Source organism: Triticum aestivum, chromosome 4B (genome assembly GCF_018294505.1).
Source record: "Triticum aestivum cultivar Chinese Spring chromosome 4B, IWGSC CS RefSeq v2.1, whole genome shotgun sequence".
Taxonomy (NCBI): Eukaryota; Viridiplantae; Streptophyta; class Magnoliopsida; order Poales; family Poaceae; genus Triticum; species Triticum aestivum.
The window spans coordinates 56,955,791-57,027,540 of record NC_057804.1 but is presented as its reverse complement, the minus strand read 5'-3'; the positions used below and the strand labels follow the sequence as shown (position 1 = coordinate 57,027,540).

The 71,750-nt window shown below is 47.3% G+C and overlaps 3 protein-coding genes across 3 annotated transcripts; all 3 read right to left on the bottom strand.

Moving 5' to 3' along the window:
* Positions 1-33,479: 33,479 nt before the first annotated feature.
* Positions 33,480-34,792, bottom strand: LOC123090986 (uncharacterized). The gene is made up of 3 exons (XM_044512379.1): positions 34,491-34,792; positions 34,358-34,404; positions 33,480-33,844 (listed from the first exon to the last, which is right to left on the bottom strand). Exons 1-3 carry the CDS (start codon positions 34,696-34,698, stop codon positions 33,710-33,712), a joined length of 390 nt encoding a protein of 129 aa, XP_044368314.1. The 5' UTR covers positions 34,699-34,792; the 3' UTR covers positions 33,480-33,709.
* Positions 34,793-35,082: 290 nt separating this feature from the next.
* LOC123090987 (uncharacterized) lies at positions 35,083-36,651 on the bottom strand. The gene is made up of 3 exons (XM_044512380.1): positions 36,286-36,651; positions 36,138-36,184; positions 35,083-35,547 (listed from the first exon to the last, which is right to left on the bottom strand). Exons 1-3 carry the CDS (start codon positions 36,482-36,484, stop codon positions 35,413-35,415), a joined length of 381 nt encoding a protein of 126 aa, XP_044368315.1. The 5' UTR covers positions 36,485-36,651; the 3' UTR covers positions 35,083-35,412.
* A 99-nt stretch (positions 36,652-36,750) lies between these two features.
* Positions 36,751-39,501, bottom strand: LOC123090985 (glycosyltransferase BC10). The gene is made up of 2 exons (XM_044512378.1): positions 38,708-39,501; positions 36,751-37,595 (listed from the first exon to the last, which is right to left on the bottom strand). Exons 1-2 carry the CDS (start codon positions 39,242-39,244, stop codon positions 36,954-36,956), a joined length of 1,179 nt encoding a protein of 392 aa, XP_044368313.1. The 5' UTR covers positions 39,245-39,501; the 3' UTR covers positions 36,751-36,953.
* Between the last annotated feature and the right edge of the window lie 32,249 nt (positions 39,502-71,750).

Sequence of the window (71,750 nt, the reverse complement as noted above, 5' to 3'; positions counted from 1 at the left end):
CATTGTCATTCTGGTCGCGAACGTGTACGTACATATATACTGGTGGATGTAGAGGCGCGCACATGTCGTAGTAGAGGCGCACACGTAGCATGTACATGTACGTACAGTGGCCAGGGTGCAAGAAAGAAAATACGGCCACGTATGTGTACATACGGCCGGGGTTTCGAACGCCTACTCGCGCATACGTACGGCGAGGGCTCGTGTACATGGCTGGGTCGGAACAGAGAATCAGCATCGTCGTCGTGTTCATGGGGAGGCAACGGAATGCGTCGTGTTCATGGGGAGGCAACGGAATGCGCCGTGTTCATCGGGAGGCAACGGAACGTTTGGGAGCCAACAGGCTGGGTCGGAACGGAATGCGTTGTCGTGTTCATCGGGAGGGCTTGGATGGAACAGGCGATGGAAACGAGGCTTGGAGTACCGCACAACAGAGGAAACGGCCTTGTGTTTGACCGGCCACATTCAAAATGGGATCCTGTTCATCGGGAGGGGTGTGGCGTACCGCAAAACGGAGGAAACGGACCTCCTACAGTCGAAACGGGGGTCCTATTGATAGGGAGGGGTGTGGCGTACCGCAAAACGGACAAAATGGACCTCCTACGGTCCAAACGAGGGTCCTGTTGATCGGGAGGGGTGTGGTATACCGCAAAACGGACGAAACGGACTTGTGTTGGTGCGCTACGGTCGAAATGGGGGTCTTGTTCATCGGGAGGGGTGTGGCGTACCGCAAAACAGGACTCCACAGGATACTGTTCATCTCCACCGTCGACCTCCTCCAGCCTCCACGGGCTACCGTCGACCTCCTCCAGCCTCCACGGGCTCCTGTTCATCCAGCCTCCACCGTGCGCTACTCCACCGACTACTGTTCAACCACCCCTCCACGGGCACCCCTCCACCGTCTACTGTTCATCCAGCCCTCCACACCATCGGGTCCTGTTCATCCAAAGGCAACGCCATCGTTCACTGTTCATCCAAACCCCCTGCAATGCTCACTGTTCATCCAATCGATCGGCTTCAGTTAGCAGCAGTAGCGAAGGAATCGCTCGATCGGGTTCAGTTAACAGCCATCGATCAATCGCTTGGGTTCAGTAACGTGTAGCCTGCAGTGCAATCGCTCGGGTTCAGTTAGAGCCCAACGCCTCGCTCGGGTTCAGTTAGAGCCAACGCCTCACACACACGCGCGTACATGCATGAGAGAAACGCGCATCGCTCAGCCCCCGACCGCCCACCGTAACCGAGAACTCCCCAAAATTTTCCTCGCCCTCGCTTCTACCACGGTTTTTTCCGTCATGGACGGCCCAAAGAATGTCATGCAGCTGCGTCTCCGGCCCGCCCAGGACGAAAAGCCCATTTTCTATCATGATTTTTTTTCATAGAAGTAGGAGCCCACCACATCTATGATGATACCAGGTTTTGTCACAATTATTGTCATAGAAGTGTCATATGTATGACAGAAAAAAATTGTTCGGCCCAAAATGTCACGGATGTGTCTTTTTTTGTAGTGATTAACTTAACGCGGTTGATGTAGTCAAACGTCTTCTCGAATCAACCGATCAAGTACCAAACATACGGCACCTCCGAGTTCTGCACACGTTCAGCTCGATGATGTCCCTCGATCTCTTGATCCAGCACAGTGTCGATGGAGTCGATGTGTTCCATCAGCACGACGGTGTGATGATGGTGTTGGTGATGTGATCTGCGCAGGGCTTCACCTAAGCATTACGATGATACTATCAGAGGAGTAAATGGTGGAGGGGGCACCACACACGGCTAAGACAATGTTGTGCCTTTGGGTTGCCCGCCTGCCCCCGTATATAAAGGAGGGAGGAGGAGGCCGGCCACCATGGGCGCGCGCCATGGGGGGAGTCCTACTAAGACTCCACTCCTAGTAGGATTCGCCCCACCTTTTTTCCTTCTTTTCGGAGTACCAAAGGGGGAAAGGGTGAGGGAGTAGGAGAGGGAAAGGGGCTGAGGGAGTCCTGGATTAAGGGGTCCTCGAACGGCTGGACTATGTGACATGGGCCGGACTGTTGGGCTATGAAGATACATGGCAGAAGACTTCGTCCCGTGTCCAGATGGGACTCTCCTTGGCGTGCAAGGCAAGCTTGGCATTCGGATATGAAGATTCCTTTCTATGTAGACTTTGTATAACCCTAGTCCCCTCCGATGTCTATATAAACCGGAGGTTTAGTCCACAGGGCAGAATCATAATCATATAGGCTAGACTTCTAGGGTTTTAGCCATTACGATCTCGAGGTAGATCAACTCTTGTAATACTCATATTCTTCAAGATCAATCAAGCAGGAAGTAGGGTATTACCTCCATAGAGAGGGCCTAAACCTGGTTAAAACATTGTCTCCCCCGTCTCCTGTTACCATCGACCTTAGACGCACAGTTCGGGACCCCCTACCCGAGATCCGCCGGTTTTGACACCGACATTGGTGCTTTCATTGAGAAATCCGGTGTGACGTTGAAGACAGGATTGATGGCTCGCCTTATGATCAAGGACAATATCACCTCCGGAGGAGCCCTGGCCTTAGGCCAAACCCTCCGGCTAGGCGGCTTTACCATGACCGCCCGTTCGGCCGTTGGGACGACGATGACTTCTCGGGTCATCAAAAATCGGCTCTGTGTGCATGCCGAATACTCCAAACGGATGGATCCGATGGAATTATCATCCTTAAACGAACTCATGGATTGCATCGCCGCCTTGGGGGTTGCTACAGACTACGATCAGATCGGGCTTAAAACCGATCAGAGGGAAATCAAATCTCCACTGATCACCCATCAAATAGCGGCAGTAGAGGAGCAATACAACAACTCTCCCTCTATATTGATATGAACTATGTTCGGATCTCCGAGCTTGACGAGCCGGATACCAGTCCGCGAAAGGACGTGCCCCGCCCTCTGAACCTAGAGTCGGACGGCAGACCTAAAAAATTGGTTGATATTCCGGAACCCGAACTGTTAAGCTCGGAAGTTTCTCAAACTCCGGATCCCAAATTGGATCAGGGTTTGGATTCAAATCCACCCACCCACCCAGATATACGCGATCTCATGCAAATATGACAGCAGTCTGAGGAAGCAGTCCATCACTTTTGGGCCAGATTCCTCCTTGTTAAAAACAAGATTAAAGATTGCCGCGACGAAGACGCGATCTCTGTATCCTGCAATAATTGCACGGACATGGGAATCCTCAATGCCACCAACCGTCATCGTGTGTTACACTTTGCTGACTTGGCAACCATAGTACAGAAGTACTGTGCAATGGAAAGCGCCAGGAATACTCAGGCAGCTCCTTGGGAGCCACCAGTTTCCACTCAACCCCTCATCTGGGCAAAAAGGATGCACCCTCGTGGGTCGCCCGATCCAATAGTAAAGAAATCAAGGCCCATTGCGGGGCGCGGAACTGTTCTAGAGGGATGACTTGATGGGCCATGCAAAATACACACAACGCCGGATACCATACCAACCCACAGCCTTAGAGCATGTTGGATACTCGAGCAAGTGGCCAAGAGCGGCGAGGATCTCCTCATCAAAAATACCGCAGAGCAACACCCCCCGGAAGACGACGACTTCGGAGTATTCATGATCTTTGAGACTTTCGCCTCAAACATAGGTGCAAAAGGGCACTCCGCAGCCTTGCCGAAGTCTGCCAAGTTGCAGCAATAAACCCCTAGGACGACACGGCCATAACTTTCAACGCCAGTGACAAACCAAAATTCCGTATAGTCCGGGCACCAGCTGTCGGTGTCAAAACCGGCGGATCTCGGGTAGGGGGTCCCGAATTGTGCGTCTAAGGCTAATGGTAATAGGAGGCGGGGGACATGATGTTTACCCAGGTTCAGGCCCTCTCGATGGAGGTAATACCCTACTTCCTACTTGATTGATCTTGATGATATGAGTATTACAAGAGTTGATCTACCAGGAGATCGCAGAGGCTAAACCCTAGAAGCTAGCCTATGATTATGATTGTTGGTGTCCTATGGACTAAACCCTCCGGTTTATATAGACACTGGAGGGGGCTAGGGTTACACAGAGTCAGTTACAGAGAAGGAGATCTACATATCCGAATTCCCAAGCTTGCCTTCCACGCAAAGGAGAGTCCCATCCGGACATGGGACGAAGTCTTCAATCTTGTATCTTCATAGTCCAACAGTCCGGCCAAAGTATATAGTCCGGCTGTCCAAGGACCCCTTAATCCAGGACTCCCTCAGTAGCCCCTGAACCAGGCTTCAATGACGATGAGTCCGGCGCGCAGATTGTCTTCGGCATTGCAAGGCGAGTTCCTTCTCCAAATACTTCATAGAAGATTTTGAACACAAGAATCATGTCTGGCTCTGCAAAAACAAATTCCACATACCACCGTAGGGAGCACAATATTCCACAAATCTAATCTGCTGACAGCTTTTTGTAGCATGACATCACGCCACGGTCTGGTCATTATTCGAACCATTTTTCACAACCAGCAATTGCACGTAATGCGAGGCGGTTTCCTTAACACGTCTTGTCGAAGCAGAGATCATGTCACCTTATCACGGGATTCTCATCAATACAGGTGTGGGTAACCCAACCATGCCATCAATCGTGGCGCTTAGGAAATAAGCGATTTTAATGGGCAAGTGGGGAGGCGCACAGTTTCTACCGCCTTTATAAAGAGATGGGGATTCTCTTCTTTCACCCACGCCTTCTTCTTCCTCCATCCATCCATTCTCGTACGCTTGAGCTCCAGCGCCCCAGTTCTCACCTTCTTCGTACATCCATTCCAAACATGTCCGGAGCGGGAGGCAAGTGGATGGCCTCCTCCGTCACGGAGGAGGACATTACGAAGCTCTGGGAGGCCGGATACTTGACCACATACATCGCGCACCGGCTCCCAGACGCAGGGCAGATTGTTCCGACTCCGCAACCCCATGAGAGGGTTGTGTTCCTCACCCACTTCGTCCGTGGACTGGGATTCCCCCTCCACCCATTTGTCTGCGGGCTCATGTTTTACTATGGGTTGGATTTTCATGATCTGACCCCTAATTTCATCCTCAACATCTCGACTTTTATCGTCGTGTGCGAGGCCTTCCTCCGCATCAAGCCGCACTGTGGTCTGTGGCTGAAGATCTTCAACCTGAAGCCGAAGATAGTGGTTGGCCAGCAAGCGGAGTGCGGAGGCGCTATGGTGGGCAAGATGCCCAACGTCACCTGGCTCGAGGGCTCCTATGTGGAGACCATAAAGGGGTGGCAGTCGGGGTGGTTCTACATCACCGAGCCGCGCGACGCCAACTGGGCGGTGGCCCCCGAATTCCGATCTGGCATCCCCATGCGGCTCACCTCCTGGAAGAAGAAAGGCTTAGCCTGGGGTGCGCCCGCGGGGCTGACCGGACTCCATAACTGCGTGAAAAATATGATAAGCAAGAAGATCAAGCTTGTCAACGTGGTCCAGGTCATGCTCTTTCACCGGATCCTCCCGTGTCAAAGACGGGCATTCAACCTATGGGAGTTCGATTTGGCCAAACACCAGACGCTGCGAGAGTTCTTCGACACAATGCACAAAGACATCTGGAAGGTGTTGTTCAGGGCCGCCGAAGTACCTCCTCCCACCCTGAGGACCGCGGACTGAGCGCAAAGCGCCACGCCAATTCGGTAAGCACTCTATGTTTCACCAGATGTGCCTTTCCTCAGTATATTCGTGGGTGGAATCTAAGCCATCATACTGATTTAACAGGACTATGTGGCGACAGCGGAGCGGATCGACTGTCCAGCTCCGTTGCCTGAAGATCCACCAACTGATCTCCTCACAGAGATGCTATTTCCGGCGCCCTATGAGGTGCCGGAGAAGAAGGCCAAGAAGAAGGCCACGGGGACCAGGAAAAGTCTCCGGCGCAAGGTGGTGTCGGACTCTTCGTCCGAAGACACCAAGGCGCACTCCTCCAACGACAACGAGGAGGAGGAAGAGGAAAACCCTCTCCCCCAAACCGAGGGGGAGAAGAAAAGGGAGGTTGCCCCTTCCGAGGAGGCCGAAGGGTCCAAGAAGGGAAGGACCCTTCCTCCGGACCAGTCCACCACAGCCGCCTACAACGACGAGGAGTGGCTACCCAGGGACAAGCCCCTCGCGAAGTCATAAGTATCCGGATACCATAATACTTCTGGCAAGTTTAGCTTTATGGCTTCTTTATCATGTCAAAATGTATTTGTGCAGTCCGTCCAAAGCCCACATTGACTTATCCTCCTCGGATGGGTCCTTGAGTTTGTCGGAGATGAACAGCTATTCGCTCCCGACGGCCTCCACTCCCCGGCCCGCAGATGACACCGAGGTGTTATCTCAGAGGATACCGAGCCAGGGAGAGATAGTTCTGGAGGCGCCCCAAGGCGAAACCCCCGATGTCAGGCTCATGAGGGGGGGATCCCCATGGATTCTGATAAGGGGGTCGCAGCAAGCTTGTCCCCTAGATGGATACTGCGTCGGAACCTCCAGTGGTTCCGGATTCAGGCAGGCAGGCCCTCGCCAAGGGGGGCGAGCCACCTGTGCCGATGACCTCTATCCATCCGGAGGCATCGGATAACTTGGTGGAAGCGCTTTAGAGTGCTTCCCTTGATGAAGGACACCGTACTCTTATGAGTATGGTGATTGCGAAGGTTCAGTCCGCCAAAAGCGGATTGACCGAAGCCTGCGCCAGCCTCCTGATAGGCTTTGAGGTAAGTAATTCAAATTATGAGAAAGTATCACAGTATAGATAGTAGCCCCTGATGCTCTAGTTGGTGTTCGGAAAGAAAGGCCAAACAGAGGATCAAATATTATTCTCAGGAGTCTAATTATGTCTATGTGAATGAGCAGGCGTCGTTGCTGGCCGCTGCTGCTGCCACTGCGGAGGTCTCCGGACTAAGGCAGAACCTGGGGTGGGCCGAAGAAGAGCTCGACCTCGTGAAGAGGCAGCTTGATACGTCTCCGTCGTATCTATAATTTTTTATTGTTCCGTGCCAATATTATTTAACTTTCATATACTTTTGGCAACTTTTTATATTATTTTTGGGACTAACATATTGATCCAGTGCCCACTACCAGTTCCTGTGTGTTGCATGTTTTATGTTTTGCAGAAACCCCATACCAAATGGAGTCCAAACGGGATAAAAACGAACGGAGAATTATTTTGGAATATTTGTGATTTTTGAGAAGTAAAATCAACGCGAGACGGTGCCCGAGGTGGCCACGAGACAGGGGCCCATGCCCACTCTAGGTGGACGCACCCCCCCTGGGCACCTCGTAAGGCGGTTGATGCCCTTCTTTGGCCGCAAGAAAGCTAATTTTTGGAAAAAGATCTGGGCGAAGGTTTCAATCCAATCGGAGTTACGGATCTCCGGATATAAAAGAAACGGTGGGAGGGCAGATTAAGGGAACGCAAAAACAGAGAGAGACAGAGAGACAGATCCAATCTCGGAGGGGCTCTCGCCCCTCCCAAGCCATGGGAGCCAAGGACCAGAGGGGAAACCCTTCTCCCATCTAGGGAGAAGGTCAAGGAAGAAGAATAAGAAGGGGGGCTCTCTCCCCCTTGCTTCCGGTGGTGCCGGAACGCTGCCGGGGGCCATCATCATCACCATGATCTTCGCCTTCATCACCAACTCTTCCCCCCTCTATGCAGCGGTGTAACTCCTCTCTTCCCCGTTGTAATCTCTACTTAAACATGGTGCTCAACGCTATATATTATTTCCCAATGATGTATGGCTATCTTATGATGTTTGAGTAGATCCATTTTGTCCTATGGGTTAATTGATGACCGTGATTGGTTTGAATTGCATGTTTTATTATTGGTGCTATCCTATGGTGCTCTCCGTGTCGCGCAAGCATGAGGGATCCCCGTTGTAGGGTTTGCAATATGTTCATGATTTGCTTATGGTGGGTGGCGTGAGTGAATAGAAGCACAGACCCGAGTAAGTAGGTTGTTTGTGTATGGGATAAAGGGGACTTGATGCTTTAATGCTATGGTTGGGTTTTACCTTAATGATCTTTAGTAGTTGCGGATGCTTGCTAGAGTTCCAATCATAAGTGCATATGATCCAAGAAGAGAAAGTATGTTAGCTTATGCCTCTCCCTCAAATAAAATTGCAATAGTGATTACCGGTCTAGTTATCGATTGCATAGGGAGAAATAACTTTCTCGTGACAAAAAGCTCTCTACTAAAACTTAGTTGCTTCTTTATCTAAACAGCCCCTACTTTTTATTTACGTGTTCTTTATTATCTTGCCTACAAAGTACTTCTAGTTTCATACTTGTTCTAGGTAAAGCGAACGTCAACCGTGCGTAGAGTCGTATCAATGGCAGATAGGACTTGAGAGAGTATTTGTTCTACCTTTAGCTCCTCGTTGGGTTCGACACTCTTACTTATCGAAAGAGGCTACAACTATCCCGTATCCTTGTGGGTTATCAAGACCTTTTTCTGGCGCCGTTGCCGGGGAGTCATAGCGTGGGGTGAATATTCTCGTGTGTGCTTGTTTGCTTTATCACTAAGTAATTTTTTTATTTGTTGTTCTTAGTTGTTTTCTATCTTTAGTTATGGGTAGGAAATGCAAAATACCACAAAAATTAGTTGTACCTACTACACCAATGGTTGAAGAACCACTCAAAATCTATCACACTCCTAAAGCTTTTTACTTGGATCATCTTCGATCCGTTTGTGCTCGTGCCAAAACCCCAACTAGCTTAGTTGAGGGCAAATCTTTAGATGAGCATGCTTGTTATGCGTGACACCGTATATATGAAAAGGGGAAACTTTTACTGGATCAAATTCATCGTTTGCAATGCTATGCTTGGACTTTATGTGAAATATATGATGTTACTTGTTGTTTTGAAAACCCTAAGAAACACCTTCCCTACCAATGTGAGTTTATTGATAATGGAATCGTATCTTCGTATGCGAAGGGTGTTTATAATTACTATGATGTTCAACAAATTAAAGAATTTATTGCTTTTAAGGGTGCTTATGAAATTGCTTCTTTGATTGAAAAGTATGATGCTACTCTCTACAAATCTAATTTTTTTGCCATACTTGAATATTGTTATGATAATTATGCTTCTAATGCCTATGTTAAACTATATATTGAGGAATTCTCCGCTGTCCAAGAAGAGACTAATATTTTGCAGAAAGCTATGGAAGAAGAAATTGATGAAACTGTGAGCTCATTGGATGAAAAAGATGACGAGTAGAGCGAAGAACAAAAGGAGGAAGAGTGGATTAGCTACCCGTGCCCACCTTCTAATGAGAGTAACTCTTCAACTCATACATTGCTTAATTCCCCTTCGTGCTTACCGAAGGATGATTGCTATGATGGTTGTTATGATCCCGTTGATTCTCTTGAAATATCCCTTTTCGATGTTGCTTGTGGCCAAGATGCCAATATGAATTATGATTATGGAGATGAACTTGCTATAGTTCCTTATGTTAAACATGAATTGTTGCTATTGCACGCACGCATGATAGTCCTATTATCCTTTTGAATTCTCGCTACTACACTATATCGGAGAAGTTTGTGCTTATTAAGGATTATATTGATGGGTTGCCTTTTACCATTGCACATGATGATTTTGATAGATATAATATGCATGTGCTTGCTGCTCCTACTTGCAATTATTATGAGATAGGAACTATATCTCCATGTCTCTATGTTCCCAATATGATAAAATTGCAAGAAACTGCTTATACTATGCATTGGCCTTTACTATGTGTGCATGAATTGTTCTTTTATGACATGCCGATGCATAGGAAGAGAGTTAGACTTCGTTGTTGCATGATATATGTTACTTTGTGCTCACTACTAAATTACAAATCATTGTTAATTAAAATTGGCTTTGATATACCTTAGGATCCGGGTGGATTCATTACTTGAGCACTATATGCCTAGCTTAATGGCTTTAAAGAAATCGCTGCTAGGGAGACAACCAGGAAGTTTTAGAGAGTCATTTATTTCTATTGAGTGCTTTTATATAGTCTAAACAAAAAAAATAAAGAGGGGAACTCAAAACTTTTCAAAAAGGAAAGTGAAAGTGAAAAAGACAAGCATTGTTGAAGTGGGAGAGCTCCTTGAACTTTGTTCATGCTGACGGAAACTTTGTGAATCTTGATTACAGAAACTTTTCATCAAAAATAATTATCCCCTTGTACAATTCCATTGTATTATAAAAATAATGTGCTAAGGTTTGCCTTTAGGATGTTTACAATGCTTGTTGGTTTGTACGGTGCAGGACAGAAACTTTGGCTGTGGTGCGTGATTTTACATTTTTAACTGGAAAGTCAAAAGGTTCTGATTATTTTTGCACTGTCTTTATGTACAAATTTTTTATTTTTCCTAATTTTGGTAGAATTTTTGGGGTACCAGAAGTATGGTGAATGTTCCGATTGCTACAGACTGTTCTGTTTTTGACAAATTCTGTTTTTGATGCATAGTTTACTTGTTTTGATGAAACTATCAATTTATATCAATGTATTAAGCCATGAAAAAGTTATATTACAGTAGAAACAATGCAAAAACAAAATATGAATTGGTTTGCAATAGTACTTAGATTAGTGATTTGCTTTATTATACTAACGGATTTTACCGAGTTTTCTGTTGAAGTTTTGTGTGGATGAAGTGTTTGATCGAGGATGTCTCGTTATGAGGAAAAGGAAGAGAGGCAAGAGCTCAAGCTTGGGGGCCCAAGGCACCACAAGTAAATATTCAAGGAGACTCAAGCGTCTAAGATTGGCTATGCCCCAGAAGGCATCCCCTCTTTCTTCAACAAGTATCGGTATGTTTTCGGATTCGTTTCGTTCATGCGATATGTGCAAGTCTTGGAGCGTCTTTTGCATTTAGTTTTCACTTTTATTTTATTCACCATGCTGGTATGAGATAGTCCTTGGTTGATTTATAGAATGCTCATTGCACTTCACTTAAATCTTTTGAGTATGGCTTTATAGAATGCTTCATGTGCTTCACTTATATCATTTGAAGTTTGGATTGCCTGTTTCTCTTCACATAGAAAACCGCCATTTGTAGAATGCTATTTTGCTTCACTTATAATTGTTAGAGCGTGGGCATATATTTTATAGAAAGGATTAAACTCTCTTGCTTCACTTATATCTATTTAGAGAGATGACAGGAATTGGTCATTCACATGGTTAGTCACAAAATCCTACATAAACTTGTAGATCACTGAATATGATATGTTTGGTTCCTTGCAATAGTTTTGTGATATAGAGATGATAATATGTGGGAGGTACTAGTAGATGGTTGTGTTTAGTAAGGATGTTGGTGTTAAGGTTTGTGATTCCCGAAGCATGCACGTATGGTCTACTAACTATGTAACCAAATTGGCGCGCATTATATTTTGATTGTTTATCTTTGCATGAAGGTTGGGGAGACGCGCTGGTTAACTCCTACCAACCTTCCCCCTAGGAGCATGCGTGTAGTACTTTGTTTTGATGGCTAATAAATTTTTGCAATAAGTATGTGAGTTATTTATGACTAATGTTAAGTCCATGGATTATACGCACTCTCACCCTTCCATCATTGCTAGCCTCTTCGGTACCGTGCATTGCCCTTTCTCACCTTGAGAGTTGGTGCAAACTTCGCCGGTGCATCCAAACCCCGTGATATGATATGCTCTATCACACATAAGCCTCCTTATATCTTCCTCAAAACAGCCACCATACCTACCTATCATGGTATTTCCATAGCCATTTCGAGATATATTGCCATGCAACTTCCATCATCATCATATACATGACTTGAGCATTTATTGTCATATTGCCTTGCATGATCGTAAGATAGCTAGCATGATGTTTTCATGGCTTGTCCGTTTTTTGATGTCATTGCTATGCTAGATCGTTGCACATCCCGGTACACCGCCGGACGCATTCATATAGAGTCATATCTTTGTTCTAGTATCGAGTTGTAATATCGAGTTGTAAGTAAATAAAAGTGTGATGATCATCATTATAGAGCATTGCCCCATGAAAAAAAAATAAAAAAGAGAGGCAAAGAAGCCTAAATAAAAAATGGGGCCAAAGAAGCCCGCCCAAAAACGGAAAAAAAAGAAAAAGGAAAAAAAAGGAAAAAAAGAAAAAGGAAAAAAAGAAAAAGAAAAGGGTCAATGTTACTATCCTTTTACCACACTTGTGCTTCAGAGTAGCACCATGTTCTTCATATAGAGAGTCTCCTGTGTTGTCACTTTCATATACTAGTGGGAATTTTCATTATAGAACTTGGCTTGTATATTCCAACGATGGGCTTCCTCAAATGCTCTAGGTCTTCATGAGCAAGCAAGTTGGATGCACACCCACTTAGTTTTTAGTTTGAGCTTTCATACACTTATAGCTCTAGTGCATCCGTTGTATGGCAATCCCTACTCATTGACATCAATTGATGGGCATCTCCATAGCCCATTGATTAGCCGCGTCGATGTGAGACTTTCTCCTTTTTTTTGTCTTCTCCACATAAACCTCCACCATCATATTCTATTCCACCCATAGTGCTATATCCATGGCTCACGCTCATGTATTGCGTGAGAGTTGAAAAAGTTTGAAAATACTAAAGTATGAAACAATTGCTTGGGTGACACCGGGATAGGCATGAGGGGTACCTTGTGTTAAGAAAAGGGAGCATACAAGACTATATGATTTTGTAGGGATAATGTTCTGGAAGCATTGATATTTTGAAAGATATGATTGTTTGTTGGGATGCCCTAAGTATTATTGTTTTTATGTCAAATGATAGACTATTGCTTTGAATCACTCATGTCTTAATATTCATGCCATGATTAGATATATGATCAAGATTATGCTAGGTAGCATTCCACATCAAAAATTATCTTTTTATCATTTACCTACTCGAGGACGAGCAGGAATTAAGCTTGGGGATGCTGATACGTCTTCGTCGTATCTATAATTTTTTATTGTTCCATGCCAATATTATTCAACTTTCATATACTTTTGGCAACTTTTTATATTATTTTTGGGACTAACATATTGATCCAATGCCCACTGCCAGTTCCTGTCTGTTGCATGTTTTATGTTTTGCAGAAACCCCATATCAAACGGAGTCCAAATGGGATAAAAACGGACGGAGAATTATTTTGGAATATTTGTGATTTTTGGGAAGTAAAATCAACGCGAGACGGTGCCCGAGGTGGCCACGAGACAGGGGCCCACACCCACTCCAAGTGGGCATGCCCCCACCCTCCTGGGCACCTCGTAAGGCGGTTGATGCCCTTCTTTGGCCGCAAGAAAGCTATTTTTTGGAAAAAGATCTGGGCGAAGGTTTCAATCCAATCGGAGTTATGGATCTCCGGATATAAAAGAAACGGTGCCAGGGCAGAATCAGGGAATGCAGAAACAGAGAGAGACAGAGAGACAGATCCAATCTCAGAGGGGCTCTCGCCCCTCCCAAGCCATGGGAGCCAAAGACTAGAGGGGAAACCCTTCTCCCATCTAGGGAGAGGGTCAAGGAAGAAGAAGAAGAAGGGGGGCTCTCTCCCCCTTGCTTTCGGTGGCGCCGAAACACTGTCGGGGGCCATCATCATCACCGCGATTTTTGCCTTCATCACCAACTCTTCCCCCCTCTATGCAGTGGTGTAACTCCTCTCTTACCCGCTGTAATCTCTACTTAAACATGGTGCTCGATGCTATATATTATTTCCCAATGATGTATGGCTATCTTATGATGTTTGAGTAGATCTGTTTTGTCCTATGGGATAATTGATGATCGTGATTGGTTTGAATTGCATGTTTTATTATTGGTGCTATCCTATGGTGCTCTCCGTGTCGCTCAAGCGTGAGGGATCCCCGTTGTAGGGTTTTCAATATGTTCATGATTTGCTTATGGTGGGTGGCGTGAGTGAATAGAAGCACAGACCCGAGTAAGTAGGTTGTTTGCGTATGGGATAAAGGGGACTTGATGCTTTAATGCTATGGTTGGGTTTTACCTTAATGATCTTTAGTAGTTGCGGATGCTTGCTAGAGTTCCAATCATAAGTGCATATGACCCAAGAAGAGAAAGTATGTTAGCTTATGCCTCTCCCTCAAATAAAATTGCAATAGTGATTACCGGTCTAGTTATCGATTGCATAGGGAGAAATAACTTTCTCGTGACAAAAAGCTCTCTACTAAAACTTAGTTGCTTATTTATCTAAGCAGCCCCTACTTTTTATTTACATGTTCTGTATTATCTTGCAAACCTATCCAACAACACCTACAAAGTACTTCTTGTTTCATACTTGTTCTAGGTAAAGCGAACGTCAACCGTGCGTAGAGTCGTATCAGTGGCAGATAGGACTTGAGAGAGTATTTGTTCTACCTTTAGCTCCTCGCTGGGTTCGACACTCTTACTTATCGAAAGAGGCTACAACTATCCCGTATACTTGTGGGTCATCACAGCTCGAGGAGAACAAAGGTAAGTGATACCCCGTCTACATGTTATATAAAGGAAAAAATCGTTGATGCTAACAGAAGCATGATGAATTTTAATAGGGGCCACGACCGAAGTGGCGGCCCTTAAGAAGGCGCTGTCCGAGGCTGAAGGCAAAGCGGTCAGGGAGCGCACCGAGCGTGAAAAACAAGAGGCTCGAGTTGATGAGGTCCCGCAAGAGCTCCGGGATTTCATCAAAAAATTCGAATCCTTGGAGCGTGACTCCCAGATGCAAGAGTCGGAGCTTGCGAAGGCCTGTCAGAGCGTGCAAGACGCCAAGGTAGAAGCCCAGAAGGCCCTCCGGGAAATCGAGGCGGTCAAGAAGATAGCTGCGGGTAAGTCTTTCGTTATGCAAAGCAAGCATGTGAAGGAGACTTTCCTTTTACTTACCCGAATTCGGAGCTCTCCAGGAGCATTCGCAGATTTGCCGCACAACATCTCTGATGCCGTAGAGTTCTACCGGGCTGAGGAAGGGAGCTCGACGGAGAAGCTATTTTGGTCCCAGTATATTGGGGCCAAACATCAGATGCCCTAGAGCGACCAGCTGAAGGAACTGGTCGAACTTCACAAGGCGGCCGAACTGGTCATGAAGGACTTCATAGTCCGGTTGTGGCCTAGCGAGCCCTTGCCCAGTAGCCACTTCGGCCTTGTCAAGCGGATGGTAAATGCCCGTCTGCGGCTTGAAGTCCTTAAGCGGCCCATCTGCATTGAGGGTGCACGCCGGGCCTTGGCCCGTGCAAAAGTGCACTGGGGAAGATGGACGCCGAGAAGCTGGTAACAGAGGGGCCGCCGAAGGGCAATGAGCATCACCACCCCAAACAGTACTATGATAATGTCATTAAGGGTGCCCGCCCTTGTGGCGGATGAATGTACTAAGGATGTAATATTCGAATGAATATACTCGTGTCATCCTGTAATATGAAAACCAATTCATGTGCGCTATATGGCGCTTGTTAATTTAAAATATTACCTTCTGTGTGGCCGTTTATAAAATCTTGAGAGTTGGCCAGTCGTCGGCTTCTGCCCCCATGTAACTAGTACTGGGGTGTTCGGGATAAATATAAACACTCTTTATCTAAATTTTTGGTCCTTTTAAGGAGGTGTTTAGCGCTGCGAACAAGGCAATCGGACTATACGGCTTTATCGCTCTCACTTGGCCATAGAAGTCTACAATTTTAAATTTTGGCGAAGCCCCTAGTATCCGGAAGGCCGGACTCGGGGCGCTATACACTCCTAAATCGGACGAGGCCAATTCCTCGCTTAAGCGGAAAAAATCTTTAGGGATTTGAGACCTCTCGAACAGCGACCAGCTCTCGCCTTATCATGACAGTCAGTTTTCGGCTTTCTCTACTGAGGTGCTCGTCCGAAAGAACCGGCACACAATCGCAGTAGTTCTCCCTGCGCTACCTTAGCTGATATAGCGGAACGTAAGTTACCAAAACATAGGAGCCGGGCAAACCCAACTATTGACCCAAGACATGATTCGGAGCTGATGCATATAATGCTATAAGTTCAGGGTGCCACACTGTCAAAAGTGTTCGAACTTTTCTTGCTGTGTTATGAGGTACACTGAAGCCCCTAGCGAGCCGGACGTACCAAGGTGTACGGTTGCAATAAATAAGCAGTAAAGAAAAGGCATAAATAAATGTAATAGTAAGCTGACGCTGTACATTATTTTTCCTTGTTATTCAAATAGTACATCAAAGCGTACATATACAAGTAATGTAATAAGCAAAAATAGGACTGTTTGACACATCCTGACCAGGAGCGAGCTGTGTGCGGGTATGTAAAACAGGTATAACAATCGTTATCAGAGACCACCTGAGGATTCCCTTGTATGCCAAAGCTTCTTGTCTTCTTGGTGTGTCCGTCACGCTATGTGTTTGATGGTTGATCTATCAAAGAGCCTCCCAAAGATGGGGACCTGAAAGAAAAAAGGGGTGCAAAGATGCGTGGGTCCTGGGACGGTCGAACCACATTGTGGACCGTGTTATAGTCGTGCCTCCGCCTATGCCCATGGTATTTTAAGTGTGTAATTGTGTATGTGCGACACGAATTTTGCCGCTTGACTAGGACTAGGACGGAGGCCGAATTTCTAACCGAGCTCTGGACGTGCCGGATGATCCTGTTGCGAGGTGCTCCGGACTCGCTTGACGGTGCCCGGGTTCTTTATCGCCGAATTGGCTGTTTGCCTAAGAAGGCTATTTTGTACTTCTGTCGCGAGGGCCGCAGTGTGCTCCTCCGTACGGAGCGAGCGCTCTGTGTTTCCATTAACTGTTATAACCCCGCGAGGACCTGGCATTTTGAGCTTGAGGTATGCATAATGCGGTACTGCATTGAATTTGGCGAATGCGGTTCGTCCGAGCAGTGCATGATAGCCACTGCGGAAGGAGATGATGTCGAAGATTAACTCCTCGCTTCGGAAATTGTCCGGGGATCTGAAGACCACTTCCAGTGTGATTGAGCCCGTGCAACAGGCCTCCACACCGGGTATGACACCCTTGAAGGTGGTTTTTGTGGGCTTGATCCTTGAGGGGTCGATGCCCATTTTGCACACTGTATCCTGATAGAGCAGGTTCAGGCTGCTGCCACCGTCCATGAGGACTCGTATGAGGTGGAATCCGTCGATGATGGGGTCAAGGACCAATGCGGCCGAACCGCCATGACGGATACTGGTAGGATGGTCCCTACGATCAAAAGTGATCCGACAAGAGGACCATGGGTTGAACTTTGGGGCGACTGGCTCCATCGCATAGACGTCCCTTAGCACACACTTTCGTTCCCTCTTGGGAATGTGGGTTGCGTATATCATATTCACCATTTTCACCTGGGGAGGGAATCTCTTCTGTCCTCCACTCGGCGGCCGGGGCTCCTCGTCGTCCTCGCTATGCAGCCCCTTTTCCTTGTTTTCGGCATTCAACTTGCTGGCCTGTTTAAACACCCAACATTCCCTGTTGGTGTGGTTGGCTGGTTTATCGGGGGTGCCATAAATTTGACATGAGCGATCGAGTATGCGGTCCAAACTGGACAAGCCCAGACTATTTCTTTTAAATGGCTTTTTCCGCTGTCCGGATTTGAAGCCTCTGAATCCGGCATTAACTGTCGTGTCTTCGGCGTTGTCTCCATTATTGCGACGTTGTGTCTATTGCATTGTGGCTTGCCGTTGTTGTCTCTGGTGTCTGAATCGCTGGAGTTTTTGGATGTGATGTTTCTACGGGCCAGCTAGCTGTCCTCTCTCACACAAAAGTGGGTCATGAGTGTCATGAGGGCTGCCATGGATTTTGGCTTCTCTTGGAAGAGGTGTCGTGCGAGCCATTCGTCTTGGATGTTATGCTTGAAGGCTGCTAAGGCTTCGGCATCCGGACAATCGACAATTTGGTTCTTCTTAGTTAGGAACCGAGTCCAGAATTTCCTGGCTAACTCTCCGGGCTGTTGGGTTATGTGACTTAAGTCATCAGCATTCGGTGGTCGCATGTAGTGCCCTGGAAGTTATCAAGGAATGCGTCTTCCAGGTCCTCCCAACTACCAATGGAGCTTGCTGGCAGGCTATTCAGCCAATGCCGAGCCGGTCCTTTGAGCTTAAGTGGTAGGTACTTTTACATTATGGCATGTAAGTCATCGCCGCGGGCCATGTGAATGTGTAGGAGAAAATCTTCAATCCATACCGCGGGGTCTGTTGTGCCATCATATGATTCAATGCTTACGGGTTTAAACCCTTCTGGGAATTCATGATCCATAACTTCGTCAGTGAAGCATAGGGGGTGTGCGGCGCCTCTATGCCGGGCTACATCCCGACGTAGTTCAAATGAATCTGGTCTGTTGTATTCGGCCTGGCCGGACTTTGGTTTACTGTATCCAGCGTGACGGTCATCGTCACATCTTGTGGCGCGCCCCCGTGATCCGTAGATTGATCTTGACTGTCCTGCATTGTTTTCCAATACATCTTGCAGGTCCTTCGTGTAGCCCCGGGCCTTAGTATTATCGTTTGATTGGAGATGGGGTGCGGTTCGGACTCCGGGTTGGTACGCCGCTTTGTCGCGGCCACAGGGTGGCCGGTCAGCCGCATCATGCGCTGGTAGCATGGGCTTTAAAGCCTCCTCCTCGAGTTGAGGTAGCAACCTGCGCTTTGGGTAACTTTTGCTAGGGCGCTCAAGTCCGTATTCCTCGGCAGCCAGGACCTTGGTCCATCTATCAGTTAGCAGATCTTGATCAGCTTGAAGCTGTTGCTGCTTTTTCTTCAGGCTTTTTGCAGTGGCTATAAGCTGGCGCTTGAAGCGCTCCTGCTCGACGGGGTCCTCAGGCACGATGAATTCTTTGTCGCCAAGGCTTGCTTCATCTTCGGAGAGAGGCATGCAATTATCATACTCTGATTTTCCATCTGTCGCTCGTTCCTTAGGGCTAGCTTGCCCATCTTCTTGCTCGGCCTGCTCGAAGCCTGGCTGGGCAGGATTGTTTTCGTCTTCGGCACCATCCGGATTGTTATCTCTTATGCCGGTATCGCTATTTTTGCTATGGTGGGGCTTGGAGCGACGGCTATGAGGCCGGTGCTTACGTTGCTTCTCCAAGGGTTATCATCCATTGCCTCATTACCATTGCTTTCTTTGGGGGTGTCCACCATATATATATATATATATATATCATATGATGAGGTGGCTGTCCAGCGCTCTATAGGCGGTGGTTCCTGTTCTTCTCCTGCATCGTCATTCATACCGTCGATGTCTTCTGAGTTGAAGTCAAGGATGTCGGTTAAGTCATCGACAGTGGCTATTAAGTGGGTGGTGGGTGGGGAACGAAGTTCTTCATTGTCCGCTTCCCACTCGAGCCAGACATAGTTCGGCCAAGGATCTCCCGACAAGGAAAGAGACCTTAATGAATTTAACACATCACCCAAGGGCGAGTGCTGAAAAATATCTGTGGCGGTGAACTCCATTATCGGTGCCCAATCAGGTTCGATAGGCACGGACGTACGCGGTTCGGATCCTGTAGCCGGAGACGAGTCCGAGGGTCCGATGACACCACCTTCACAGGAGATGGGATCAGTGTTCGGTTCCAACGCTGATGAGTGTGCGGCCTCCGTGGCGGGGTCCATCCACCCGTCCTCGGAAGGCACAATCTGCTTCGGATTGATTCCCGGCGCCGCCACAGGCGCGATCTCCCGAACACTGTCCGATGGTAGATCTAAGTCATGCTCGTCGTGACCGTTCGACACACCTGACATGGGCTCGAATCCTTCGAAGATCAAGTCTCCGCGGATGTCGGCAGTATAGTTCAAGCTTCCAAACCTGACCTGATGGCCAGGGGCATAGCTATCGATCTGCTCCAGATGGCCAAGTGAGTTGGCCCGCAGTACGAAGCCGCCGAATATGTAGATCTGTCCGGGAAGGAAAATCTCCCCCTGGACCATGTTGCTGAAGATGATTGAAGGAGCCATCAAGCCTTATCGCGACGGCACAGTGGAACTCTCAATGAAAGCACAAATGTCGGTGTCAAAACTGGCGAATCTCGGGTAGGGGTCCCCGAACTGTGCGTCTAAGGCTAATGGTAACAGGAGGCGGGGGACACGATGTTTACCCAGGTTCGGGCCCTCTCGATGGAGGTAATACCCTACTTCTTGCATGATTGATCTTGATGATATGAGTATTATAAGAGTTGATCTACCATGAGATCGCAGAGGCTAAACCCTAGAAGCTAGCCTATGATTATGATTGTTGTTGTCCTACGGACTAAACCCTCCAGTTTATATAGACATCGGAGGGGGCTAGGGTTACACAGAGTCGGTTACAGAGAAGGAGATCTACATATCTGAACTCCCAAGCTTGCCTTCCACGCAAAGGAGAGTCCCATCCAGAAACGGGACGAAGTCTTCAATCTTGTATCTTCATAGTCCAACAGTCCGGCCAAAGTATATAGTCCGGCTGTCCGAGGACCCCTTAATCCAGGACTCCCTCACCAACCGCATTGGTCCTCAGTCCAATCATGGATGGCTTTCGACTCACCAAAGTGCTCATGGACGGCGGCAGTAGACTAAACCTCATTTACGAACAAACTATCAACAAAATGGAAATAGACAGGAGCCGCATTGAGCAAAGTAGCACAACCTTCCGGGGAATCATTCCTAACCGGGAGGCATGATGCGCGGGAAAAATCACACTCGATGTGGTATTCGGCATGACGGAGAATTATCGGTCCGAAGAGATAACCTTCCAAGTGGCCCCGTTTAATAGTAGATATCACGCCTTATTAGGGCGAGATGCATTTGCACGCTTCCAAGCTATCCCTCATTATGGGTACATGAAGCTCAAGATGCCCGGGCCCAATGGAATTATCACTCTCGCCAGTGATCCGGACACAACACTCCACGCCGAAAACAAAACCGCAGCCCTGGCCCTCAAAGCATTGTCTGAAGCCCTCGCGGCCGAAGAGTTAACCGACTACGCTCCACTTTGGATAGGGACGACGTGATCCTAGACAAGCGAACCAAATCCACCTCCTTTAAACCAGCAGATGAAATAGTCAAATTTCAGGTCCACCCAACGGGCCCCAACAAGACAGCATCCATCGGGGCTCAGCTGGATCCAACGGATGATGCCGCACTGCGAGCGTTCCTACGCGAAAACTAGGACATATTCGCCTGGCACCCTACTGATATGCCAGGGATCCCACGCAGGCTGGCTGAACACAACTTAAACATATTGAAGGGATATAAGCCGGTAAAGCAAACATTGCGGCGCTTTTCCGAACCCAAACGACAAGCTATGGGGGAGGAGCTAGCCAAGTTACTCGAGGCCGGATTCATCAGAGAAATAAAACACCCAGACTGGCTAGCAAACCTAGTGATGGTACCAAAGAAGGATAAATCCTGGTGCCTATGTGTCGATTTCAAAGACCACAACAAGGCCTGCCTAATGATCCCTTCCCCTTCCCACGCATCGATCAGATTATCGATGCCACTACAGGACACGACTCACTGTGTTTCCTCGATGCATACTCCGGATACCACCAAATCAAGATGAAGGAGTTCGATCAAGCCGCAACAACATTTATTACCACATACAGGACTTTTTGCTTCAACACTATGCCCTTCGGACTTAAAAACGCCGGCGCCACCTACCAATGCATGATTCAAACATGCCTGGAGAAACAGATCGGCAAGACAGTTGAAGCATATGTAGATGACATCATCTTCAAAACTAGGCACATCGAGTCATTAATAGACGATCTGCGTCTTACATTCGACAATCTCCGTGCATATGACATCAAGTTCAATCCAGAAAAGTGTGTTTTCGGTGTTCCCGCTGGAAAACTGCTGGGTTTCATTGTTTCCAATAGAGGAATTGAGGCGAACCCAGCCAAAATCCGAGCTTTGTCACAGTTGGCTACGCCAACAGATCTTAAACAAGTCCAAAAACTAGCCGAATGTGTGGCGGCTTTAAGCCGCTTTTTCTCCAGATTAGGAGAAAAAGCATTGCCACTTTATCGCCTTCTCTGACGCACCGATCACTTCGAGTGGACGGACGCATCAGCGACCGGACTGGAACAAATAAAGGCTCTTTTAGCAAGCAACCCAATCCTGGCCGCACCAAACGTCGGTGAACCCATGTTATTATACATATCAGCAACAAACCAAGTCGTGAGTGTGGTGCTCATCATCGAATGAAAGGAGGACGGACACAAATTCCCGCTTCAGAAGCCGGTATACTATGTATCCACCGTACTCACACCATGCAAATCCCGGTACCCTCATTACCAAAAAATAGCATACGCGGTCTTCATGGCATCTTGAAAGCTACGACACTACTTTCAAGAGTGCTCAATCACGGTGGCCTCTGAAGTACCACTCAATGACATATTAAACAACCGCGATGCCACGGGCTGGATTGCCAAGTGGGCCATTGAGCTCCTCCCATTCGACATAACATACAGACCGCGCCGGGCCATTAAATCCCAAGTACTAGCCGACTTCGTCATCGAATGGACAGAAGCCGAACTCCCTAAAGAGTACGACACATATTCCAACTGGGTCATGCATTTCGACGGCTCCAAAATGCTGGCGGGCCTAGGAGCGGGTGTTGTCCTTACATCCCCCACTAGAGATATGGTTCAGTACGTACTTCAAATATTATACACGGACTCCAACAATGCAGCCAAATACAAGGCCTTATTCCATGGTCTTCGGATGGCTGTCTCCATGGGAATACAACGCCTGGAAGTGCGCGGGGATTCAAACCTCGCAATATCTCAAATAAATGGATATTTCGATGCAAAAGATCTGAAGATGGCGGCTTACCGTAACGCCGTTCTCAAAATGTCGGCTCGGTTCGAGGGGCTCGAGTTTCATCATGTGGCTCGAGTTTCATCCCGAAAGAGGTACCACCAAGAGTGCCAAGGGAGACGCTGGCCCTTGGAGATGCGCGCCCGTGCTCCCTAGGGGCCACTACCGGGGTCGTGGGGTGCTTGCTGGGATGGTCGCGGCCCCTCTTGGGAGGCGGAGAAGCTGGCCCCTCCTTGGAAGCCTTCCCCTTCTCAGCAGCCAAGAACCTTCTCGTTGGCGCCATGGAAGCAGCAGCAAGATGGAGAAGGAAAAGGGGACGAGCAGTGAGAACATGAAAGAAGAGATGAGCGAGGGGGCTCTACCCCCCTCATTTATAGCCAAAGGGAGGCCAACCGCTGACCTCCACGACCTCGCGTAATGATGATCTTCTGCATGCAGCATTGACTCGTCAAGTCGAACGGTTGCCGAGGCAGTGTGGGAAAGTGGGGACACCCACGTCCCATCAATCGCCATGCGTTGTTCAAGGCCGCAGGTGGTTAGGGCCCGTGGCGTTCCGCACTTGCCCTTTGGCTTCGCCTAGAAGCCAAGTCCGAGCGCGCCTTGGGCCCGGGGGCTACTGTCGGTGTTCTAGATACGGGGGTACCCAGACTTGCCTGCCTGTGGCCTACTGCGTGGCTCCATCAACGGCCTGGTACGGCCCAGCTTCAGCATCAACAACTCAAGACCAATGTGAGGGGCCAAGCATCATGAGGCGGACAACGCCAAGACCTCCAAGGGGATCGGCCTCCTCAGGCTGGCTCCTGAGGGGCGGAGACCTCTATGCAAGGTGTACCTCACGAGGCTCAGCTGATGTGAGCCATGACGACCAAGGCCAGGCGGGCGCTAGCGGACGTAGAGTACCAGTTTCCTCTTTGGTGCAAAGGAGGCAAGCAGCATGCGCGAGTCCCGAGGAATCAGCCAAAGGTTTTCATTCTGGTGCAACAAGATCAAGACCGCCGGACAGCAGGACGGAGGTCATCACCGAGCCCACCGCAGCATCACGACCAGAGGCTTTTCACAGGCGAAGACCACTTTAGTCAGGATAGGATGTACTTCCTGTCCCCCTTCAAATCCGACCATTGTGTGATCCCTTCCCGCCAACATTTGGGAAGAGGACCAAGGCCACTACAAATAGGACTGAGCCACCACCATAGAGGGGCATCAGACCCATTCTCACCCGACCACCTCACCAGCTCACCCGAGCTCAACAACACCTCACCTCCTGAGGCTTGTTCATCCACTATACTAGTTCATCCTCAGCCCCTCGAGGCAATCCACCAAAATGGTGGAGTAGGGTATTACACCGCAAGGTGGCCCGAACCAGGATAAACTGTTGTGTCTCTCTGTCCCTTTGAGCTCGACGCACCAGGCTTCGAGGATCGCGAGTAGGCAGGCTGGGTAGGTTGAGATCTCCGCATGCACCCCAGAGTTCGAACCTATCAAGGGTTTGCGGAACCTGAAATCTGACAGTACTCTTCATGATCCGATCACGATCCAACCGATCTAGTGCCGAACGGACGGCACCTCCGAGTTTAGCACACGTACAGCTCGATGACGTCTCCTTCTTGATCCAGCAAGCGGGAGAGGAGAATTAGATGGGATCACAACCAACATGACGACGTGGTGGTGATGGTGGTGGTGGAGCACCGACAACACTTCGCTAAGCATCGCCAGGACGAGGCAGTGGAACTACGGAGTAACGAGAGAGAGAGGGATGCCAAGGGCTTGGTGTGTCCTCTTGGGGCGCCCCTCCCCATTATATATAGGTGGACGGGCATGGGAAACATCCCCTCCAAGCCCTAGGGTGCAACTAAGGGGGGGAGGACTTGGACTCCAAGTTCAATCCTATTCCTACTAGGACTCCTTCCTTTTTGCCTTCCCTAGCCACATGGGCTTTTGTGGACTTGGTGCGCCTAGCCCAATAAGGCCAGGGCGCCTCCCCGCAGCCCATGCTATCCCTTGGGTCGCGGTGAACCCACTTTTAGACTTTCGGACCCCTCCGGAATCCTCTGGAACCTTCTGGAAGCTTCCCGGTACAATACCGAAAAAACTTCACCTATTTCCGGAACCCAAAATATGACTTCCATATATAAATCTTTGCCTCTCAACCATTCCGAGACTCCTCATGACATCTGGGATCTCATCCAGGACTCTGAACAACATTTGGTTACCACTCATCAAATATCTCAATACTACTCTAGCGTCAACGAACGTTAAGCGTGCGACCCTGCGGGTTCGGGAATTATGTAGTCATGACCAACACACCTCTCCGGTCAATAACCAATAGCGGGACCTGGATGCCCATATTGATTCCTACATATTCCACGAAGATCTTTTATTGGTTGAACCTTTATGACAACATACGTAATTCCCTTTGTCTGTCTGTATGTTACTTGCCCGAGATTCGATCGTGGTATCTCTATACCTAGTTCAATTTCGTTACCGGCAAGTCTCTTTACTCGTTCCGTAATACATCATCTTGCAACTAACTCCTTAGTCACTTTGCTTGCAAGCTTCTTGTGATGTGTATTACCGAGAGGGCCCAAAGATATCTCTCCAATACACGGAGTGACAAATCCCAATATCGATTCACGCCAACTCAACAGACACCTTTGGAGATACCTGTAGAGCATCTTTATGATCACCTAGTTACATTGTGATGATTGATAGCACGCAAGGTATTCCTCTGGTATCCGGGAGTTGCATGATCTCATGGTCGAAGGAACATGTATTTGACATTAAGAAAGCAGTAGCAATAAACTGAACGATCATATGCTAAGCTAACGGATGGGTCTTGTCAATCACATCAGTCTCCTAATGATGTGATCCCGTTATCAAACGACAATTCATGTCTATGATTAGGAAACCTTAACCATCTTTGATCAACGAGCTAGACTAGTAGAGGCTCACATGTATTTGTTTATGTATCCACACATGTATTTACGTTTCCGGACAATATAATTCTAGCATGAATAATAAAACTTTATCATGATTAGGGAAATATAATAATAACCATTTTATTATTGCCTCTAGGGCATATTTCCATCAATCTCCCACTTGCACTAGAGTCAATAATCTAGTTCACATCGTCATGTAATTAACACCCATAGTTCACATCGCCATGTGACTAACACCCAAAGAGTTACTAGAGGCAATAATCTAGTTCACATCGCCATGTGATTACCACCCAAAGATTTTACTAGAGTGTGATCATGTTTTGCGTGTGAGAGAGGTTTTAGTCAACGGGCCTGCAACATTCAGATCCGTGTGTACTTTGCAAATGTCTATGTCTACAATGCTCTGCATAGAGCTACTATAGCTAAGTGTTCTCACGTTCAATATGTATCCAAATTGAGACTCAGAGTCATCTGGAGCAGTGTTAAAGCTTGCATCGATGTAACACTTTACGACGAACCCTTTATCACCTCCATAACCGAGAAATATTTCCTTAGTCCTCTTAGGTAACTAAGGATAAATTTTGACCGTTGTCCAGTGGTCCACTTCTGGATCACTATTGTACCCCCGTGCCAAACTCATGGCAAGTTACACAATAGGTCTGGTACACAACATGGTATATTTTATAGAACCTATGGCTGAGGCATAGGAAATGACTTTCATTCTCTCTCTATCTTCTGACATGGTCGGGTTTTAAGTCTTACTCAACTTCACACCTTACAATACAGGCAAGAACTCCTTCTTTGACTGATCCATTTTGAACTCCTTCAAAATCTTGTCAAGGTATGTACTCATTGAAAGTATTATCAAGCATCTTGATCTATCTCTATAGATCTTGATGCCCAATATGTAAGCAGCTTCACTGAGGTCTTTCATTGAAAAATTCTTATTCAAGTATCCTTTTATGCTATCCAGAAATTCTATATCATTTCCAATCACAATATGTCATCCACATATAGTATCAGAAATGTTACAGAGCTCCCACTCACTTTCTTGTAAATACAGGCTTCACCGTAATTCTATATAAAACCATATGCTTTGATCACCTCATCAAAGCGTATATTCCAACTCCGAGATGCTTGCACCAGTCCATAGATGGATCACTGGAGCTTGCACACTTGGGTAGCACCTTTAGGATCGACAAAAACTTCTGGTTGCATCATATACAACTCTTCTTTAAGAAACCCGTTACGGAATGCAGTTTTGACATCCATTTGCCAGATTTCATAATCATAAAATACGGTAATTGCTAACATGATTCGGACTTACTTTAGCATCGCTATGGGTGAGAAAGTCTCATCGTAGTCAACCCCTTAAACTTGTCGAAAACCTTTCACGACAAGTCGAGCTTTATAAACAGTGATATTATCATCAACGTCCATCTTCCTCTTGAAGATCCATTTATTTTCAATGGCCTGCCGATCATTGGGCAAGTCCACCAAAGTCCACACTTTGTTCTCATACATGGATCCTATCTCAGATTTCATGGCCTCAAGCCATTAATCGGAATCTGGACTCATCATAGCTTCTTAATAGTTCATAGGTTCGCCGTTGTCTAACAACATGACTACCCCGTTCATAGTTCATAGTTCATAGCGTTGGCCTTGCTATTCTGGGAGTTGTCGATGTCGACCCCGTGAAGCAAGCCTATCTTGATGGAGTTCCTCGATGAGGGAGTCGATTCTCTGGCCAAGGTTGGTCTCCACGGCCGATATGCGCCTCTCCACCTTGTTCAACACATGCTCTCGTGTATCCTCCAATGCCAACACATAAGCGGGCTGCAAGCTTGGATCATACACGGGAAGTGGCGGCTCCTCCTCCATGAGGCGGCCACCTCCATGCACATCATCAACACTGCTGGACCTCCTCGAACCCATGGAAGATTCTCAAGAACAAAATCAGCAAGAGAGAAAACAACACCATGAACAACCTGAAGCTCTAATGCCAAGATGATACGGCTCGGAAATGATCTTTCACGGTGCCAAAGAACTCACAAGGAGCAGCGACCTTCTCTCTCAAATGGCAAAGAACAAGAGGAAACACTCTCAAATATATTGCAGCAGATAACTAGCTTGGTTTACAAGGATGCAACCCAAACCATGAAACTTGTGAACCTATGTATAATCACAAGAGGGAACCACAAGGATCCTATATGAATGGAGGACAGACCCTCCAATCCACACACACGAGCTAACACTCAAGGATACTAGTGCTCTCAACACAACACAACCTCACCGGCTTTCTACAAACATAAACTCAGAAATCTCACCCCCCCCCTTCACATGGGACAGCTGGGGAGTATTTATAGTAGAAGCACCCACTAGTTAGGTGTGCAAACAACTCAAAATGAAGAGTAAATTCGTGAGTCCCAAGCTGTAGCAGGAACAAACTTGTTGAGCCTCGCGCTGTAATTAATTCATGGACAGCTTGCATGGAAACTTGCACAACTTTTGATTCAAGACCTCAAATGATGCACCATTTTCTTTTTTAATGAAAGCTGACTTCAAAGATCATCTTCTACAGCCTCTATAAAGTGCTAGAGCCTTCCAGAATTAATTGGGTGTAGGTGGGAAGTTGCAGCTGAAAATCTGATGTGTCATTTCTCCCAAAATAGGCACCGAAAGCTTCCCAACTAAGATAATGGTTTTGCCCATGTCTTCCTTTGGTTGCTCTAATGGTTTAGCATTTGTGCTAGCATGAACCTCACTCTTGGATGCCTTGGTCATGATCTGGTCCACATCAAGGCGGACGTGACCTCTCACTGCCTCCGTCATTGAAGCGGCGCTGGTCGAGAGCACCGGTCTCGACATGTCTTCGGTGTTCGCGCCTGGTCAGTGCATGAGACGCGTAATTGGACGGGACGAGACGGATATCTACCATGCCCATTCAATGTCGATGTCCGTCCATATACTGCCATTAAGCAGTCTCGCCAGCTGAGAAACCCACTCCGGGATCGTCCATTGACGCACTCAGATGCCTCGCCTCATCGGAATCTGCTATATAAAGGCGTCCACACGCGGCTAACTCCATACTACAACACAAGCCCCTCCACATCCTCCTCCCTTGCACTGCATTCGCCATGACCGCCAGCAGGAAAGCACCGTGGGACACTGTGTCGCTGGAGATGAAGCACACGGTGTCCACCCTTGCTGCCGCCTGGCATAGTTGTCGTGCCAGGCGGATCGAGGTCGGCTTGCCGGCCAGCTAGCCCAAAGTCTCCGCCGACGAGGACGACACCACGGTAGAGATGGGCTCCGACGACTCCGCCCCGGCTCTCGCGCCTCCTGTGCATGTCGGCTTCACCATGGAGCAGGCACAGGCGCACTTCAATGCTGCCATGGCGGAGGTGCAGCCGACGCCTTTGTCGGCGTTCCATCAAGTGCAGGAGGAACAACGGTACAACTTATTCCTCTTGGAGCAGTACCGGCTAGTGGAGGGACAGATCTACGGCGAGCGCGCGAGCGAGGAGGCCATGGCAGCCATGGCCGCGGTGAACCCAAATTTTATCGCGGAGCAGCGTACCATCTATGATGTCGTCTGTGCTCAAGTTGTCGCTCACCAGGAAGCAGCGACCGCGGAGGAGAATAACGCCAGCTACGCCTCCTGCGCGCCGCCGACGAACCATCAGTCGGCCCGGTGGGACGACGACAGCGCCGGTGCCACCATTTCCCTCATGGACCTCACGCCCACCGGCGAAGGACAAGGCACAGACTCCTCCGACGATGCGTAGGCCACAGGAGGCGACGGGGCTTCGTGTCCAATGTGCGCCGGTCCGTCTCCCGTGTTCTACTCTTCCTCACCGAAGACCGCACCTTCACTTCATCGGTCTTATCGCCGGTGCTCATGGAGACGGCGGAAGGAGGATGGCACGGGCTTGGACGCCAAGCGCCGCCGCCGTAGGATAGGTTTAGGGGTGGGTCTTTTTTTTCTCCAAATGTAATTAAAATCCGTCGTGTTTGTATGAAATTCGGCCGTGTTTGCATGAATTTCATCCAGTTTGCTGAAAAAGAGTTTGAAATGTATGCGGCTAGTGTTGGATGACATCCCCCCATATCCGTGTTCGCGTATTGACCTCACTTTGCACGGATGAATGCGGGAGGATTTTTGCGGCCGTTGGAGATGCCCTAAGTGAGTTATTATTTGCATTTGATCAAGAAATTGTGCATTTGAACGCTGATTCTGCAGGCTCTAATTAGTGCATGTATTGCACATGATGTTTATCTTTTTATTTCATGATAAAGAGAGCTTCCCCTATGATCACAATGTCTTATATAGCATGTTTATCCAAATACTCCCTCACTCCGAAAATACTTATCATCAAACTGGATAAAAGGGGATGTATCTAGATGTATTTTAGTTCTAAATGCATTTTTTTTTATTAATTTTAGTGACAAGTATTTTCGGACGGAGGGAGTATAATTTAGCTTATGGAGTCCCATGCTTTGACAATTTGCTAGCTCCGCCACTTGTTGTTACCGTAGCCCCAAATTTTGTTACCAGCGAACGTTCATCAGATATTTGCCTATTTTTTACTCCTACATTCCATAATGTATGACGTTTTTTGATACTAGCGTAGTGTCAAAAAAAATCTTATATTATGGGTAGGAGCGAGTAAATTTTTATTTGGAATTGCCCCTTGCTAGTTCGTATAGGACAAGACCTGGTGTCCGACACGGTCACCGCAGCCCACGTGGCCCGACTTATCAAAGCCCGCCTCTGTTCGTTCTCTCCGGCTGTTGTTGGTTTTCTTTGTTGTTTCTGAACAATCAAATCAAATATAGAACATAATCAGATCGATCTCAGTTTACTTTACCCCACCCATCCATTACTTGTGGTGTCTATTACCAAACCGAGGTCCATCCATGGAAGAACTGATGAAGGAAGCACACGCCCTCTTCTGCGGCGGTTGGAGTACAAAAGAGTCCCAGGTTTTCATAAGCACGCTCCAGCATCTGCTGACGGCGGCGACCAAGATCAAGACCGACGACCCTGACGCGGCAAAGAAGACGAGGGTGTGCAAACCTCGTCTTCCCTGACGAAGAAACAAGAACAGAATACATCTTGGAGGGACACAACTGGAAAAGAGTAAGGGCCTCTTTGATTCGTAGGATTTTAAAAACATAGGAATAGGAAAAGTGTAGGGTTGAAGTGGCATGCCCATTTGAATCCTATAGAATTAGCAATGATTATTTGATGCCACGGGAAAAACAAAGGAATTGTAAAAAGAGGTTCGAGTGGATGTTAAATTTCCTATGAAATGTAGTACAGAAGATTCCATAGGAAAAATTCCTATAGGATCAAATCCTATGAATCAAAGGACCAACATAGAAAAAAATTCTAAGAATTTCAATCCTCCAGAAATCCTATAAAATTCTTTTGAATCAAAGAAGCCCTAAGAATATCAAGCGACGGGCATGGCAATCACCGATTCCAGATACGGAGCATCGCCGCCATCGACGGCAAGTTCTACTTCGACGTGACCTCCTCGAAGCTCGGCGTCCTCGACTTCCTCCCGGGCCCGGCGTTCACCATGATGGAGACCAACGGAGCGAAGGTCGCATGGGATTCCTGGGAGCTGGCGTTCCCTCATCTGGTGGAGTCCCGCGGGGGACTCTACCTGTTCGTCATCACTCATAATGCTCTGGCCGGCATCGCTCTCTACCAGATGGATTTCTCGTCGCTTGCGTGGTCCAAGGTGGTGGATCGCGTCTACGACCGGGTGTTCTTCCTGGGCAGGCTGCATTCCGCGGCGTCGTATGCTGCATGGGAGCTGGGTTTGACGCAGGGTAACGTCTACTATCTGGGGCCGTATGAGCTGCTCAACGTTTTCTCTGCCGGAGACAAGCATCGACCTCGCTCCAACTGCATACACGGGGGCGATCTGCCGGCTCCGCTGCAGGGCATATACGATGTGCTTACTAGAGCTTGTGGTGGTTTCATCATCGGCGGTAGCTAGAAGAAACGAGGAGAAGAACAATGTAGTATATCTTCAGTCATTCCGGTATATGTTTGTGCTCATCTAATTAATATAGGGTCGCGCTAACTGCCACACGTGTGGCATATACGACATGCGCCCACACACCATGTGTGGTGTACGCAGGAGGCAGCCCACACGGGTTGTGTGTGGGCGGACATTAGAATTGCCCACACGTGTGGGCGCGGCTATTTCGTGCCACACGTCCAACAAGTACTACTTATCTTCACCCCGTGTGTGTGGCACGAAGCAAAAATGCTCACACGTCCTAGCGCAGCTACATTAAGTACTCCGCGGGATGACGGTTTAGTTGCCATCCTGGTTGGCAAATGTAGTTATCCGGTATGGCAACTGTAGTTATAAAAGTATGGCAACTCTATCTGTTTTGGTTAAATATAGTTGCCATGTCTAATTTATGATAGTTGCCGCGTGTAATCAAACCATAGTTGCCGTGTGTGATTAGCTACTTGCCATATATGGTCAAAACAGTAGTTGCCATGTGTGTTTATCTAGTTGCCGCGTGTGGTCCAACCATAATTGCCATGTATTATTAATCACAGTTGCCATGTGTGTTTATCTGGTTGCCACGTGCGCGCAACTGCAGTTGCCGTGTAGCAAAGAATCACAGTTGCCATGTGTGTGTACCGAGTTGCCACGTTCGCGTAACTGCAGTTCAGTTGCCATATGTGTACCGAGTTGCCACGTTCGCATAACTGCAGTTGCCATCCACAAGGTAGGAGTGTCGTGTGTGTGAAAAGCGGTTCGCCCACACGCGCATGACCTAGGTGGTGGCTGTGTGGGTGAAAAGCAGTTTGCCCACACAACTCAGCTGGCAAACAGCGTGGTGCGGGTGTGTGGGCAAACTCTCCAACGCCCACACACCAGCCCCGTCCTACGTGGCACACCAAATCCACCTTTTCGTGTCAAGATTCGTGCAAAAGACAGTGAACGATGATTCAGACGTGTGGGCGAGTTGGACAGCGCCCACACGTGTGGGCGTTAACATTTCCGTTAATATATAATCCCCTTTCTTCAAATCAGTATATTTTCCTCTCCTATTTTTACTTTTATAACTACCTTCTTTTCGATTTATAGGGCTCAATTCAAAAAATCTCACCAACCAAGATAGATGATGAGTGGTGGAATAATTTTCGTGGTTTGTAAAAGCACTCAATTAATGCGTTCATTTTTCTTAAAGAAATGTGTTTATCAATGCATTAATTGCAATGCATGCATGCATAAAGTAAATGCATTGGTCAAGTTTCTCATAATCCTTGCATGCAATGAATTAATGCACCTTAAAATCTGAGCATGTGACGAGGAACAATCAAATTAAGACTTATAAAATGAGAAGCCAATTATTTTTAGATAAGCCATATAAATCGGGAAGGAGGGAGTAATATATAATCCCCTTGCGCTGGTTTCATTTATTTTATTTTTTATTTTTGTGAGGAAAAGGGGAGTTTTATTCCAAAGTTAAACAAGCGGTGCTATAGACACTGCCACTCTGTTCTGGTCCCTAGAAATTTTCATAGGAACAAACTCCGTACTGACCATAAGACTCCGATCTCTAAAATAAGATGACCATAAGCTAACCGATCCAGGGCCTCAGATAACGACGATAGGCTGTTGAGAAATCCGATTGAATCACCACTGATTGCATGGAGCTCGGCTTCAAGAGCATCATTACAAACGAGTAAATGACGGTATGCAGCAAAGATTACGCTCCCGTCATTCCTTCTTAATATCATACCTGACCCTGCCGTCCCGTCCGAGGAGAAGGAGCCATATTTTTCCGAGGGCACGACAACAATGTATGTGGATTGGGAATTTGGGATGGGATAATTTTTTATTTTCCCTGTCCTGAATTCTAAAACTTTCAAAAATCTCTGATTTTGCAAAAAATGAAACATAATATGAGATCAAGCAAAGATTTGTGCTACTACACGCATGATAAGCTGAACTTCACCGTGGAAGGAGTTTTCCTATACAAAAGGTGTTTCAGCTATTTGGTGGTTGGCGTGGTTCTCCTCTCATGCAGCTGGCTACTTGTTCTTGTCAAGCCACGCAAGAATTCCTTTCTCCGACTCCGTGAGCTCCTCCGCTGGCTTCTCTCTAACCGAGCCTTCCATGAAACCGAAATAATCCTTGTAATTCCTCTTGTAAAAGTCGTCCAGCCTCTGGAACATATGAGAAAACAGCAGAACATAGTTAATTGCAACCACGGCGTAGAAGCTCTTGTTGATCAATCTGTTGCTCCAGTGAACTTATAGTGATAAAATTAACAACATTCTAAAGAGGCTGCAGCTGAATTCACCTGATAATTAAACTAGTACTCCGTATGATATTCGTGTTTTAACAGTGTAGTCTGGGTTTGCAGATGGCACAAGGTTCCCTATTTAAATCAGAGACATCTACTGCAAAACCAACAAACTGGAACATGTACTACGACAAAGGGTAGAAAGTCACAGCACACGTCAAACTTCCTCAAGTTTTTCACGAAAAATGGAAAAGCAAAGGGACAATAGGCGTAAAGCAACTGAAGCGATGAAATTAGGACCATATGGACCCAAGTGAGTAGTTGGAAAAAAAGACTCATGATTTAACACTGAAATGCATAACAAAAGCAAAAGGCTTCTTCCATTAGACATGATGGGATACCACAGAAACAATTGAAGGAAGGCCACACATACCTCCTTGTCATTCTTCTCTTTGTTTTCCTTTGACCTCTTCACATAATCTACACATATGCAGGCAGAATCATACGTGAACAGCAAACTGACCACAAATACTAGACCCTGAAAATTGGACCAGATGCTTACATACCTTGCAATAGCGCCTTTCTTGATTCACTGGCCTCGGGTATGGCTGCGGCGGATGCCAGCAGAGTGAGGAGGCACCTCCTGTTAACTCCATTCCTCTGAGCCAATGTGACCAGTGGCTGGAGATGATTTGCCGCTGATTGGCCAAGAGATGAAGCTGCTGTGACCGGCCTTCTGATTGTGTCCATCAGCTTACCTGGAGGCTGAGCCATGGGATGAGATGAGTTTGCTCTCTTGATTTCCTACATGGAAGCGTCGCCAGGTTGCTGCTACTTGATATGATATGATGAAATCCTGGAATGGACCAAGGCCACAGGTTTTTCTCTGGATGGAAACACACAGGGGCAAATCTGACAATATGCAGTCCTCTGTTTCCAAAAAAAAGACAATATGCAGTCCTGCTTGGGTTTTGGACAAGTCACACCTCAGCCTGTTTGATATTTATACCTTCTTCCATTTAACATTTTTTGCCTTTCTGGTATCTGCATTTTATTTTTATTTTTCTTAGACCACATATTTGAATTACTTCTCTTGCCTTTATCTCGACATTTCCGCAACAAATTTCTAGTAATACATTCTGATTAAAAAAGAAAATGTACAGAGCAAGAGAAAAGTTCTCTTGTCCACTGTCAGGTAACTGTACAAAATAATAGTACAAATGTATATATAAATGGTATCCATTTTATGTTTTTTTTCTGATTTTACAAAAATGTAACATACTGTCAGATCAAGCAAAGATTTGTGCTACTGCACAGATGAGATGACAATGATGAAACAGAACAAGTTGCACCAGGTTTAAGAGGCAAGTGAGGTGCTATATGCTAAGCTTATTAACTCATTGAGAACTTCACCGCGGAAGGAATTTTCCTACAGAGAAAGCTGTATCAGCTATTTGGTTGGCGTGCTCCTCCCATGTTCAACACTAGCTACTTGTTCTTGTCCAGCCACGCGAGAATCCCTTTCTCCGACTCCGTGAGATCTTCCGCTGGCTTCTCTCTGACCGGGCCTTCCATGAAACCGAAATAGTCCTTGTAATTCCTTTTGTAAACGGCGTCCCGCCTCTGGAATATATGAGAAAACAGCAGCACAATTAGTTGCAACCACGGTGTAAAATCTCCTCGGTCAATCTGTTAGTCCAGTAAACTTATAGTGATAAAATTGACAACATTCTGAAGAGGCCTGCAGCTGATTTCACTTGAGACTTAAACTAGTATGATGGTTTGCAGGTGGCACAAGGTCCCCTATTTAAATCAGAGACATCTACTGCAAAACCAACAAACTGGAACATGTACGACAAGGGTAGAAAATTACAGCACAGGTCAAACCATCCTCAAGTTTTTCGTGAAAAATGAAAAAGCAAAGGGACACCAAGTATAAAGCAACCGAAGTAATGAAATTGAGAGCATATGGACCCAAATTAGTACTCCCTCCATCCAGAAATACTTAGAAATGTATAAAAATAGATGTATCTAGAACTAAAATACATCTAGATGCATTTATTTCTCCGACAAGTATTTCGGGACAAAGGGTTGAAAAAAGGCTCATGATTTCATAAAGAAATGCATATAGATTGACTCGAAACAAAAATAAAAGGCTTCTTCCATTAGCAATGATGGGATATCAAGGAAACAGTTCAAGGAAGGCCACATACCTCCTTGTCATTCTTTTCTTTGTTTTCCTTTGATCTCTTCACATAATCTACAAATGCAGGCACAACTATTTATCTATCCAAGGTGAACAGCAAACCGACTGCAAACATCAGATGCAATAAACCCGGAAAATCCCAGATGCTTGCGTACCTTGCAATAGGGCCTTTCTTGATTCACCGGCCTCAGGTATGGCTGCGGCGGATGCCAGCAGAGTGAGGAGGAACCTCCTGTTAACTCCGTTCCTCTGGGCCAAGGTGGCCAGATGCTTCGCCGCTGAATGATGAAGAGATGAAGCTGCTGCGACCGGCCTTCTGATCGTGTCCATCAGTTTACCTGGAGGCTGAGCCATGGGGCGAGATGAGTTTGCTCTCCTGTGTGCTCTCTTAATTCCTAAATGGAAGCGTTACCAGGTTGCTAGATGTTGAAACCCTGGAATGGACCAAGGCCACAGATTTTTCTCTGGATGGAAACAGACAGGGGCAAATCTGACAACATACAGAACTGTTTATATATGTAAACATTCTTCCATTAACATTTTTGCTTTCCTGGTATCTGCATTTTATTTTTATTTTTGGGCCACGTGTTTGAATTATTTGTGTTGCCTTTATCTCCACATTTTTCCAACATAATGTCTGGTAATACATTCTGATTAACACAAAATATACATACTGTACAAAATAATAGTACAAATTTGTGTATAATGATGTGGGCAGAGTACAGGTTGTCATCCATCGAAATAAGCCCATGCCTCCACACATGTAAACCTACCTATGATCTAGTATCAAAACTTACAGGGGGGCACCTGTTAAAAGCATACATCAACCATAACCCAGCACAGTGGGCGCTAGCACTAACAATGGCTGCAGCGCGCTTGGTGCGAACTTCCGAGCAAACAGGAAGCATGTTGTCGAATTTTGATTATTGTATAAACAAGTCCGTCCCGTTTGAACTCTTCTCAGGAATTCCTCAGTGATATCACCCCTACCAAACGTGGCTGGATGTGCACCGCCTCTCGACCAGTCTACCCAAGTGACACTTCTGTTAGCAAGGCTTTGTGGGGCTTCAATCGTGAGCATTGTAGGGAAATAGTGTTCGTCGACATAACAATGAGGCCTGCAGAACTCCTTGAATTTCGGGTAATAGCGTGTGTCTCTGATGATCTCGATGCCAAGATCTCTGTCTACTTCAAACCATTGCGAGCCTTTGCGCCATTGTTCGAGCTCAACCTCAGGGGTCATGTTATAATTATATCGGCCCCGTCCATATGGCCCAGGATCATCAAACACCATGACAAAGCTTTGGCTTGAATTCTGAAAGTATTCGTATGTGGTGTTGAAATCAAATATGGGAATGCATGACTCGGACACAAGCACAAACCACTCATTAGATATATCCAGCAAAGCATTTGCCAGCAGGCGTCTCTCAGCATCACACATGGTCATCTGACCCCATTCCGCAACCTGTGAGCACCAAACAGATCACACATTAATTTCAGGTACACGGTCATCTCAAGTTCTGAACACAACAGGGAAGGTAAAGATTTGCTTTTAGTCTTCCTGCATGGGTGTGTTGCCAAATTACTACTTGATATGCGGAAATCCTGAAAGGAGAAGTCATAGGTTGTTCTCGGTGAAAGAAGACAGAGACAAGTCTGACCAATTGCAGACCTGCTTGGGTTGTGGTCAAGCTGGAAATGTTTCTCTCCTGACAGACTGTCTAGAAAATGGCTCTACTAGGCCATACGCTGCCGCATACAAGGAATGGGTTATAAGTTCTGGTTAGAGCCCTAGCTATGCCTGTTCTAGAGTTCTCTGACTCTACCTATTATAGTACAAGTTCCAGTTAGGGCGCGGTGGCTACTAGATATATGGGTGACAGAATGCATACTACTACCAGTTACTGATTTTAAGAATCTTGCCCCAGAGTAATATAGTTAGTAACAGGTGGATCACATCATGTAGGCCTAAAGTTAACTCCAAAAGGTACATAAATACAGTACCGTAATCCAGACCTATCAGGGCTATCAATCAACACCATACACCGACTAAACTTTCCGAGTTTTCGTTATAATGGTGGTCCATACTCACGAAGGTACCTCGCTGTACCTACATTTTCTCCTTAAATGCAAAAATGCACAGTTCTTTTGTATATTTAAAAAACAAATGTAACAAAGGAAGTTCAGAAATTTTCACTGTCAACAACTGTTTTAATCACCCAAGCTGGCAGGCGACATGTGAATTGATCATAGGTTCCTTACTGTAGTAACTAGTAAGTAGAACCACAGCTCAGTGTAATGGCTGAAACGTTGGGATTCAGTTACAAGTCTGTCATAGTATCACATATGAAGTCGTGGAGTAACACTACAGTACAGTACAGCTCAATGTGGTACAATCTTGGCAGTTGGCACTACGATTGAATATGGTTTGCTGTTGGTATCACTGGATCAGCATGAGTAGGCAGGCCACCTATCACACTGGAACGGTGTCTTGCTAAGTTGAGTATGCGATCACACTACTGGTCTACTACGGCATGAGGAGGCGAGGTCGAGCACGCGAGAGGGGAGCTAACTAACCTTACTGGGGATTTGCCGGTGGTAGAAGACGGAGTCTTTGGTGAAGTTGGCGCGGTAGGAGGGCAGGGCGTGGACGTAGACGGAGTAGCGGCCCTCGTGTCCCCGGAAGAAGCGCTCCCAGAGCGGCGCGAGCGGGAGCGGGCCGCGCGTGAGGAACATGAAGGCGACCTTGGGCACGCGGCGGAACGGGTAGGGGCGGACCCGCGGCGCGAAGGACGCGCGCCAGAGCAGCTCCTCGTCCGTCATCGCGTGGCGCGCGCGCGAGGGGGCGCGGGTCCAGCGCTCGAGCCCCTCCAGCGGCTGCTCCTCCCCCGCGCCGGCGGAGGCCCCGAGGCAGGGGCGGAAGATGGCCGGCGCGGCGGCCGCCAGCGTGTGGCGCGCCATGTACATGCCGGCCGCGGAGAGGCCGACGCCGAGCAGCAGGAAGCCGAGGAAGACCTTGAGCATCCCGGTGGGGAACACCCTCCCGCCGCCCTGCCCCGGCGCCCCCAGCCTCGCCTCCTTCATGTCCTCCATGGACGCCACCCGCGCCTGCATCGCGCCCGCCGGCCGGCTCGCGGCTGGTGGTGGTGCTGCTGCTGCTACCGGGAGCTAGGTGATGGAATCTGGCAGATTTGAGGCCGCGCGTGGCATGCTCCGGGCACGAGGCCGGGTCAGGGGCGCGCCGAATCGAGGGGCAACACGTAGGTTGGATGGGGGGCTAGATCTGGGGAGGGGCGGGCGGTGGTTGGTGCGGCGCGGACTTCGATTCGGCAGAGCGGCTGGTGGCGGTGGGGGACGGCGGTGGGGGGGTGGGGTGGGGGTTCTGGAGGGTGGAGGCCGCCTAGCCTAGGGGACGAGTAACGTCTCACGGGTGCGCTACTCAGTAACGGAGGAGGGAGCTGCGGCTGGGTGGACTGGGTCTACGGGAGCTGCGAAGGCGGGGAGAGGATTCTGTGCTCTATGGTACGGAGAGCGGTGCTTGAAGACCGGGTTCGTCGAGGTCTCGGGTTTGGCAGAGGACGGGAGAGATCTTTGTGTCTCGTGAAGTCGTGCGTGCTGGTCTCGTGGAGTCGTGACGACGTGTTGCCGTGGTTTCCGGTGGATCGCGTGAAATGCCCAATCCCGAGAGCGATGTTTGTACCACTACTCCTATCGGAACCGGAATTTCCTAACAACATCCAAGAAATATGGTCTCATGCGTCTCTAGAAATGCTCATTAGGGCATGAACCATGGAGGCGTCATGTTGGTGCTGCCTCACGCCCATCCAGGTAGATGAGGTTGCCAGTGAGATCTACATGCATCAAGATAGACAATAGTACTTTATCAATGACTATCTTTTCCTCCCCCCTCACTCTTCTGTTCATGCATTTTTCACCATCTTTCACCGGTTCATTATTTCTTTCTTTTTTTTCTCTCTCTTCTCTTTTCCTCATTTCTTCAATTTTTTGTAGGGAAGAGACCGGTTAACTTGCAAGAGGTAGCTTTCTTCTAAAAACAACTTAGTTAACCTCATTTGGATCCACCCGCAAAAAAAACTCGTTTGGATCACTGTGGATGATGCGATAATTGGGGCAGTTGTCCAGCGTGAAGCATTGGCCATGTCGAGTATTTACAACGGGAGTTGTCTAATTTGTCTCCCTATACGCATGTGACGCGTCTGGGCGTGTCGGCTGGAAGTGACCGGGCATACCCATTTGTATCACCCCACAACCACACCCCCGCCTTTCGGGTTAACTAATGCACCTCGCACTTTCATGAGATTAATGAATAAAGTTTTACGTGCCTTTGTTAAACGGTTTGTGATAGCCTATTTTGATGACATACTGATTTATAGCAAATCTTTGAAGGAACACTTGGATCATTTACGTGATGTTTTTATTGCTCGACGCGATGCACATTTGTTTGGTAAGCTTGGAAAGTGCACCTTTTGCACCGACTGAATACTGGCATGGCTCACGGAAAATTGAAGTTGATAAAGCCAAGATCGAAGCGATTAGCGATTGAGAATTGGCCGCAACACAAAACGGTCACATAAGTGTGGAGTTTTCTTGGACTCGTTGGATTTTATAGGCTTTTTGTGAAAGATTTCAGCATCATTGTTGCACCTCTCAATGAGTTTAGAAAAAAAAGATACTCATTTGTTTGGCCTACTGCACAGAAAGAAACCTTCACGATATTGAAAGATAAGTTAACACATGCTCCTTTGCTTCAATATCTTGATTTTAATAAGATCTTTGAGCTTGAATGTGATGGTAGTCAAATTGGATTAGACGGTATTGTAGGGAACATTGCATGGAAAACAAAACAAAAATTTACACACACGCAAGATCTATCCATGGAGATACATAGCTACGAGAGGATAGAGTGTTTCTATGTACCCTCGTAGACCGTTAAGCGGAAGCGTTTATCACGCAGTTGATGTATTCATACTCTTCGCGATCTGTTGGGGATATAACTATTGGGTATAACCCGCCCAGGAGGGGCCGGGTCATACCACTGGCGGTTCGTAATGACAAGGCCCATGAAGATGGCGGTTCACGAAGCAAGCTTACTGAAGGCCCAAGACCCAAAGCCGACTTGAGGCCAACGGGTGTAAACCACCATATGTTAACTTGTACGTTAAGAAAAGTGTAGATTCTGTCACCGAGCCGGACACGTTGTGTATGAGCCGGCCGGGACTCTGTAGGGCGCCGGGCATCAGCCTATGTATATAAAGGGGTGACCCGGCGGCGGTTTAGGGCAAGAAAGAAGAGATCGAGAACTAGGTCAAGCGTATTCGCTCCTTGGTAATCGAAGCCCAAGCAATACAACCCTAAACTAGAGTAGGCCTTTACCTCCACCGTGAGGGGCTGAACCAGTATAAACTCTATGTGTCCCTTGTCCCATTTTAACCCCTTCAAGCTAACTACATTGTGATGGCTCCACACCTAAGTCCTCATGTTAGGGCATCTGACGTGACAATTCCACGACAGTTGGCGCCCATCGTGGGGCCAGCGCACGGTGGTTTCGAGTTCTTGAAGGGCAGCTTCGCAGGGCTCAAAGGGTACGTTGTGGGCCGGATGACCAAGAGTCATCGTGGAAAGATCTACATCAACGATGAGGGCTGGGGCCCCGAGGCCGGCTCAATCAAGTACGGGTACCGGGTCCCCTTGGCGGAATCCACGTCTTCATTGGCAAGATTGGTGGGTCGGAAGCTGAGCCGGACATCTGCGCCGACATGTCGAGTTGGCTCGGCGCGCGCGACCCGCCAAGGTTAAGGCCGCCCCGAAGCATGTCTTTGTTGGTTTCATTCATGGAGGGGAGCTAGACGGAGGATCGGAATCTGGTGGTATGGTTGTCTACTTAGGCGACGAGTCCTCTACTGGCAAGACCAATTCCATCTATCAGGTTTAGGATGGCGGGCTTGGGGGCTGTTCCGATGGTGACAGTATTCCGGACCCCTACGAGGCACCACACCGGGTCACGATCTTCATGGCTGGTACACAGTCATGGAAGGATTCTATGACTGCAATAGCAATGATCTCCGGGTCAGCGACAGCGACGGCTGCCGGGGCAGGAGGCCCTGTGCACCCGCCGGCTCAAGTCTTGTCTGATTTGTTGGATGCTCTGACAACGTTGTTGACGGCGGAGGTTAACCCGGCAAATCAAACTCAGCATAACGTGGAGGTCGCAAAATTGCGTGATGAGATAGCACAAGCCAAGGAGGAGCTAAACACGGAGAACACCCGGATGGCAACGGAGCGAGATCAATTACCTTGCAGAGGGAGGCAAGACGGCTTCAGGCAGAGAGCTTCTGCTTAAGCCTGGACCGGGACGCATCAAACATTGTCTTCAACAAAAGACATGTGAGCAGGCTGCCCCCGACTTACGATGCGAGGAACCTTTTCAACACGCATGGGGCAGGAACCACTAACCCGCCTGGTGTGGATAGGGCCGTTGAGGCGCCGGCGACTGGTGAACCGGTTCAGCCACGTGCTACAGACCCCCCACGTTTGAACTTGACCCCTCCTCAGCATGTTCCAATGCCTCCGGGGCATTTTTCTAACCCCTTGGATAACATGATCGCTGCGGCTACTTGGCTGGTGGCTCTCCCAGCTTAGGATGAGTTGCCAGCAGCAATGGAAATACGGCGAGTCAGAGAACTTCTTTAGACGGCTGTGGCCCAACAGGCGGCTTATTCATACAGTCGTGATCGTATCCACTCAACACCACGTCCAAGCAGGAGTTATAACAGACATATTGATGAACCGGCCGTGTCAAGCAGTGAAGAGCACCGCAATCAGTCTCATAGGCCTAACCCGCCACGTGCTGGTAATGATGCACAGGCTTTGGTAGACCAGGGTAGAGCACGGCGTGAGGCGGAGCTAGCGGCTTAGTTGGCGGCTCAACAACAATCTCCGGTTTATCCTTCGGTGTCCATGGAGGCAGGGGTGACCTCTAGAACCTTGGGGGTGCCGTGTTTAGTGCCGGCTCTTCACAATGAGCGCTTGCCTAAGGATTTCAAGTGCCCCCGTGAGGTGCCTAACTACATGGCGGATCAACCCCAGAGGCGTGGCTTGAGAGCTATGAGATGGCTATGGAGATGCTGGATGTCAATGATGCGGCATGTGCTAAGTATTTTACCATGATGTTGGACGGGCCAGCTCGTACTTGGTTGAAAAGCTTGCCCGCTATCTCCATTGGATCATGGGCAGAGTTGAAAAGGCGTTTTATTCAAATTTTAAAGATACATGCAAGCAGCCTATGTCAATTCTGGATTTGGATTCTTGCGTCCAAGGTAAAGGTGAATCAACAACCAATTGGGTGCGCCGGATTTCAGCTGTTATACACTCTTTGGACAGTATCAATGCCGGTTCAGCAGTCCTGATGTTGGAGAAGAATTGTCGCTTCCTTCCCCTTAAGCAGAATTTGGGGCGGCTTAAGCGTCATTGCAATGATATGGGGGGGCTCATGGCGGCTCTCGTCAAGTATGCCGACTCTGATAGCACTAAAGATCCCGAGTCTGATGATGAGAAGAATGGGAAGGGGAAGAAGAGTGGCAATACAAAGGGACATCACAACACGGTGGGTCAAGGATGGTAATGGTAAGTGTAAGGCGGACGACGGTTTATATATTGTGGCTAACACCAGCATGCAAAATAATAACCAACGTCGTAAGGGGAAAGCTCAAGCACCCCAGTTTGGAGGGCCAAAGTTCCACCTTGAAGCCATGATGAATCGGCCTTGTCCAAAGCATTGGACCCAGGATAAGCCGGCCAGTCATCTGTGGAAGGATTGCTTCATTATGAGGGAGTACAGAAATTCTAACTTTTTTCAGAACAATCATGGCCCAAATGGCAGTTCAGGTTCCGGTTCTCATGGGTCTGGATTTGGAGGTGGTGGCTCAAGCTCTGGTTTTCAAAGCCAAGGTAATCATGGTGGTTTTAATCAGCAATCTGGTCAAGGTAATCAACAGCAGTAGTCTGGCTATCAGAGTAACCCAAAGCAGCTGAATGGTGGTCAGTATCATGTGTCCACCACAAGTCTATGCAAGCGAGATCAGAAAATGCATAAGCGGGCGGTGAACTCTGTTGAGCCGGCGGTGCCTCGTTACTTAAGGTGATCACCCGCCCCGGGTTGACAACCCAGGTCAGTTGGCATTGGTGGTTGCTCCACAGGTAGGAGGATATAAGCTCACGAAGGTGCTCATGGATGGAGGCAACAATATCAATATCCTTTACTATGAGACCTTTTGTCGTATGAATTTGACCGACAAGGATCTTAAGCCGTCTTCTACTGTTTTTCATGGGGTGGTGCCTGGTAAGTCAGCATATCCAGTGGGAAGGATAACACTAGAAGTGCCTTTTGGAGATGGCAATGATTCCAGAGCTGAGAAGTTAACCTTTGAGGTGGTGAAAATCAAGAGCTCGTACCATGCTTTGTTCGGGCGGCTGGCTTATGCCAAGTTTATGGCACGGTCGTGTTATGTTTATTTGCAGCTCAAGATGTCGGGTCATAAGAGCACCATCACGGTGCATGGTAGTAGAACTGGATTGTGAAGAGGGTGATGCTGCTTATGCTGAGTCGGCTTGTGCCACTAAGGAGTTGAAGTTTTATAAAGATAATGTTGACCTGGCAGATATGACGCCTTTGAAGAAGCCAACCACAGAGAATAAGCCCTTAATTAAGTTTAAGTCGGCAGATGATACTAAGATGGTTGATTTTGTTCCTGGCTATTCATCAAAATAGTTCAACATCAGTGCTAATATGGATCCAAAATAGGAAAGCACGCTCATCGAGTTCATCCGTGAGAACCGGGACATCTTTGCATGGAAGCCTTCTGACATGCCAGGTGTACCGAGGGAACTCGCTAAGCACACTCTTAATGTGGATCCCAAGTTTTAGTTGGTCAAGCAGTTTCTTCGTTGGTTTAACGAGGAAAGGCGCAAGGCAATTGGTGAAGAGGTGGCCCTGCTCTTGGCGGCGGGGTTCATCATTGAAGTTTTTCATCCTGAGTGGTTGGCTAACCCGGTGCTAGTACTTAAGAAAAATGGCACTTGGTGTATGTGTGTGGATTATACAGACCATAATAAGGCCTGTCCAGCTGATCCTTTTGCTCTACCGCGTATTGATCAGAGTATTGATGCTACGGTGGGTTGTGAGCGTTTGAGCTTGTTGATGCTTACTCTGGTTATCATCAGATCAAAATGGCAGTTAAGGACCAGGAGAAGACATTTTTCATCACTCCTTTTGGAACCTTCTGCCATGTGTCTATGCCTTTTGGGCTCAAGTGTGCCCAGGCGACTTACCAACGGTGTGTTAAGAATTGCCTCCATGGCCATATTGGGCGCAATGTTCATGCTTATGTGGATGATATTGTTGTGAAATCCAGGAAGGAGACCTTGATTGAGGATCTGAAAGATACCTTTGACAATCTCTGGGTCTATAAAATGATGCTTAACCCGACCAAGTGTGTTTTTGGTGTGCCAGCAGGAAAGTTATTGGGTTTCTTAGTTTCTGAGAGGGGCATTGAAGCTAACCCGGAGAAGATCAAGGCTATCACCTCTTTGTCCAAGCCGGCGTGTATCAATGACGTCCAGTGTTTGGCGGGTCGTATCGTGGCTTTGAGCCGATTCATAAGTCGCCTGGGAGAGAAGGCTATCCCTTTGTATCAGATGATGAAAAAGACAGATGACTTTGTCTGGAGCGATGCTGCTATAATGAGGCGTTTCAAGCACTTAAGAAGCAACTAGCTGAGCCACCGATTCTTGCAGCTCCTATTGAGAAGGAGCCATTGTTGTTACATGTGACTACAAACAACAGGGCTATCAGTGTGGCAGTTGTGGTTGAAAGGAAGGAGTCAGGCAAGGAGTATCTGGTTCAAAGGCTGGTTTATTATGCCAGTGAGGTGCTCATTGAGTCTAAGTAGAGATACCCACATTAGCAGAAGCTGGTTTACAATGTGTTCATGGCTAGTCGCAAGTGGAAGCAGTATTTCCTGGGTCATCCCATCACTATGGTTAGCTCTGCTCCATTGGGGGATATTATTCAAAACAGAGAAGCCACAAGTCGGGTAGCTAAGTGGGCCATTGAGCTTGGACCTCATGGCTTGAAGTATGCACCTCGGACGGCTATAAAATCTCAAGCACTTGTGGACTTTATAAATGATTGGACAGAGCTGCAGATGCCTGAGGATAAGCCAGACAATACATATTGGACTATTCATTTTGATGGGTCCAGGCAATTGGAGGGCTCGAGGGCTGGAGTTATATTGACTTCCCAACGAGGTGATAAATTTTTTATGTTTTAAGGTTGATGTTCCCTTGTACTAACAATGCAGCTGAGTATGAAGCCTTACTCCATGGTCTTCGGATGGCTAAAGAGATGAATCTAAGCTGGGTAAGATGCTTTGGCGACTCAGACTTGGTGGCTCAGCAAGTATTAGGGACTTGGCATTCAAAGGATCCACTCATGGCGGCTTATCATTCGAGAGGTTGATACTATTGCTGGTCACTTCAAGGGTTGTCAAGTGGAGCATGTTGATCGCAGAAAAAATGAGGCTGCTGATGCATTAAGTCGGCTGGGGTCTCAGCATAAGCCGGCCCCCCCTAATGTTTTCCTTGATGTTTTGCATAACCCATTAGTGAAGTTGCCTACAGAGGAGGACTTGGCAGTTCCTGACCTGGAAGCACAGTCGGTGGTGGCTCTTCATGTTACCCCTGATTGGACTATTCCATATTTGGCTTATATGACCCGGGGCGAGTTACCTGAGGATGAAACTTTGGCCAAGCATATAACCCGGAGGTCTAAGTCAATGATTATTGTCAATGGTGAGCTTCACAGATGCAGTGTTACAGGGGTGTTTCAACAATGCGTTTCTCCTGAGGAGGGCCGTGAAATTTTAAGGGAGATTCATGAAGGAGATTGCGGTCATCATGTCGGCTCAAAGTCTCTCGTTGCTAAGGCTTTTCTCCATGGGTTTTATTGGCTAACGGCTCATGCTGATGGAGAGGATTTGGTCAGTAAGTGTGATGGTTGTCAAAAAATTTAAGACGAGCTCATGTGCTGGCTCAAGAATTGAAGATGATTCCAGTTACTTGGACGTTTGCCGTCTGGGGGCTGGATATGGTTGGGCCTTTCAAAAGGTCCAAGTATAAAAAGACTCATCTCTTGGTGGGAGTTGACAAATTTACAAAGTGGGTTGAGGCTGAGCCGGTCAGCAAATGTGATGCAGCCACATCGGTTCAATTCATCAAAAAAGTGATCTTTCATTCTGGATATCCTCATAGTATCATCATTGATAATGGTACTAATCTGTCTAAAGGGGCAATGAAAGAATTCTATCAACAAGAGCATATCCGGCTTGCTGTATCATCGGTGGCTCACCCCCAGTCTAATGGCCAAGCTGAGCGAGCTAATCAAGAAATATTGAGAGGTATCAAGCCCCGGCTTATGGTCCCTTTGCAGAAGACGCCAGGTTGTTTGGTGGAGGAGTTGCCCTCAGTGCTTTGGAGTATCAATACCACCCCCAACAGATCTACGGGTTACACACCTTTCTTCATGGTTTATGGAGCTGAGGCGGTTCTCCCTAGTGACATACATCACGATTCGCCTCGTGTGGCGGCTTATGTTGAAGCTGATAATGAGACAGCACATCAGGATGCTATTAACCTGTTAGATGAAGAGCGTGACCTTGCGGCAGCTCGTTCGGTGATTTACCAGCAAGATCTACGTTGTTATCACAGCCGTCGGGTTCAAACCAGGACCTTTCAAGAAGGAGATTTGGTGCTCCGGCTCATCCAGGATCAAACTGACATGCACAAGTTATCCCCACCTTGGGAAGGGCCCTTTGCGGTCAGCAAAAATCTGAACAATGGGTCATACTACCTTATCGATGTTCGAGACCACAAGGACTCACACACGTCGGAGGAGGAGACCCACAGGCCGTGGAATATTGCTCATCTTCGGCCTTATTACACCTGAGCCACTGGCTCTTATGATGTACATACTTTTATCAATGTATATATTATGATAAGTATAATAAAGCTGGCATCCCTGATGATTCAGGGCCTCTGTCATTTCATTTATGAGAATCTGAGTCTTTATTTACTTCATAAGGTCACTTGGGGGCTTCCTGCTCATTGAGCATAGCTATGACCCTTTTGATTTGCTTGTACGCCTTGATTACAAAAACTAGGGGGCTTCCTGCTCATTGAGCATAGCTATGACTACCCTATTGATCCGACTTGTATGCCTGGATCATAATATTACTTGGGGGCTTTTTGTTAAGTAAACAAAAGCATTGTTCTCCCTAGTAATAGGCTTGGTCTCCAGGTGTATTCACCAACAAACCGGGTTATCCTGCCTGTGTAAGTTTGCCACCCCGACCAGGTAATCCTGGAATGACTCGCCGTATGCTTGAAAGTTAATCTTTAAAAAAAAGACCCTGAACTTGTCAAAGTTAAAATGGCGATTTGGTCATGTGAGGACCATCTTAGAGGTTTGAATTAAGGAATAACTCAGTGGCTGTGTAGCCCTTGAATAGCACTTGATGTTGAGGCCTGGCAGCCTTTGAATGCCTTGATTTTTTCTACTTCCTCTTGCCTTTGAATATTTTGGATGACTTATATATTTGTGCCATATTGATATATGGTCGAAATTTGATTCAGGCCATGATACCTTGATCTTGATTTGATAAAATCCGGTGTTTTTATAACCCGGCCTCGCTTTGGACGTTGAGTCGCCAGTGTATGATTCATGGAAGTCTGTCCGAGGTGTTGTAAGCCGGCGGCGCTCTGTATTGGGATTGTTACCCTTATTGCATTTGGCCTTGTAAGCCGGTAATACACACAAGTATCACAGGTATGATATTTACTGTGTTATATTTATACGAGGTTTTGTTAAACTGGCCCTGGTTCTGGACGATATAGTCACCAGTGATTTGTTCTATGGGGCTTTTTGACCCGCCTTGGGGTAAACCGCCAAGGTACTTGTGCTCTGTTTGTATGCAGGGTATATGACAATATGCTTAGGAAAAGTTGATAATGACTATGAGCTTTAATAATTAGATCATCAAAGGAGATCAATACAACTCATTAAAGAGTTTTGCAAGTAAACATGCACGATGGCATGACAGATCAATTGTTTGACAGCTAGCCTATTACAAGGCAGCTGATGGCCCAAAAGAATAATTGCTTTGACAATTTCATAGAAAGTAGATGCTAAGCCGGCCTCTGGCTTACTGATCTTGGCCTTGACGAGTTGAAGATTGTGGATCATCCAGCACTGGTTCATACTGCTCCTCTTCACCCAATGGCTGGAAATCAGTGGTTGCCCAGTTGATCCCAGTCAAAGCTTTGAATACAGCTTCAACACTTATAAGTGTTGATAGGTCAACATCAAGGGCAAAAGTATGCTTACGGATCAGAGGAGTCAGGTCTTGTGAATCATGAACCAGCGCCTTGACCTTCTTGTTCTCGGCGTCGTAAACCGGCCGATAATGTGCATGATTGGTATCTTCAGCTAGCTTACTGGCCAGAGGACGGATTTCCCTTGCAATTGTGGCAAAGTCTTCTATGCTGAAGGGTGACTCGTCTTCTTTTATGCTCGGGCGGCCGTTTGCCAAGTCTGCTGGCTCAAGATCAGCTTGCCATGCTTTGGCCCGGGTTAGCGCGGTGAGTGCACCTGCTCTTGCAGCTGATTTCTTCAATTCTTCAATCCGCAGGGGCAGTACATATAGCTTCTATTATGTATCCTTGATGAGGGTTGGAGGCTGCTTCTTGTGAGCAGCTGTGTAGATGGCTCATTGTGTGCCCGTGTATAACTGCTCTATGAGCATGTAGGCAGCTTTTAATTTTTTGTGCATGTCTGTGCCATGGTGGGCAACTCTGGAGCCTGCATCATCAAGAAAAACATATAAGCCAGATGAATGTTGATTAAAAAGCATTCAAAGAAAATATTGAGATGAAGTTACTTACCAAAGATGGCAGCAGTCATGGCGTTGACTTGATGTTTTAAGCCGACGAGCTCTTCAGCTACCGGCTTAAGAGCCGCTTCAGCATCCTCTTCTCTCTTTAACATGGTTGACTTCTCTGTTTCCCTGCCTGCTTGATCAGCTTTGAAGTCTTCCTTCAGCCTATCTATATCTGCTAAAGCAGTGGTCAGTTCATTTTTTGGCCTTGGAGGTTTCTGCCTGCTGAGTCTTGATATTTTCTTGAAGGTCGGCGACTTGGGATTCTTTGCCATTAAGCTCGGCCTACAAGAGATAAACAATGAGGGGGGTTGCAATGAATTTATTTGAAGTCCCAAGAACAATACAAGTATTTTACTTGGCACTTTGGGGCTAATGCACCTCGCTCTTTTTCAAGACAAGTTTATGATGACCTGATTGTTATATGTTGATTATAGCCGATTCATGGGGGCTATATGACTAAGTTTTCTGGATATGTATGGTATTGATACCCAGCTTATCTTGACAGATTAAGCCGGCCCTTGAGGTTCAAATACCCATAGTGAATCTCTTGGGCACTGAAATTTGCATAACTGTCCAGATTGGCTGACCACTTGCCCTTCTTAGCAATGGAAATTTCTTCCTTGTCACTGTGCTTGGGTAGGACAGTGGGTTTGCCTCGCTCTATATAGTCATGCCCAGTGATGGTAACATCATCATCTTTTTCTTCAGCCGGCTTAATAGGGCTTGCCGGCTTGATGGGTCTTGGCAGATTGGTGAGGGCCGGATCAATGTCCATCTGGTCAATGTCAGCATTATGATCAACTAGTGGCAGTTCATCAACTGTGGCTTCAGGAGCTTGATGAGAAGTTTCTGCTGATTGCTTCTCCGGCTCAGAAGGATTCTCATGAGTTTTTGTCACCTTTGCCTTCTTGCTAGGCTTTTCCATGGCCCTGTGAATGAAACACAAGACAAGGTTAGTACAACAGTTGAATATATAATTGAAAGCAAAAGCTTGGTAGTCTTACCCTGGCACCGGTTTGAAGGCCGGGACATGAGTCCCCGTTGAGTCGCCAAAGAGTGAGATCTTCCTTGATAATTGGAATCAGAGGGATTAAGAGGTTGTCGGTAAAGACCGGCCTTGGGGTAAGTTAAGTCAGAGTTTGTTGAAACCTCTAGACGATGTTTGCGAGGGGCAAGGGTGTTCGGTAAGCCGGAGGATAGAATCTCACTTCCATTGTTCGGGTCGTGCGGCGAGCTTCATGTTGCTGCTTCTTAAAAATAAAGTTGGGATCCAAATAAGTCGAAGGATGAGAAAACCTTACTTTCCGGCTTGCCTGGCGAGTTCTCTGTTTTGGCACAGACTCTGAGCCGGAGGAAAGAACAATTACCTCATCGTCACCCGCACGGCTGGCTTTGGCCTGCTCCTGATAACAATCATTGTCAATCAGATGTGTAAAAAATGAGCCAAGAGAGTCAAGCTGTACCTTCGACTCATCATCATCACCGTCATCATCCAAGTTTAACTCGGTGGGCTCGGTGGTCTTCTTCTTGGCAGGCCTCTTGGTGGCCTTGATTTTGGTACGAGCCGGTTTGGCCGGTTTATCTTGCGGCTTCTTCTTCCAAAATGAAGAGCCAGCCTTTTAAGGTCAAAAAGATTATAAGTGGGCAGTATTAATGCAAATATGGTTGAACGAAAGGTGTGTAACACTTACGGCTGGCAGCTTGTTGAAAGTGCGGAAAGGACTAAGTCCTGTTTTAATGTACTCTACCCAAGATTCGTTTAGCAATGCATTGGTGGCTTCAATGATTTCTGTGTCAGACAGTTGAATGTCGTAGTGGTGCTGGGGATCTTTTAAATCGCAAGTATATTCGGACATTAAGCCGGGGCGACGGCTTAATGGCAAGTTCCTCCAGGAAACCCAACACCGAACAAGGTCGATGCTAGTTAGGCCATTAGCCATGAAGGCTTTGAGCTTAGAAAAGGTGGGCGCATACTTGGCCCGCTCCTTCATGCTGATTCGTGGGGGAGTGGATGTGCGTTGCTAAGCCAGTGGTCGCGGTAACCTGGCAGAGGATTTTTGTCTACTGGAGATGTGTTTTGACAGTAGAACCAGGTTTGGTTCCAATCCTTGGGATGACTCGGCGGCTAGGCATACAGGAAGCTGGCTTCTGTCCTCTTCTGAATTGAAACCCCACCGAGTTCCAAGCTGGGCCCATCAATGAACTCTATCTGATGGTTTAAGTAGTAAAACTCTCTAAACAATTCAACTGTGGGCTCCTCATGAAGATAAGCTTCACAGAATACTTGGAAGTTGCAAATATTGGACATGGAGTTGGGTCCAATGTCTTGAGGGTGAAGTTGGAAAAAATGGAGTATGTCGCGAAAAAACTTTGAGTCGGGCAGGCTGAACCCCCGGATCATGTGGTCAGTGAAAACAATCACTTCTCCATCTTTGGGCTTAGGAGGATTTTCTTCGCCAGGGACCCTCCAGTGGATGTCCTCTTTTTTGGCTAGGGTGCCAGTTGCAACAAAATTGTTCAAGTCTTCTTCGATGACCCGGGATGGGACCCAGTTGCAGGCAGTGTATGTCTTAGTCATTTTTGATGATCTGAAAGGAAGATTATGCTGGTTTAAGATTATGTGGTTAAGCCGACTGTTGATTTAAAGGCAAATAATGAAGAACATGCATGCACAGGTGTTAAGCCGGAGGATAACATTGAAGCTATAGAAGGTGAGCTACTGGTGGCTTAAGAGGGGACTAATGGTGCCTGACGGGTTACAATTTTCTGAGTTAAGCCGCCCACACAGTTATTGGTAAGATCTGTGAGTGAAAAAATCGCTAAGTGTTGGACAAACAGATTTCACAGATTGATGCTATGATTTTGGATTTATGGTAGTTCAAGTAATGGAAAAATATTAAAACCTAAGTTGCAGAAGTGGGGCAGTTCATGTGTCGAGATTGGATCTATCTCACAGAGGAGGTGCTCAAATATAAAAAATGAGCACTACAACTAATGCCGCACAGGAGGAGTACTAAGCTTGGATCAAAACCACAACCTACGATGAAGAACGAAGAAGGGTGGAGATGAACTCTGACGAACTCGTGGAAACCCTAATGAGATCTATGGTAAGAGGAAAGGGGAAAACTCACCGGAGCTGTTGAACAGCGAAGGCGCGCAGGCGGATTCTGGTCAGTCCAGGTTGATGTAACAACCGTTGTTGATGCAGTGGCGAAGGTCGACGGCGGCGATAGAGCTCGGGCGCTGAGGCGCCGTGAGGTAGAAGATAGAGATGAGGAGGTAAGGGTGGGAAGTGAAAAGGGACCTCTGGCCCTATTTATAAGGCTGGAAGGATAAGTGGCATGCACGGGAATCGAGGGGGCTAAAGAAATGGATATGTGACAGCACAAACGCCTCGATTTTCGGAGGTTCATCAAAAGAGAAGGTATATTAAGATTTGGGCCTTGTGTGAGATTAATGACATGTGATGTCACGACGGGTTACCACAATCCTAGGAGATGATGTCATGGCGGGTTACAAGATCTCGCAAGAACAAATGAGGAAGGATTTTTCTAAGTGTTGAAGATTGATATGAACAAGTTCACATCAACCTGGGGCCTAATGTTGGGGATATAACTATTGGGTATGACCCACCCAGGAGGGGCCGGGTCATACCACTGGCGGTTCGTAATGACAAGGCCCATGAAGATGGCGGTTCATGAAGCAAGCTTACTGAAGGCCCAAGACCCAAAGGCGACTTGAGGCCCACGGGTGTAAACCACCATATGTTAACCTGTATGTTAAGGAAAGTGTAGATTCCGTCACTAAGCCGGACACATTGTGTATGAGCCGGTCGGGACTCTGTAGGCCGTCGGGCATCAGCCTATGTATATAAAGGGGTGACCCGACGGCAGTTTAGGGCAAGAAAGAAGAGATCGAGAACTAGGTCAAGCGTATTATTCGCTCCCTGGTAATCGAAGTCCAAGCAATACAACCCTAAACTGGAGTAGGCCTTTACCTCCACCGCAAGGGGCTAAACCAGTATAAACTCGCTGTGTCCCTTGTCCCGTTTTAACCCCTTCAAGCTAACTACGTTGCGATGGCTCCAAACCTATGTCCTCATGCTAGGGCATCTGACGTGACAATTCCACGACACGATTCGATCATGATCCAACCGATCTAGTGCCGAACGGACGACACTTAGCACACGTGCGGCTCGATGACGTCTCCTCCTTCTTGATCCATCAAGCAGGAGAGGAGAAGTCACATGAGATGACCCCACATGCTTTGTCAAAATAAACAACTCCCCAATCAATGCATTTCACTCTTCCGTGCAACGCACAACCACCTTACTACTATAGATTAGTAAGGCCAAAACTTGAACTAACATTATATATAGTACGATAAATGCTAATGCATGTCACCTAAAATTATATCGTCGAAAACTATGTTCAAATACGAATCCAACGATACAGTTTTTGTTGACATGCACTAACATTTTTTCAGTTAAATCTTCAGTCAAATTCAATGGGGGACCAATAAACCATGACCGATGTAGTACAAGTGTAGAGGGCAGCGCTGCACGGGAGTCTCACCCCGCTCGTGGCGCGGCAGTAAAGCTGTCATATCACAAAACCCAACCACTGACAGTAATAACTGGCCTGGTAAAATAAACGGACAAGCAACCATCACATCCCTCCGTCTTTTTTGCATTTCATCTCTCTGCATTTACTTTCTCCGGTTCATCTCGCACACTCGATCCCTAGCTACTACTCCTAGTATCCCTAGCTACTACTCCTAGGGCCAGTTCTTTTGGCGGCTTAAAAAATAAGCCGTCTCTTCCCCAGCTTTTCCCATAAGACTAGTCACAGTGGAGAGTAACATTAAGGCGCCTCACTCATTTATTTGGGCTTCTAAACTACTACTAGTACCTCTGTCCTAGTTTATTCGTCACCATTGTAATTTGTGGTAAATTTTGACCAAAGATTTAACTGTTAAAATGTTAGTGCATGTGACATGCACAAACATTTCATTAGTTAAATTTATGATCAAAATTTGACACATATTATGATGGGGACCAATAAACTAGGACGGAGCTAGTAGTAATGGGATTACTACTAATCTTGAAGCCTAAACGAACTGGCCTCTAGTACTCCTACTAGTAGTACTAGTACTCAAGTTGGAATTCCAATTGCACGGCACAACTTGTTAGGCAAAAAATTTGATCCAGGGTGTAGGAAGCGGTTTGGGAATTTGCATGCCTTTCCGACCAGTGATATACTCCATACAAAGTACGACAGAGAAATAACCACAGAGAAGGAAGCTAAAAGTAAACAATCAAACAAGCATTTTTGCATTTGTTTTGCATTGAATCGTTTCACAAGCTTGACTAGTGCTGTTTTTCTACTTTTACAAAAACCGCATCGTAATGTTAAAACGTGCATTTGCACGTACATAAGTAATACTAGTTCTCCCTCCGTCTAGGTGTATAAAGTCTTCCCTCCTTCTTGGTCACAGTGCACAACCAAAGATGACTTGTTCACCTGGACGGAGGGAGTAGCACACTCTGCATGCATATATAGAGAGAGACGTGTAGTGCGATAATATATAGTAAAGTTTGTGCTATATGCACCTACTTACAAAATGCGTATGGATACACAAGGTTTCCAAACTTTCCCTCTTACATACTTAATTAAGGACGCTAATAATTCCCGAATGTTTGGGATTTATCATTTGCGTCCCAAAACTAATGAGATCAGCTTATGAAACTAAATTATACTCCTACTAAAAGCCACGGCGCTCGCAGGAGCGCTTGTGGCGCGCTAAGAGTGCCCTGGTGCACGGCCGTTTCCCTGCGCGCCGACACAACGCCTCTTCCTCAGCCTCGCAACTCGCGAGGTGCTGATTGGGAGGAGATAGCGATGAACGTGAGCGTTCTTCCGAATGTCATGGGAGGCGCAGTATTTATAGTGAGCAATGGCACACCTACGTAAGATATGGACTGAGCTGCATTGACTTAAGTACAGGTCCAGTTGCGTCACTGACATGTGGGCCAGACTCCTGTTGGGCCCATATGTCAATGACCCAATGCACCTGCAATTAAGTAACTGAAGCAGCATCCCGGAAGATATGTTGCGTGATTAACGTAACGCTACGTGGGGATATTTGTTGGAGTAAATTACAGGGGAGGGAAGGGGTGGAAATATTGCTGGTCACAACGGATTGGATGAGCGCGGGGGAGGAGAGTCATGCATGCAGATTTTTTCCACATGGGGTGGAGTGCTGGGACCGCTGGAGGGAGAAGGAGAGTCTCGCAGGCATATTGTTTCCACACATGGAGAGGAAAAGATTTGGAGACAAACGGGCTTCCTGCAGGTATGGGAAACGGTGCATAATAAGTCATCTTGCATGTCGGGCTAGGTATAGTCTCAAGTCATTAAAAACATACATGCCCCACACATGTTCATATTTCAAGGTGCACTAAATTATTGCATGCGATGATTAAGGCTGGCCATAATGGTGGTACCTTAGCTGGTATCATGCACACGGGAATAGCAAACATGCTAATGTGGCAAAGAATTAAAGAATAGAGGGGGGTTAGAGTAACTAGTGTTCATGCATGCATTGGTAAACACATTTTTTTTGTGAAGAATGACAACATTAGTTGAGTACTTTTGCAGACTACAAAAACTATTCCACCGCCTCTATCTTGCTAAGAGTAGGTGAAAATTTTGAATCAAGCCCTTTAAACTAGAAGGGAGGTAGTAGTACTCTAATAGCTAACCTTGTTGTGATGACAAGATAGGACATGGCACGCACCTGGATGGAGGAACTAGTTTGCATTGGGCATTTATGTTTTGTCTGAAGTCAATGTACCTCTACTTTGACCAAACTTATAGAAAAATGTATCAACATTCACAATGTCAAATCAATATTTTTATACTCATTATAAAACATAGTTCTTATACTCATTATGATCAGTATTGTAGATATTGATATTTTTAGTATAAATTTGGTCAAACACTTTGCAAACGGTTGACAGAAGTAAAAAGGACTAGAGGGAGTATCATGCATGCTGAGTAGGCAAAAAATTGCTCATTTATAGCCGGTCAAAGTCTCAAAGGGCGCGACCGCGCGAAGGAGGCAAAGGTCGTGGGAGGCGCGACGGTTGACGGAATTAAGTGAAGTTACAACAGTTCGCTCCTAGTCGTCTCGTCCTTTCACATTACACCAGCTCAACTTCTCCTAACCCTCCTCCAAAATACATGGCCTCCCAAATCTCCATGGTCGCCGCTGAGTACCAAGTTAGAGCCATCACCAGTGATGAGTTCATCATTATCTAGACACGTGGATCCACGATAGTGAAAGCATGCCTTGCTCGTTTCCTACGCATGTTCAACAGTTCAACGGATGAGTGGGTTGCTGGGCTAGATGTTGAGTACACCACAGTCCTGGAAAGAGAGAAGATTCTAAAGGAGGCAGAGAAGAAGAGGCCCGCCATGATCCAGGTTTGAGTACATAATGTGTGCTTGGTCTACCACATATGCCATGCCGATGTTGAGTGCCGGGATTTTAAGAACTTCCTCAAGGACGAAAGAGTGAAATTCGTTACTGTAGACTTTAGGAACGATAGGGATGTCCTGGGTCGAATAGGCCTCGTTGTAGGCCAGCCCTTCGATCTCCAAAAGGCAAGCCTGGTGTCCTCCTCTCAGCCTTCAATGCTGACCTTGGCAGTAGCCATGTCGGCGTTCTGGGAATGGGGGTCCCCAGACTTGCCTGTCTGCGGCCTGCGGCGTGGCTCAGCAGTGGCCCAGTACGGCCCCTCTTCATCAACAAATGTTCAAGACCCTTGCGAGGGGCCAAGCCTTGTGGGGCGGACGACACAGGGCCTCCTCAGGGGCGGCCTCACCAGGCAGGCTTGCGAGGAGGCAGATAGATCAAGGCAAGGGGTACCTCATGAGGTGCTCATGACGCAATCCATGACGATCAAGACCAGGCGGGCGCCAGCCTGCACAGTGTCCTCATTTCGTCTTTGGTGCAAAGGGGGCAAGCACAGGCGCGAAGTACTGAGGCATTAAGCAAAGGTTTTCATATCAGTGCAACGAGACCAAGACCAGCAGAGCTGCAGGACGGAGGTCACCATGGAGCCCAAGACGGCGTCATCACCAATGCCTTTGGCAGTCGAAGACCACCTTTAGTTAGGATAGCTTGTACTAGTTGTCCCCCTTCAAAATGGCTATTGTTGGCTACCTTCCCGCTCAATATTTCGGAAGAGGACCAGGGCCTCTATAAATAGAGATAGCCACCATAGTAGATGGCATCTAGATCTCAGCTAGAGCCAACGAGACCTGATCGAATCCTTCCTTAGTAGAGCACACCACCACAAGAACAGCTCTTGCGAGGCTGTTCTTCCTCTGTACTGTTCATCATCAGCCCAAGAGGCAATCCACCACCACACACAGGAGTAGGGTATTACACCACAACGATGGCCCGAACCTGTATAAATATTGTGTCTCTTGTGTTGTTCATCGTGCTAGCTTAGAATCGCGGCGAGGTTTTGGGGCGTGTATCGGTAGGGAGAAGATCTTCATGCGCACCCTAGAGTTCGAACCTTAAGGGTTTTGCCGGAACCCGGTATCTCACATTTGGCGCACCAGGTAGGGTGCGCTGAAATCTTTCCTCCGCTAATCTGCGTCCCATCGCTTCATCGCATCCATGGCGGACACTTGCCGAGCTCGCGCCGAGCGTCGGGCTGCTCTCGCCGCTCGCGTCGCCCAGACGGCTCCCGTCGGTGGGCCTTCTCGTCGTTCTCCGTCGCCTGCCACCAACACTGCCACCGGCCCGGAGGGGAACGAGCAGCAAGCATCTTTGCTGCACCCCTCAGTTCGGCGGGAAGGCTGCACCGCCACTCCGTCGCTGACCTCAGCTGGTTCGTCGTCTCACGCTCGTCGCGCCCCCATGGACGCGCAGGCTGCGTTGCTCCTGGCACGTGAGCTCCTGCACTACCGCCTAGTCGATGACCTCTATGAGGAGTGGCTTGCTCGCATCACCGACCTCGTCAGCGCCGCGGGGGGCTCTCCTGCGCCGTCCCTCTTGCTGCCTCGCCCTCCGTCCTGCATGGGCGACGCAGCTCAGGGAGCGCCTCCGCCACCTCCTCCCCAAGAAGGCACCCTGGCTCCAAGGCGCGTGGCCCTTGGACGTGACCCACCGCGTCCGGTGCCCGCGCGACAAGAAAGAAGCTGCCAGGAAATCCCTCGGCCACAAGAAGGCGCATACGTGCTCCCCGCTCCAGCACGTCAAGACCGCATCCCTGCGCCAGCACGCCAAAACCCCGCGCTGCCCCTGGCAGCGGCACGCGGGAACCGCAAGCCCCACGTCTGCAAAAAGCTCCAATGGCCACGGCAGGATGTCGCGCCTTCACCAGTGAGCTGCGCAACGTCGCCTGGCCATGCAAGTTCAAGCCGGATCTTCCTCCTCGCTACGACGGCACTGCCGAACCCGTGGAGTTCCTGTAGCTCTACGAGCTGGGCATCAAGGCGGCCAACAGAGATGAAAAGGTCATGGCGAATTGGTTTCCCATGGCACTCAAGGATGGTGCCCGCACCTGGCTCCTGAACCTGCCTCCCGGCTCGATCTCCTCTTGCGATGAGATGCGCAGCCGTTTCATCGCCAACTTCCAGGGCACTCGCGACCGCCCTCCAGCTGTAGGTGACCTGCACCGCATCAAGCAGCAGCCTGGAGAGACCTTGCAGAAGTACATCCAGCGCTTCAACAGCGCCCGCCTCAAGATCCCCAAGGTGACTGAGGAGGCCATTATCTCCGCGTTCTCCGACGGCGTCCACGACGTCAAGATGAAGGAGGAGCTCGCTATCCATGAGGACCTGTGCACATCTTTGGAGCTGTTCAACCTGGCGACCAAGTGCGCAAGAGCTGAGGAGGGGCGCCTCTCCCTTCTCGAGCTTCCAGCCGCTGACCCGGAAGAGAATAAGGCTAAGGCCAAGGACGTGAAGCACAAAGGAGCGGCTGTGCTCGCAGCAGAGCCAGACACGAAGCGCGGCAGGGACCAGCCGGAGTCGTCCAAGGGCAACAGATTCTGCGCCTACCACAACCTCTACACCCACAACACCAACGAATGCCAGCATCTCAGAGCCGTTCGAGAAGGACGCATCGGCCGACGCCCCGAGCGCAACGACCGGGGCTACGGCCGAGGAGGAGGAAGAGGCGGAGGGCGATGGGACGACCGAGGCCCTCGCCAAGAGTGGCGTGACCGACCTCGCGAGGATCGCTGGCAGGACCAGCCTCGCGAGGGGGCTTGGAGGGATCAGCCTCGCGAGGATCGCCCGCAGGGCAATGCAGGCCTTCCTCCTGTGCCGCCACCGCCAAGAAGGAATGACGACCACCACTAGGACGAGGGGGCTGGGGGCTTCCAGGAGCCACATGCTATCGCTTGCGTCTTGGGCGGCGCCCAGGCCCCAGCCTCTCTGCGCATCTTCAAGCAGTTTGTTCACGAGGTGAATGCAGTCCTCCCCAAGCTCGAGGCCACGCTCCCGCTCCGATGGTCCACGTGCGCCATCACTTTTAGCTCAGCAGATCAACTCAAGTGTGCAGCCACAGCTGGCGTCCTCCCAATGCTTTGTTCCCCAGTCATCAGCAACGTGCAAGTTACTAGGACCCTCATCGATGGCGGCGCAGGGCTCAACGTTCTGTTCGTTGAGACGTTCAACAACCTTCAAGTGCCATATGATCAACTTCAGCCTACCAAGCCTTTCTCAAGAGTTACTGAAGACTCCACCACCCTGATAGGGCATGTCCGCCTCCCTGTCACTTTCGGGCAGTGCAACAATTACCGTACCGAGCTCATCGACTTCGACGTTGCACACATTCGCCTGCCATACAATGCGATCCTTGGGTATCCAGCCCTGGCCAAGTTCATGGCAGTGACCCACCATGGTTACAACATCCTCAAGATGCCAGGAAGCGGCGGAATCATCACAGTCCCCTGCGAAGAGAAGGATGCGGTGTGCTCCCTCTAGCGCGCCTTCCAAGCTGTATCAATCGAGGACCCAGACAGCAAGAGCGAGAACCCTCCTGAGGCAGTTCCCAAGAAGAAGAAGACATCACCCAGCTCAAGGCCTCAGGAGGATGGCATCTCAAGATGTGTCGCATCAGGATCCGCGCCCGTGCAAGGGGCGCCTCCCTCCATCGCATAGGAAGGCGCGCCCGGCGCCCTCCTCGGGCAGGGCTCAAGGGCTCTCTTATGGAGGGCCTCTGACTTTGCCAAGATCACGAGGGAGGCGCTCGGACACCACTTGGGTGTGCTTCGCAGCACGTTTCCCTCAGGAAGGCGTGGGGCAAGGAAGGCCCAACCCTCAGGAGTTCATCCAAGGCTACTCAGGAGCTTCAGGAATCAAGAGTCATATGCGGCGATCGCCACCTGCCTGGTGTAGCTCCCCATCCAGGAGAGGATGGCGGCTGCACGTCTGCATTGACTTCCCAGGGCTCAACCGAGTCACATCTCAGGAGCGCCTCTGGCCTTCGCGCATGGGGCGCTGCGAGGGTCCGCCGCACAGCTACGTTCGCATGCCTTTCGGCCTGCCGAACGCGGCTGCCACTCACTAGAGCCATCTGCAGAGCATTCTGGCGGCTCAGGAGGCCAGGCATTGATACGTCTTCGTTGTATCTATAATTTTTTATTGTTCCATGCCAATATTCTTCAACTTTCGTATACTTTTGGCAACTTTTTATACTATTTTTGGGACTAACATATTGATCCAGTGCCTAGTGCCAGTTCCTGTTTGTTGCATGTTTTTTGTTTCGCAGAAACCCAATATCAAACAGAGTCCAAACGGGATAAAAACGGACAGAGATTTTTTTTGGAATATTTATGAATTTTGGGAAGTAAAATCAACGCGAAACAGTGTCCGGGGTGGCCACGAGACAGGGGGCCGCGCCCCAGGGAGGCAGGCGCTCCCTGGTCTCTCGTGGGCCACTCGTAAGGCGGTTGACGCTCTTCTTTTGCCACAAGAAAGCTAATTTTACGAGAAAAAACTGGGCGAAAGATTCACCCCAATCGGAGTTACGGATCTCCAGATATAAAGGAAACGCTGAAGGGGCAGAAACAGAGAACGCAGAAACAGAGAGATAGATCCAATCTCGGAGGGGCTCTCGCCCCTCCCAAGCCATGGGAGCCAAGGACCAGAGGGTAAACCCTTCTCCCATCTAGGGAGGAGGTCAAGGAAGAAGAAGAAGAAGGGGCCCTCTCTCCCCCTTGCTTCCGGTGGCGCCGGAGCGCTGCCGGGGGCCATCATCATCACCGCGATCTTCACCAACACCGCCGTCATCTTCACCAACATCTCCATCACCTTCCCCCTTCTATATCCAGCGGTCCACTCTCCCGCAACCCGCTGTACCCTCTACTGGAACATGGTGCTTTATGCTTCATATTATTATCCAATGACGTGTTGCCATCCTATGATGTCTGATTAGATTTCCATTGTCCTATCGGTGATTGATGAATTGCTATGATTGGTTTGGGTTGCATGTTTTATTATTGGTGCTGTCCTATGGTGCCCTCCGTGTCGCGCAAGCGTGAGGGATTCCCGCTGTAGGGTGTTGCAACGCGTTCATGATTCTCTTATAGTGGGTTGCATGAGTAACTGAAACACAAACCCGAGTAAGTAGATTGTTGTGTATGGGATAAAGGGGACTTGATGCTTTAATGCTATGGTTGGGTTTTACCTTAATGAATCTTTAGTAGTTGCGGATGCTTGCTAGAGTTCCAATCATAAGTGCATATGATCCAAGTAGAGAAAGTATGTTAGCTTATGCCTCTCGCTCAAATAGAATTGCAATAGTGATTACCGGTCTAGTAACATAGTCAATTGCTTAGGGACAATTTCACAACTCCTACCACCACTTCCACACTTGCTATATTTACTTTATTGTTTATTTATCTAAACAGCCCCTATTTTCTATTTACGTGTTCTTTATTATCTTGGAAACCTATCCAACAACACCTACAAAGTACCTCTAGTTTCATGCTTGTTCTAGGTAAAGCGAACGTCAAGCATGCTTAGAGTCGCATCAGTGGCAGATAGGACTTGAGAGAGTATTTGTTCTACCTTTAGCTCCTCGTTGGGTTCGACATTCTTACTTATCGAAAGAGGCTACAACTATCCCGTATACTTGCGGGTTATCAAGACCTTTTTCTGGCGCCGTTGCCGGGGAGTCATAGCGTGGGGTGAATATTCTCGCGTGTGCTTGTTTGCTTCACTAAGTAATTTTTATTTGTTGTTCTTAGTTGTTCTCTATCTTTAGTTATGGATATGGAACGCAAAATACCAAAAAAAATAGATGTACTTGCTACTCATGTAGATGGGGTAACTCCTAAAACCCCCGACTCTCATTATGTGAGAGGTATTATGTACTACTTTGATAATCCTGAGAAAACCCCATTCAACTTTATAATGGGAGACACGTTGGATCAATGTGAATACTTTAGGGATTATCGCTTGACTCAAAAAGGTAAACTATTATGGGATCAATTTATTATGTTGCGTTGGTATGCCTGGAATCTATGCTTGAGATATGATATTACTTGTAGCTCTAGGATGGAGGCTCCACACCTTCCCTTTTCATGCAAATTTAATGATAATGAAACCTTAGCTTCTTATGCTAATGGTATATATGATTACTATGATGTGGAACAAATAGAAGAATTTGTTGCTTTTGAGGCTGCTTATGAAATTGAAGCTTTGTTTGAAAAGTATGAAGCTTTTGACGATGATGGTTATAGGCCTGAAAATCTTGCTATACTTAGATATTGCTATGAAAATTATGAATACAATTACTATATTAATGCTTTTATGAAGAAAGTCAACGCTGTCCAAGAAGAGACTAATATTTTGCAGGAAGCTATGGAAGAAGAAATTGATGAAATAGTGAGCTCATTGGATGAAAAAGATGACGAGGAGAGCGAAGAACAAAAGGAGGAAGAGCGGATTAGCTACCCGTGCTCACCTTCTAATGAGAGTAACCCTCCAACTCATACATTGTTTAATTCCCCTTTGTGCTTACCGAAGGATGATTGCTATGATCCCTTGAATTTGTTTGAAATATCCCTTTTTGATGATGCTTGCTATGCTTGTATCCAAGATGCCAATATGAATTATGCTTATGGAGATGAACTTGCTATAGTTCCTTATGTTAAACATGAAATTGTTGCTATTGCACCCACGCATGATAGTCCTATTATCTATTTGAATTCTCCCGACTACACTATATCGGAGAAATTTGTGCTTATTAAGGATTATATTGATGGGTTGCCTTTTACCATTGCACATGATAATTTTGATGAATGTAATATGCATGTGCTTGCTGCTCCTACTTGCAATTATTATGAGAGAGGAACTCTTTCTCCACCTCTCTATGTTTCCTATACTATGAAATTGCAAGAAACTGCTTATACTATGCATTGGCCTTTACTTGGTGTGCATGAATTGTTCTTTTATGACATGCCGATGCATAGGAAGAGAGTTAGACTTCGTTTTTGCTTGATATATGTTACTTTGTGCTCACTACTAAATTACAAATCATTGTTAATTAAAATTGGCTTTGATATACCTTGGGATCCGAGTGGATTCATTACTTGAGCACTAAATGTCTAGCTTAATGGCTTTAAAGAAAGCGCTGCCAGGGAGACAACCCGGAAGTCTTAGAGAGTCATTTATTTCTGTTGAGTGCTTTTATATAGTTTAAAAACAAAAAATAAAGAGGGGAACCTAAAAACTTTTCAAAAAGGAAAGTGAAAGTGAGAAAGACAAGCATTGTTGAAGTGGGAGCTAGCCTTGAACTTTGTTCATGCTCACGGAAACTTTGTGAATCTTGATTACAGAAACTTTTCAACAAAAATAATTATCCCCTTGTATAATTCCATTGTATTATAAAAATAATGTGCCAAGGTTTGCCTTTAGGATGTTTACAATGCTTGTTTGTTTGTACGGTGCAGGACAGAAACTTTGGCTGTAGTGCGCGATTTTAAAATTTTAACTGGAACATCAATTGGTTCTGATTCCTTTTGCACTGTCTTTCTATACAACTTGTTTATTTTTCCTAATTTTGGTAGAATTTTTGGGGTACCATAAGTATGGTGGATGTTCAGATTGCTACAGACTGTTCTGTTTTTGACAGATTCTGTTTTTGATGCATAGTTTGCTTGTTTTGATGAATCTATTAATTTATATCAGTGGATTAAGCCATGGAAAAGCTATATTACAGCATACACAATGCAAAAACAAAATATGAATTGGTTTGCTACAGTACTTAGAGTGGTGATTTTCTTTATTATACTAACGGATCTAACCGAGTTTTCTGTTGAAGTTTTGTGTGGATGAAGTGTCTAAACGAGGAGGTCTCGATATGAGGAAAAGGAAGAGAGGCAAGAGCTCAAGCTTGGAGATGCCCGAGGCACCCCAAGTAAATATTCAAGGAGACTCAAGCGCCTAAGCTTGGGGATGCCCCGGAAGGCATCCCCTCTTTCTTCAACAAGTATCGGTATGTTTTCGTATTCGTTTCGTTTGTGCGATATGTGCAAGTCTTGGAGCATCTTTTGCATTTAGTTTTCACTTTTCTTTTATGCACCATGCTGGTATGAGATAGTCCTTGATTGATTTATAGAATGCTCATTGCACTTCACTTAAATATTTTGAGTATGGCTTTATAGAATGCTTCATGTGCTTCACTTATATCATTTGAAGTTTGGATTGCCTATTTCTCTTTACATAGAAAACCACAATTTGTAGAATGCTCTTTTGCTTCACTTATATTTGTTAGAGGTGGGCATATCTTTTGTAGAAAGAATTAAACTATCTTGATTCACTTATATCAATTTAGAGAGATGACAGGAATTGGTCAATCACATGGTTAGTCATAAAATCCTACATAAACTTGTAGATCGCTGAATATGATATGTTTGATTCCTTGCAATAGTTTTGCGATATAAAGATGATGATATTAGAGTCATGCTAGTGTGTGGTTGTGGATTGTAGAGACACTTTTGTTGAGGTTTGCAAGTCCCGTAGCATGCACGTATGGTAACCATTGTGTGACAAATTTGAAGCATGTGGTGTTTCTTTGATTGTCTTCCTTATGAGTGGCAGTCGGGGACGAGCGATGGTCTTTTCCTACCAAACTATTCCCCTAGGGGCATGCGTAGTAGTACTTTGCTTCGAGGGCTAATAAACTTTTGCAATAACTATATGAGTTCTTTATGACTAATGTGAGTCCATGGATTATACGCACTTTTACCTTTCCATCATTGCTAGCCTCTTCGGTACCGTGCATTCCCCTTTCTCACCTTGAGAGTTGGTGCAAACTTCGCCGGTGCATCCAAACCCCGTGATACGATACGCTCTATCACACATAAGCCTCATTATATCTTCCTCAAAACAGCCACCATACCTACCTATTATGGCATTTCCATAGCCATTCCGAGATATATTGCCATGCAACTTCCATCATCATCATATACATGACTTGAGCATTTACTGTCATATTGCTTTGCATGATCGTAAGATAGCTAGCATGATGTTTTCATGGCTTGTCCATTTTTTGATATCATTGCTACGCTAGATCATTGGACATCCTGGTACACCGCCGGAAGCATTCATATAGAGTCATATCTTTGTTCCAGTATCGAGTTGTAATATTGAGTTGTAAATAAATAAAAGTGTGATGATCATCATTATAGAGCATTGCCCCATGAAAAAAAAGAAGAAGAAAAAAAGAAAAAAAAGAAAAAAAGGAAAGGCCAAAGAAGCCTAAATAAAAAAGGGGGCCAAAGAAGCCCACCGAAAAAAAGAAAAAAAAGAAAAAAAGAAAAAGTAAGAAAAAGAAAAGGGGCAATGTTACTATCCTTTTTCCACACTTGTGCTTCAAAGTAGCACCATGTTCTTCATATAGATTGTCTCCTATGTTGTCACTTTCATATACTAGTGGGAATTTTCATTATAGAACTTGTCTTGTATATTCCAACGATGGGCTTCCTCAAATGCCCTAGGTCTTCATGAGCAAGCAAGTTGGATGCACCCACTTAGTTTCTTTTGTTGAGCTTTCATACACTTATAGCTCTTAGTTCATTCGTTGCATGGCAATCCCTACTCCTCACATTGACATCAATTGATGGGCATCTCCATAGCCCGTTGATTAGCCGCGTCGATGTGAGACTTTCTCCCTTTTTGTCTTCTCCATATAAACCTCCACCATCATATTCTATTCCACCTATAGTGCTATATCCATGGCTTGCGCTCATGTATTGCATGAGGGTTGAAAAAGCTGAAGCGCGTTAAAAAGTATGAACCAATTGCTCGGCTCATCATCGGGGTTGTGCATGATGGAAGCATTTTTGTGTGACAAAAATGAACCATGGCCAAACGATATGATTTTGTAGGGATAAGCTTGCTTTGGCCTTGTTGTTTTGAAGAGACATGATTGCTTTATTGGTACGCTCGAAGTATTATCGTTTTTATGTCAAATGATAGACTATTGCTTTGAATCACTCATGTCTTAATATTCATGCCATGATTAGACATATGATCAAGATTATGCTAGGTAGCATTCCACATCAAAAAATATTCTTTTTTATCATTTACCTACTCGAGGACGAGCAGGAATTAAGCTTGGGGATGCTCATACGTCTCTATCGTATCTATAATTTTTGATTGTTCCATGCCAATATTCTTCAACTTTCATATACTTTTGGCAACTTTTTATACTATTTTTGGGACTAACATATTGATCCAGTGCCCAGTGCCAGTTCCTCTCTATTGCATGTTTTTTGTTTTGCAGAAACCCAATATCAAACGGAGTCCAAATGGGATAAAAACAGACGGAGATTTGTTTTGGAATATTTATGATTTTGGGGAAGTAAAATCAACGCGAAACAGTGTCCGGGGTGGCCACGAGACAGGGGGCCGCGCCCCAGGGAGGCAGGTGCGTCCTGGGCTCTCGTGGGCCACCCGTAAGGTGGTTGACGCTCTTCTTTTGCCACAAGAAAGCTAATTTTACGAGAAAAATTTGGGCGAAAGATTCACCCCAATCGGAGTTACGGATCTCCAGATATAAAGGAAACGCTGAAGGGGCAGAAACAGAGAACGCAGAAACAGAGAGATAGATCCAATCTCGGAGGGGCTCTCGCCCCTCCCAAGCCATGGGAGCCAAGGACCAGAGGGGAAACCCTTCTCCCATCTAGGGAGGAGGTCAAGGAAGAAGAAGAAGAAGGGGCCCTCTCTCCCCCTTGCTTCCGGTGGCGCCGGAGCGCTGCCGGGGGCCATCATCATCACCGCGATCTTCACCAACACCGCCGTCATCTTCACCAACATCTCCATCACCTTCCCCCTTCTATATCCAGCAGTCCACTCTCCCGCAACCCGCTGTACCCTCTACTTGAACATGGTGCTTTATGCTTCATATTATTATCCAATGACGTGTTGCCATCCTATGCAAGGTAGTCAGAGTCGGGATTCGGAGTCGGATCGATTTTCCTCCGATAGAATCGAGTCGTAAGATCGAGTCGTGGAATCGAGGATTCTACTAGATTTACTGAAATAAGATATTTTGTATGCACACAAGAAATTTATATGGGTTCTATAGAGTTTTGACACTAAATAAGGAGCAAAGAATGTACACATCAATGCTAATTGTATTCCACTTCTTTTTATAGCTAACCTACCATCTAGCTCGCATGTATGGAACATATATGATAGGGAAATATATAGAACATTTAAACCTTCAATGCACGAAATTTACTTGGGTTCTTTTTAGAGTGTGTGAATAGTAGATCACTTGTTTATCTAACCTGCAGTGCTAAACCTTGAAGGGTCTTGCTCTCCTTCTCCCATCAATCTTGAAGCAACCTCCTTTTCATGCCAATTCCATCTGTCGACAAGCCTGATCCTCAATTTCGATCTAGGTTTTCTGAGAGCTAGACCAAAGGTGTCAGCAGCTGAGCATTTGGCCTTGGGAGGGGAATAAAGGTCCATGAGGTATATGAAAAGGGCTTTGGATGATGGCATACTATTCTGCTACAACTAAACAAACGGTTTAGATTAATTAGTAGAATCGGACATAGTCCATAGCATAGTCGAGATTGTGCAATTTTGTACAGGATTCTATGATTTGGATCCTGACTCAACATGGATTATACATGATCCGGATTCATAGTGGGATTTGGATCGACATGCTTTCATAGGGTCGTGAAGTCGTAAGATTCTAGCAGTCGGGTCGGGATTCTGACTACCTTGATCCTATGATGTCTGAGTAGATTTCCATTGTCCTATCGGTGATTGATGAATTGCTATGATTGGTTTGAGTTGCATGTTTTATTATTGGTGCTGTCCTATGGTGCACTCCGTGTCGCACAAGCGTGAGGGATTCCCGCTGTAGGGTTTTGCAATGCGTTCATGATTCTCTTATAGTGGGTGAGGGAGTCCTGGACTAGGGGGTGTCCGGATAGCCGAACTATCATCATCGACCGGACTCCAAGACTATGAAGATACAAGATTGAAGACTTCGTCCCGTGTCCAGATGGGACTTTCCTTAGCGTGGAAGGCAAGCTTGGCGATACGGATATGTAGATCTCCTACCATTGTAACCGACTCTGTGTAACCCTAGCCCTCTCCGGTGTCTATATAAACCGAATGGTTTTAGTCCATAGGACGAACAACAATCATACCATAGGCTAGCTTCTAGGGTTTAGCCTCCTTGATCTCGTGGTAGATCTACTCTTGTAATACCCACATCTCGTGGTAGATCTTCTAGGGTTTTACCTCCATCAAGAGGGCCCGAACCTGGGTAAAACATCGTGTCCCTTGTCTCCTGTTACCATCCACCTAGACGCACAGTTCGGGACCCCCTACCCGAGATCCGCCGGTTTTGACACCGACATTGGTGCTTTCATTGAGAGTTCCTCTGTGTCGTCACCGATAGGCTCGATGGCTTCTTCGATCATCAACAACGACGCAGTCCAGGGTGAGACTTTTCTCCCCGGACAGATCTTCGTATTCGGCGGCTTTGCACTGCGGGCCAATTCGCTTGGCCATCTGGAGTAGATCGAAAGCTACGCCCCTGGCCGTCAGGTCAGATTTGGAAGTTTGAACTTCACGGCTGACATTCGCGGAGACTCGATCTTTGATGGATTCGAGCCACAGCCAAGCGCGCCGCATTGTCACGATGGGCATGATTTAGCTCTGCAGCCAGATAGTGCCCTGGAGGCCGCACACGAGTCTGCTCCGACCCTCAATTCGGAGCCGGCTGCACAGATCGAGGACGGGTGGCTAGACACCGCCTCGGGGGCTGCAACCTCTACGGCGATGGAGCCAAATACTGACCTTATCCCTTGTGAAGCTCGTGACTCCGAGGTGCCGGACTCCTCGCCGGACCCCGAACCTCCCGCGCCCCCTCCAATCGAATCCGATTGGGCGCCGATCATGGAGTTCACCGCTGTGGACATCTTTCAACACTCACCTTTTGGCGACATCCTGAGTTCGCTAAAGTATCTCTCATTATCAGGAGAGACCTGGCCGGACTGCAGTCAAGACGGTTGGGGTGCGGATGACGAAGAAATTCATAGCCCACCCACCACCCACTTAGTAGCCACTGTCGACGATCTAACCGACATGCTAGACTGCGACTCCGAAGACATCGACGGTATGGACGACGATGCCGGAGACGACCAAGAACCAGCGCCTACTGGGCACTGGAAAGCCACCTCAACTCACGACGTATACATGGTGGATACACCAAAAGGAAGCGATAACGAGGAACAACGGGACGTGGCGAAGGAAAACTCCCCTGACAAACAACCAAAACGGCGACGCAAGCACCGCCCGAAGTCCCGCCTCGATAACAACGGCACCCATACTGACCCAGCCTTAGAGCAGGGCGAAGCAGTGGACAACGAACATGCCACCAAGCAACCATCCGAACAGGATGAATTGGACAAGCAACCCATCCCCGGCGAAAACAACAGTCCAGACGATCTCACGCCGGACACATCATCGGAGCATAAGAACCTTCATAAAAGGCTCATCGCCACTGCAAGAAGTTTGAAGAAGCAAAAGCGGAAGCTCAAAACAGCGGTGTACGCACTCAGAATGAGATGGAGCAAAGTACTCAATACTGCAGATAAATACGGCGATAGTCACTAGGCAAAGAGCTACCCGAAGCGCAAGCTGTTGCCCGAATTTGACGAGGAGGCCATAGAGCCCCCACAGTCAAAAAAGAAAGAAGCCGCCTGGCCGGATAGACGACCAGATGACAGGCTAAGAGCGGCAAGCGGCACCACACACAAGCCGGCACACGATCCACATAAGGATCCTCGCAAAAAGGATGGCCCGGTCAGGTCCATCTATGGGCCAAAAAAGAAGACTCCAGGGAGCAACACAACCCGCCGAGTGTTTGAAGACAACGGCACACCTAAATACAGGGGCGCCGCACACCCACTATGTTTTACCGATGAGGTACTGGATCATGAATTTCCAGCGGGATTCAAACCCGTAAACATAGAGGCATATGACGGAACAACAGACCCCGGAGTCTGGATTGAGGATTATATCCTACACATACATATGGCC

What these genes read in the sequence shown, in the direction of transcription:
- LOC123090986 (XM_044512379.1), bottom strand. Translation starts at nt 34,698, where the DNA reads ATGGCTCAGCCTCCAGGTAAGCTGATGGACACAATCAGAAGGCCGGTC. An exon ending in AAGAAAGGCGCTATTGCAAG is followed by an intron (nt 34,405 to 34,490) that starts GTATGTAAGCAT and finishes GCATATGTGTAG; the next exon opens with ATTATGTGAAGAGGTCAAAG. An exon ending in AAGAGAAGAATGACAAGGAG is followed by an intron (nt 33,845 to 34,357) that starts GTATGTGTGGCC and finishes CATATGTTCCAG; the next exon opens with AGGCTGGACGACTTTTACAA.
- LOC123090987 (XM_044512380.1), bottom strand. Translation starts at nt 36,484, where the DNA reads ATGGCTCAGCCTCCAGGTAAACTGATGGACACGATCAGAAGGCCGGTC. An exon ending in AAGAAAGGCCCTATTGCAAG is followed by an intron (nt 36,185 to 36,285) that starts GTACGCAAGCAT and finishes CTGCATTTGTAG; the next exon opens with ATTATGTGAAGAGATCAAAG. An exon ending in AAGAAAAGAATGACAAGGAG is followed by an intron (nt 35,548 to 36,137) that starts GTATGTGGCCTT and finishes CATATATTCCAG; the next exon opens with AGGCGGGACGCCGTTTACAA.
- LOC123090985 (XM_044512378.1), bottom strand. Translation starts at nt 39,244, where the DNA reads ATGCAGGCGCGGGTGGCGTCCATGGAGGACATGAAGGAGGCGAGGCTG. An exon ending in ACCGGCAAATCCCCAGTAAG is followed by an intron (nt 37,596 to 38,707) that starts GTTAGTTAGCTC and finishes TGGTGCTCACAG; the next exon opens with GTTGCGGAATGGGGTCAGAT.